The 72,089-nt window shown below is 35.7% G+C and overlaps 1 protein-coding gene and 3 non-coding genes across 4 annotated transcripts; 2 read left to right on the plus strand and 2 right to left on the minus strand.

Annotated features, from left to right (window-relative positions):
* The first annotated feature begins 15,482 nt into the window (after positions 1 to 15,482).
* LOC113860375 lies at positions 15,483 to 15,589 on the plus strand. Its single transcript, XR_003503827.1, has one exon. It is a non-coding gene; the product is annotated as a small nucleolar RNA R71 (small nucleolar RNA).
* A 3,443-nt stretch (positions 15,590 to 19,032) lies between these two features.
* Positions 19,033 to 19,653, minus strand: LOC113859535. The gene has a single exon (XM_027492282.1). The coding sequence runs from the start codon at positions 19,651 to 19,653 to the stop codon at positions 19,033 to 19,035; it is 621 nt and encodes a 206-aa protein (XP_027348083.1).
* A 28,940-nt stretch (positions 19,654 to 48,593) lies between these two features.
* On the plus strand, positions 48,594 to 48,700 carry LOC113860428. The gene has a single exon (XR_003503880.1). It is a non-coding gene; the product is annotated as a small nucleolar RNA R71 (small nucleolar RNA).
* Positions 48,701 to 60,363: 11,663 nt separating this feature from the next.
* On the minus strand, positions 60,364 to 60,470 carry LOC113860311. The gene has a single exon (XR_003503766.1). It is a non-coding gene; the product is annotated as a small nucleolar RNA R71 (small nucleolar RNA).
* Between the last annotated feature and the right edge of the window lie 11,619 nt (positions 60,471 to 72,089).

Consider the following 72,089-nt stretch of genomic DNA (forward strand, 5'->3'; position numbering starts at 1 on the left):
CCTTGCACCAAAATTCCTACTTTTCCAAAATCAAGAAAAATAAAAATAAGGATGTTACACGCCACAGTAAATCTCTATTTTATAAATAATCAAAATGACATAAAAAATATTATCTAATATAATATGCACCAAGATAGGAACAATTCATTTATAGAATTTAAACCAAACAGAAATCATCAATATTGTCATAATACATGCTTTATACTCACAACAATTAACAACATATGTATTATAATTACTCTTGTCGATGTATTATAATACATATATTATAGTAACACTAATGTATTTACGACACATGTATTAATCACCCTTTCTCTTTTACTCATCTTTTTTCTGCAATTCTTGTAACATCCTAATTTTTACTGCCTCCATATTTATGTGTCTTGGCACGATTTTATCTTTTCAAAATTTAATTTAATGGATTTTATAAAATTTTATGATTTTAGTTAAAGAAGTTTTGAGATAAAAGTATTTATTTTTATTTCGTTAAAATAATTCCTTTCTAAATATATGTTTGATTTTTTTAAAAGATGTATATTCTCAATGCTTTGGATTAATTAGAAATCTCTTAATTATATTTGATTTGCAAATGAATACACACCAATGAAAGTGGTATATTGGTGGAAAAGTTGGTCCCTTGGTTTGTTCTTTGAGGACTCAAGTTTAAGTCCTGCGACATGCAAACATCCCTAATAGCAGCTTCTGGTCAAAATCTAGGTATAGCCATACTCAAAGTCCCATTTCAGACACACCTTCTGTAACACCCTTAATTTTATTGCCATTGTATGGAAATATAGAGATTTTGGTGCAGGGTATCTCACTATAGCGAGAAAAAGTGTCTAGAATCAGCAAGTTGTATCTGATATACTCCAAAGTTTCGACTTCTCCTCTGTTCTCTCTGATCTCTCACCCTCTCTTCTCAGAAATCCTCCTCTAAACTTCAATCTCCCTTTGAAACTAGGCATGGAAGTTCAACCATTCAAATTCAAGTAAGTTTCTTAGAGCTTGGTTCCCCAACTTCATTCTTATTTCTCAGTTTTATCTGATTTAAAGTTGTATGCTTTGTAATACTCAAGGAACCTTAACCCTCAAGCCGATATCCTCTCTCAAAAAGTTGCGCCTCTCCCTTGGATCTTTAGAAAAACTCGATCTGAGAGACCTATTTCTAAGTAAAGTGAGTTGATTCTAAACCTTAACTCCTCTTTAGTATTTTGATTGAAAACACTAAGTTTTTCTATTAGAACCCTAATATTTTTCTTAAAATCTAAAGTGTAGAAATATAGACCTGGACGTGAAAAACCTTTGCTTACTTTCAAAACTATCTAAATGTAACTTGTAGTAAAAGCTCTAGATAAAACTATTCTTGAGGAATATTATGATTTTTCTAAGCAAACATTGTTCAAGAGTAGTCAAGATTTGCTATTTGATGTTTTTTGAATAATAGACATATTATGAATATTGGATTATGCCAAACATTAGGATAGGTAACTCTATTAATACTGAGAAAGTATATATATTGGATTGTACGATTGGGCTAAGTCTGGAGATGTCCAACCTTCGGCATATTGTGTTAGTTTCTGTGGTGTGAAATTGATTGATAATCCTTCTGTGATGGACTGATATAATATGATAACTATGAATGTTTGTCTGATGACTAATGTATGTTGAAATTAGTGGATTTGAGTTATTGAACAAAAAGTAAGTAATATGACATGATTGTAGAATTATGAGATGTGTTATTGTAATATGTGAGTGTTAACTGACTAATAAGTGTGATTATGATACAGGTATTGTAATACATCTAAGGCTGTACCTATAGTGCATGTATTGTAATATATAGATTTACATAAATCATAATTCACGCATTACAACTTGCTAATCGATGAAAAGGATGTGAAAATGAAATGAGAAATGCCTAGAATAAATGTAGATAGTCACAGAGACACACTGGGGTATAGAGTCTGGAGAAGATTTGAGAAATCTTGAGGAAATGTAGGTGATGAATGCTGTTTGTAAATGAGTGCACAACAATTTGCTGAAAAATGTATCCGTTTCAACACACGTGTATTCGTGTTGTTGTGACTAATCAATAGTTATCTATGCTATGAAGTACTTAAGGGAGGAGCAATGAATATGAAAGTGTGATGAATATGATGTAGTATAGATATTATATGATTATAATATAAGCATTGTAACATATCGATTATGTTGTTATGATACATGTGTTGTAATACATCGACGGGTGTGATTAGGATGCATGTATTATGACATATTGATTGATGTGATAGAATACATATATTATAACATGCAGATTAGTGTAGAAAAGTGCGTTATAAATATTTCAAAGGTGATTGAATTATTGTATGTGCTTAGTTAAAATAATGACTTGTCTGATTTAAGTGTTATTGTTAACCAATGTATATTAGAAATACGTTAGCCAATATTTTTTGTATTAGATAAATTTTATGTCAAATAAGAGTTTTAGTGGGGCGAAAAATACTCACCCTTACAAATATTTTTTAGGTAATCAAAGTGAAAAGCTAAAAGTGGTTGGTAAGTTCTAAGTTCATAATACAGTGACCTTGTGAAAGAAGACTACTCTGTAAGGTTTAGAATAATTTGAAGAATTGTAATATTTTATTAGATTTACATTTTAAGTTAACAAAGTTTTGTAAATACTTTCAATGTCTATTTTAGAATTTTAAAATACTTGATAAATTTTGTTGTAATAATAATTTTTGAAGAGTCATTGATTATATCTCATAATTATACGCATGCATTCTGAACCAAATAATTTGCTAGATGTAAATTTAAGTTTTATTTATCACTTTAAAGTTTCAAAATTATTCCTTTGACCGTTTTAAATACTTTTAAATTCTATAATATTTTTATAAAAAAATGTAAGTTTTGCTTTTATTCAATTCTTATATCTATAAAATAGAACAAAATTTTCCTATTTTCCCTTTTTGCTATAAAAAATTATTTATTTTTAAATAAAAAAATGAGGATGTTACACCTTCAGATATAACACCTTAAATTTAATTTCAGAATAATAAATTTTACAAAATGGAAATAATAAAATTTTTATTTTAAATAGACTTTCTCAATGCATAGTTTTGACAAAGTATTTCAAAATAATAAGGGTTTACAAATTTTGATCAAGTAACTGCTACAGGACAAATCCAAATACATCAAATGTTCAAAATAAAATCTAAGCCCTATAGCAGTATCATTCATTCATTTACTGAGCCTGGTGTTGATCATCTTGGTCACCTAAAAACCAAATGTAAAGGTGAATAAATACTCTACACTATCTAATACATGCAAACATAAAGACTCACCTCACACACTTCACATAATTTCTAACATATTCTACACAAGTATAATCAATCACAAACAACACTTTCCACGCATTTCATTTCAGTTCGCAACCGATGCACTCACTGCACCAACAACATTTTACACATACGTGCACTCACTGCATGTAGTTATGCTCACTATGGTACTGTGATCACACTCTCACACTATGGATGGTCACCGGTTACCCCGCCTCATGGATACAACGTGTGCGGTCACAAGTCGCTTGGAAAACAATATCACTAGAATCAATCAATTTGTTGTTTGCAATCTAACACTAGCAAGTGCACTAGGATTGCAGCAAGTGATGAGTAAATTTAAGATCAGAATATCGTCTCCACAGGGAATTTAGGTTTCAAGTACCACTTCACAGAATTATAACCATTTGAGCCATACGAATTTTTGAAGGAGATTTGTAACATATAACAGCAATAAACCAAAGCAATTAAAGCAAAGAACTTGCAGAGAAACAGAGTATAAGATTTGTGATAAAATGAAATAGCAATGAAGGATAGTTAGGAATTTACTTCACAAGAATATCAATATCAATCCAATTAAATCCTCTGAACATTCAAGCAATTGAATAATTGACAATCAGTTTCACATATATCTAGCCAAAGGTTAATTCCTTAACTCATTGACCCTAACAATCCACTAAACCTCCCTAATCCCTTAGGTGAGATTCAATTTCAGGTTGCATTAAGAATTAGAACTATAAGATTGCAGAATTAGGTCTCCTTATTCTTAAGAAATCCCTAAACTCTGGTTGCTAATTCAGATCGGAGCAAACAATCCAATTCCCATTGGTAAAGATTCCTCTTGATTAATCAAATGAATTTCCATTCAGAGATTGCATGAAAAGTAGAATTAACAACTCAGTTAATCCAAGAACTTAAAGTTCAGAAGATAAAGTCGAATCAATACATCAATTCGAGTTCCATAAACCCCTAACTATGGGAAATTAAGCACACATTGCAACAAAAACAGAGAAAGAAGAAGAAGAAGATGAAGAAGAATGCAAAGCAGCCATGGCCACGAGCTCCAATCCGATCCCTCTTCTTGGAGCTTTAAGCTTCGACCCCAGTCTTCTCTCCACTCTCTCTCAACGAGACTCTAACTAACAAAACAGAAAATGAGCAACCGATCCCGGTTTTCGCGCTTCAATCATGTATATATAGAAACCCCACTTCTGCGTGTTGTCACTTTTCTTCACAAGAGTAATCACGCAGAAGCTTTATGTAGTGCGCGTGTTCACTTTCAAGAGCAAGAGTAACCACGCGCAACTTGCAGGGTTGAAGGCTTCTCTGGAACATTCACTTTTATTCAGAATAGTGGCAACGCAGGAGGTCAAGGGCTGCACGTGATCACTTTCGTGAGTAATAGTAACCACGCGCAAGCTGTCCTGATACAAGTGCCTCTGGAACGCTCACTTTCGCTGGCGAGAGTCACAACGCGCAGCTCCTCAGGAATAGAGTCTTCTTTGGAACGTTCACTTTCGCTGGCGAAAGTGATAACGCACACTGGCAACGCTCACTCTTGTAACTAAAAGTGATTACGCACAGGCTCCTCTTCTCATTTAGGCTCTGGAATGATCACTTTCACTAACAATAGTGATCACGCCCAGCCTACATCCCATAATTCTTGTATTTTGGAGTCCAACATTGCCGTTCTTCCTCTTCCTTTCCATTGATGATCCTTTTCCATGACTTTTGCTCAGCTTATTCCTTCAAAACAAGATAAATTCCTTAAGAACTAAGCATAAATTCTACAAATGCGAAAATAACTACAAATTGAATTAAAACTTTCAATCATTCTCTTTTTCTGAGTTTTTCTACTTTCTTCATATATTTTCCTTATTAAATGAGCTAGAATTATGCTAAAATATCAGTAAAAATATGGATTCATCACCACCCCAAACTTGAATTTTTGCTTGTCCTCAAGCAAATCAAACTAAACCAAGGGTAAGTTCCTCCATTTTCAAATTCAAATAGCAAACTGCTTTTCTCAGATTTTCCAATTTCCAATTCTGTGTTTTCTGCAAAATTTTCAATCAAGTTGTTTATCCAAATACTCATCATGATATTCCTACTGCATAATCATCATTAAGTAAGAATTGCTACCTAAGTTCATATATTTCATCAAAATTCATGTGAGTACAATTAATCAACATGATCACAGCTCACTTGGAAGTGTTTCTCTCATCACTCAACAGTGTTTAGGTGCTGTTTTCACTCTAAATCATCAATTTCACTGTACTCTACCATATGCTTGCCCAATTTCTCCATCTCCTCTGCTTAGTACAATTAATCACACATCTAGAGGACTTTTTCAGGTTATAACAAGGCTAAGGTTAAGGTAGGTGTCAAAGAAAATGGAAAACAATACATGCAATTTCAAAAGATCAGAGGCATTTTGAGTGATTTGTTTTAAAACTAGCCTGGATCTACATTATTCCTCCTTAATTCTCTCACTTATGCAGCAAACAGAATTTATTTATTTTTTTGCAGCAGAATTTTCATCTCTTTTCTTCTTTTCTTGCTTTCAGTCACTATCTTCTTTTCTGCAGCACTTTGCTGCACTTTCAGAATTTTTTTATTTTTTATTTTTTCATTTTGCTGCAGCACTTTTGTTCTTTCTTTCTGGCTTGTTGAACTCCAGCTTAGATAGCATGCTATTTCCCACCCCAAACTTAGAACATTGCTTGTCCTCAAGCAATTAAAATCTCGATGTCACCCCAAACTTAGTTTTAAAACTCATTCTTGATTAAACTCATTATGCCTTTGATCTTTTGAATGGTAAAAATTGGTTTTTCAGGCAAGGCTTTATAATGAGGTAATTTCAAGAAAAGGGATATTAAGCTCAAAAAGGTGAACTAAGACATTCAATCATAAAGGAAGGCCTTTAGGCTGACTAGGTATAATCAAACATGGCCTCTATCATGTGGGTGAAAACTGTAGCATGCATATTCAATTAAGAACAAGGGCAAGTTCTAGAGAATACAGCCAAATATGATTAATCACACAAGAAAAGAATTAGACAGCTCAAATCTCACTAGGTATTATAAGTGATCATGTGGATTAATGAAAACACAATGCACTTTTCAGAAATTTATGCACCGAGTGGCAATTGCCTCAATTTTGAAAATACAAGTGTGATCTCATTTTGAGAATGGGAAAAACAACTTAAAAAGAAAATTACACAGAATTCACAAAATTGTCAATCATTTTTATTTGATTAACAGCCAGCAATTTATTATCTATTCTAGTATTTTGGTGTTTTTCAGGAACAATTCAGTGTAATTGTGAAGCTAACTCATGAATAAGAGGTAGAGAATGAAACCCCCCCTTTCATGGCAGCTTGTGCAAGTGTCAGCTTTCAAGGTGTGTGAGTGTTGTGTGGTTGTGACATTTTCTGCACAAAACACCAAAAATTCCATCAATTATCAAGTGAAAAGGGATTGAATTTTGCAAAATTAATATATGTTCAAAATATAATTGTTCAGAATTAGCATGAAACCAAAATATACCAAGTGTGCAAATTACAAACCCAAATTCTAAAATGAAACCAAAAAGTTTGAAACTTAATTACAAGACCATCAAGAGAAAATTCGAATTAACAGAAAAGAAAACAAAAATCCTAAGCTAGTCATCTTGAGCATCCTCCTCATCAGAAATTTCATCTTCATCTTCTTCCTCATCCTCCTCATCTTCTTCTTCCTCCACCACTTCTTCAGTTGGCTGTGGAAAATGAGTCTTGTATATTGGCAAGTCTTTAAAAACTGATGAGCGTAGACATTGAGCATTCTCAGCCAAGTCTGGTGTGTGATAAAGTTCATCTTTGGTCATTCCCATCTTCTGACCAAGATTTATCAACACACATTCCACTAGCATGGTTCCTGCCTTCAAACTGTTGTGGAGCTCAGTTTGTCATTCAGCCAATTGATTTTGCCTTTCAACCAAAAGATGTAGGATGTCCTTCATCTTCATTGGTTTCTCCTTTCTGAACTGAGTAGGGATAGGTGCAGCTGAAGTGCAGGAGGTGGTGGCATAGATTTCCTTTACCATTGAGACAGAGATAGGGGGAGCAGATCTGATTTTCTCTTGGTAGTCTCCAACTTCAACCCCTGCATCCTCACAAAGTAAAGTGATTAATGAGGGAAAGGCTAGTGAATCTCTTTTTGTTTTCAGAATATTTAAGATACATTCACTAATTACTTCCCCTGCATCAATGTACATATCATTAACAATAGCAAACAATAATTCAGCCCTCTTTACTGCCAGGGTTGAACTATGCTTGACTGGCATGAAAGAGTTCAATAGAAAGGTACTCCAGACTTTAGCAAATGGTAGTAGGTTCTTGGTGGTGATGCACTTGGGTTTCTGGGCGAGGTTCAGCTGCCAAGTTGTGCCTGGCCTTCCAATTCTGTGTAGGATTTCAATATAATCCTTGTCTTGACTATTCTTAAAGTCAGTGAAGTCCATCTGCCCAGGTTGTCTTTCAGTGTAAATTTCCAACACTCGATTGATGTTGGCAGCAGTGAAATCCACCCTCATACCCTTGACCATTGTGTGAAATTTGGGAATTTGGTCTCCCTTGAACCGCATTGCATTTGCATAAAACTCCTGTGTAATTTCTCTCCAACCATTATCAGCCAAGGAGCAGAAGTTGTCCCATCCCCTTTTCTGAATTTCTTCTGAGTACTCAGGATAGTTTCCTTCAGCAATTTCAAAGGCTCTATCTGGGACAATCTTCCTCCTCAGAATATTTGCCTTGAAATAGTTTTCATGAGCAATGCTCCTGAATCTTGGATCATGATCAGTAGGGGTAGAGGTAGAAGGCGCATTTCTTCTGGTCGGCTGAGGTGGTGAAGAGGTTGCAGGTGTGGTTACACTTGGCTGAGGAGGGTCAGCAATTTCAATGGGTGAGGAAGGTGAGACACCATCAGTTCTTGCTCTTTTATTGGTTGAATAATTCCTGGCTGTTCCAGCTTGCATATTCCTGATAGATCTCCTTCTTGGAGTGTTGCTGGCAGATCCAGCTTTGGTCTTCTTAGAAGGTCCAACTGGTGTATTCAAAGAAGTTCTGACCATTTTGAAGTGACTGCAAAAACAAGCAAGTAATTTGACAGTTTAAAATTCAAGACACAGAATTGTGACAATATACATCTCTTTACTAGATAATTTCAATCAATCCATGTGCAGAATTCCAACTTGCAGTATGTATCTATTTACAATCAGTTGCTGTCATGAGAATGTAATCATATCAACACACAAGCACTATTGCAAATTACTAAGCAATCACAGTCAAAATTGGTTAAACCTTTAAATTTGTAGTTTAGAGTGCACACTCTCAAAGCACATCAGGTTAACACAGAGATGCTATTATAGGTCATCAGCATATATATATATATATTTTTACATGCTCTCTTAACTTTTCAGATACACCAGAACTTAGGTACAAAATTAATCAAACCATATTCAGGGGATTTTAAACTGGCCTTCATAATTTGTAAACTCAAAGTTCACAATTTCACCAAGAATGCAGAAAAAGAATCACAATTTTCAACCAAATTTCAACTACTAATGGTTCCTAAAAGAAATTTTCTTCTGTCAGTAAAATTCATCCAGAATATTGCCTATTGCTTCTTTGAATCACATACAATTAGGACAGTGCACTCATTCATTATCATCAAAGACTAAAGATCAGTTTAATGCAGGACTATCAGTATGGTATCTGTACAATCATGCAGTGTAATATACAACAGTAACTCATTCCATACAACTCAGTTCAGACATCAACATTCAAATATTGCATGCAAGGAGTATTTTCGCTGAAGGCAACTGGAATATTTCTATTTCTTTCAAAGTCATTTTCAGATTTTTTTCGCATAATGCAGATGTGCATATGTTAACAGAGGAGATTCAATGACTTTGAAACCCTATTCACAGTATTTAAAGTTACTTATATCAATTACGCTCAAGATATTTCCCCATTTGCCATTTTTGACATTTTTCCAGAGTTGCAGCAAAGAAAAACCCTAAATACAATTTCAGAGAATGCAGAGAGCGTACCTGGAGCTTCAAAAATGTGAATGACAATGAAAAAGAGGGAGAAATTGCTTGCTGGTTGCTTCACGAAAGATTGAAAGTCAGAGAAATTCAGAGGGAAATGGGATTTAGGTTTAAATGGATGTGAGCGTGGTTCCTTTATATGGAATTTGGGGTCACGCGTGTGCACGTGCCTACTTTTTAAGTGAGAAGTGAACGTTCCCTTGTGAATAAAATTCTGCGTTGTCACTCTTGTCGAACAGAGTGAGTGTTCCAGAGAACTTGAAAATTTTGAATGCAATGCGCGTTATCACTATTGCTGGGCAAAGTGATAACGCGCAAGCTTATTGCTTGAGCGTAGGTACTTTTATCAGTAAAAGAAGTAACGCGCTATGAAATATTCTATACTTACCTGCGCGTGATCACTCTTGACAAGGAAAGGAAGTGATCCAGAGAGTGTGTTTTTCTCATCTGCCTCTGCGTTATCACTCTCATCAGCGAGAGTGATTGTTCCAGAGAGCTGTGTTTCCCAGTCAGTTTTTGCGTTATCACTCTCATCAGCGAGAGTGATTGTTCCAGAGGGGAAATCTCAGAATTCCATCTCTGCTTGATTGCTTTCCTGCAAAAGAGTGATTCCTTTCATCAATCCAAGTTCTCCAAACTTTAATTGGCTCACTTAACAAATCATAATCATTCCAATACACACTCACCATATAAAATACCTATTTCTCTCATCATGTTCACCTTTAATTACATATGCAACATTCATCCAAGGCTGAATTCTGTAGAATTTCTGCTTAACATATTCACAATGCAATTCTGACTTTTCCATAACACATTATAGCATGAAGTCCAATTACATTTATTAGATTCACTACAAATGACAGATTTAACATGCTTCAAAATTTACCTTTTGCATCAAATTTACAGAATATGATGAGTATGATGCAAAACTTTGTATTTTTCAGAGAATTTGCAGAATTTGATAACTATTATTCAGACTGTACAAGAACTTTAAGCATTCTAATTAATTCCAATCTGCATTCTTGTTTCAGCCACCAGATTTATTCCAAACATCAAATTCAGCAAGGTAACCAAGATGAAAAGTTCAGATTTTGACTTTTATGAATACTGTTAATTCAAAATTAATGCAGAAAAGTTAAATTGGGTTAGAAATGTGAGTTGCCTCTCACAAAGCGCTTCTTTAATGTCACTAGCTTGACATTAAATGTTTCTCACTCAAGAGAAACCAGTTTCATGCATGACATGTTCCTTGTAAACTCCTCTCCATGATAGATCTTCAATCTTTGGCCATTGACCTTGAATTCTCTCCCTGTTTTCAGATCTTCTATAAGAATTGCTCCAAAGGGAGAAGTTTCCTTGATTAAAAACGGTCCAGACCATCTAGATTTCAGTTTCCCTGGAAACAATTTTAATCTTGAATTGAATAATAGTACTTGCTGGCCAGGTCTGAAATCTTTTTGCAGAATAAATTTGTCATGGATCCTCTTGGTTCTTTCTTTGTACAAATTTGCATTTTCATAAGCTTGTTGTCTGAATTCTTCCAATTCATGCAACTGTAAAACTCTCTTCTTTCCAGCACTTGATAAATCAAAGTTAAGCCACTTGGTAGTCCAATATGCTCTGTGCTCCAGCTCTAGAGGTAAGTGACAGGCCTTTCCAAATACTAGCTGATATGGAGACATGCCAATTGGAGTTTTAAAAGCAGTTCTATATGCCCACAGTGAGTCATCCAGTTTCTTTGACCAATCCTTCCTTGAACTGTTCACTACTTTCTCTAGAATTTGCTTGATCTTTCTATTTGAAACCTCCACTTGTCCACTTGTTTGTGGATGGTATGGAGTAGCAACCTTATGCTTCACACCATATTTCATTAATACAGCTTCAAGATACTTGTTGCAGAAGTGAGTACCTCCATCACTTATCAGCACTCTAGGCACACCAAATCTTGAAAAAATGTTCTTTCTTATAAAAGAAATCACTACCTTTGCATCATTTGATCTGGTGGGAATTGCTTCTACCCATTTAGACACATAATCCACTGCAACTAGAATGTATTCGTGTGAGAATGATGGGGGAAATGGTCCTATGAAATCAATCCCCCATACATCAAATGGTTCCACTTCTAGGATGTTGGTTAATGGCAGCTCATGTCTTCTTGAAATATTTCCAGTTCTTTGGCATTTATCACAGTTTTCCACATACTTCTTGGCATCTTTGAAGAGTGTAGGCCAAAAGAAACCTGCTTGCAAAACTTTTGCAGCAGTCCTTGAACTTGCATGGTGGCCCCCATATTCTGAATTGTGACAATGCCATAGTATCTCAGCTTGCTCACTTTGTGGAATGCATCTTCTAATTAACCCATCTATTCCAATTTTGAACAGGTATGGGTCTTCCCACACATAGAATTTGCTGTCATGTAAGAACTTCTTCTTTTGCTGCCAAGTAAACCTCTTTGGAATGAATTGAGTGGCTTTAAAATTTACAATGTCAGCAAACCAAGGCATGTTTTCCACTGCAAACAGCTTTTCATCTGGAAATTCTTCATTTATTTCCAATAATTCAGTGGTTAAACTCTCCAAAGGAAGTCTGGACAAGTGGTCAGCAACACTGTTTTCTTTCCCTTTCTTGTCTTTGATTTCTAGCTCAAATTCTTGGAGGAGTAGAATCCATCTTAATAATCTGGGCTTTGCATCCTGTTTTGTCAAAAGATATTTAAGAGCAGCATGATCAGTGTATACAATCACTTTTGAACCCATTAAATATGATCTGAACTTATCAAAAGCATGTACAACAGCTAAAAGTTCTTTTTCTGTTGTTGTGTAATTCACTTGTGCAGGATTTAACACTTTGCTTGAATAATAGATAGCATGTAATTTCCTATCTTTCCTCTGTCCTAAAACAGCACCCACTGCACTATCACTTGCATCACACATGAGTTCAAAAGGTAATTTCCAATCTGGTTTTGCAAGAATAGGTGCAGAAATCAGTTTCTCTTTTAAAACAGAAAATGCATGCAAACAATTATCATTAAATATGAAATCTGCATCTTTTGCAAGTAAATTACTCAAGGGTTTAGCAATCTTGGAAAAATCTTTTATGAATCTTCTATAAAAACCAGCATGTCCTAAAAAACTTCTAACTCCCTTAACATTGACAGGTGGAGGCAATTTACTAATGACTTCTATTTTAGCTTGGTCCACCTCCATTCCTTTCTCTGAAATTTTATGACCAAGGACAATGCCTTCTTGTACCATGAAATGGCACTTCTCCCAATTTAACACAAGGTTAGTATCTTGACATCTCTGCAAAACAGTGGATAGATTAGCTAAACAATCATCAAAAGAATCACCAAAAACAGAGAAATCGTCCATGAACACTTCTATGATGTTTTCTACCATATCAGAAAAAATAGAAAGCATGCATCTTTGGAAAGTGGCAGGGGCATTACACAAACCAAATGGCATTCTCCTATATGCAAAGACTCCAAATGGACATGTAAATGCAGTTTTCTCTTGATCTAAAGGATCTACAGCTATTTGATTATATCCTGAATACCCATCAAGAAAACAATAAAATGAATGTCCAGTAAGTCTTTCTAACATTTGATCTGCAAATGGTAGTGGAAAATGGTCTTTTCTAGTTGCATCATTTAATTTTCTATAGTCTATGCACATTCTCCATCCAGTCACAGTCCTAGTAGGGACAAGTTCATTCTTTTCATTAGGTACCACTGTCATACCACCTTTCTTTGGAACAACTTGGACTGGACTTACCCAATTGCTGTCAGAAATTGGGTATATTATTCCTGCATCTAACAGCTTTATGACCTCTTTTTTAACTACCTCTTTCATGGCTGGGTTTAACCTCCTTTGTGGCTGCACAACAGGTTTGAAATTCTCTTCAAATAAAATTCTGTGCTTACAAAATGAAGGATTTATACCTTTCAGGTCTGCAATACTCCAGCCAATTGCAGATTTGTGTTCTCTCAAAATTCTGAGCAATTTTTCCTCTTGTTCTTCCTTAAGTTCATTATTGATGATGACTGGATTTTCATGATTCTCATCCAGAAATGCATACCGCAAGTGTGAAGGGAGTTGTTTCAGTTCTAGCCTTTGCTTTTCTTCTTCTTTAGCATCCTTTTTCAGCTATTCTTTCACTATATTTTCTGCAGGTTTTTGAATTGGCAGAGCTTCTAGTTGCTGCTGCACTTCCATGATATCTTCTTCATTCAGAGTTTCAGATTTGTCATTCCCTGCAGATATTATCTCTTCTAACACAGCAATTTCATCAAAATCTTTCATATGGTGTTGTGTAATGAAAGTATCCAGTATATCTATCTTCATACATGTATTATCTTCAACTGGATATTTTAAAGCTTCAAACACATTAAATATTACCTTCTCATCTTGAACTCGAAGCATAAGTTCACCTTTTTGCACGTCTATTAAAGCTCTTCCAGTTGCAAGAAATGGCCTCCCTAGGATCAAAGGAATGTTAGAATCCACCTCCATGTCCAGAATTACAAAATCTGCAGGAAAAATGAACTTATCAACTTTAACTAATAAATCTTCAACAACTCCATATGGATAAGTGTATGATCTATCAGCTAGCTGCAGTGTAATGTTGGTAGGCTTCACTTCCTCTATTCCAAGTTTCTGCAGAACAGCTAATGGCATCAGATTTATGCTTGCTCCCAAGTCACACAATGCTCTTCCCACAGTGCAGTTTCCTATTTCACAAGGAATGCTAAATGATCCAGGATCTTTCAACTTTTGAGGAAGCTTTCTCTTGAGAATGGCACTGCACTCCTCTGTCAAAGGTACTGTTTTGTCATGCTCTAGCTTCCTTTTTCTGGAAAGTAGTTCTTTCATGAACTTTGCATATGAAGGCATTTGCTCCAAAGCTTCTGCAAAAGGAATGTTAATTTGTAATTTCTTAAAGACATTCATAAACCTTTCAAATTGTTCCTCTTGTTTAGGATTTTGGACTCTTTGAGGATAAGGCAGCCTCTTGTATTTTTCTGGGTCTATTGGCTTACAAGCTCCTTCAAAGAGTTGCTTTTTGATTTTCCTTTCAGAATTCATGGGAACTTTTTCTTTTTCTTCTGAATGGTCTTTCTTCAATAGCTTAAAATTTCCTTGTTGCAGATCTTGTTCAGTATTTCTTTCTACTGCATCATTCACTTTCTTTTCTGCTGGTTTAGGGCTTGCAACTACAGCTCCACTCCTTGTAGTTATGGCTTGACATTGCTCTTTAGGATTGATTACTGTATTGCTTGGAAATCTTCCTTCATCCCTGTTGGATAATTGTTCAGCTAATTGTCCAATCTGTGTCTCTAGTTTCTTCATGGAAGCTTCTTGGTTTTTGAAGCTTGTTTGAGTTACCTTCATGAATTGCAGCATAGTTTCTTCCATCTCAGTCAACCTCTCATTCATAGGTCTGGAAAATTTCTGATTTCCTTGAGGTTGAGTGGATGAATTCCTCTGAAAATAAGGCTGTTGTATTGTTGGACCTGCATTAGAAAAAGGCAAATTTGAATTAGAATTCTTTGCAGCAGAATATTGATTATTCCAATTAGAATACTGCTGAGTTCTATTATTCGAAAATTGAAATCCAGGGGGATATGATGGTTGTTGTCTCTGAAAATTATTCATATAATTCACTTGTTCTTGTGGTTCACTTGTGGATGCCTCACATGCACCATTTGCATGGTTTCCTCCACAAAAATCACAACTTAGCTGACTGGTAGGCATACTTCCTGTTTGCAGATTGTTGATTTGTTGTGTTAAGGCAGCTAATTGTTCTGAAAACATTTGATTTTGTAGCTGATTTTGTGCAAGAAAAGTTTCCAGAACTTTAGCTTCATGACCAAAGTTTCTTCCTTGATTCCTTGAGTTTGAATTCTGATACATTGAAGATGCCATCATGTCAATAATCCTTTGAGCTTCTTCCAAGGACTTTGTATTTAATGAACCTCCAGCAGCAGCATCAACCATTGTTCTTGTTACTGCATTCATCCCATTATAAAAAGTTTCCAATTGCATCCAATCTGGAATACAATGATGTGGACACCTTCTAAGCAGTTCTTTGTATCTTTCCCAAGCTTCATATAATGATTCTCCTTCTTGCTGCACAAAGGATGTAATTTCTCCTCTCAACTTAGCAGCTTTGGATGGAGGGAAGTACTTGGTTAAAAACTTATTCACAAGTTCTGTCCAGGTTGTGATGCTTCCTTGTTGTTGAGCTTGTAACCAGCATTTTGCTCTATCTCTCAAGGAAAAAGGAAATAGTCTCAGTCTGATGGCTTCTTCACTAACCCCATTTATTCTTATGGTGTCACATAGCTGTAGAAAATTTGAAATATGTAAGTTAGGATCATCAGAATTTCCACCAGAAAACTGATCTTATTGGACTAAGTGTAATAAAGTAGGTTTAATCTCAAAATGGTTGGCTTGAATAGTTGGCCTGATTATAGAAGAGTTAAAACCTTGCATGTTAGGAATAGCATAGTCCCCTAATGTTCTAAATCTGTTCTGTTCTGCCATCTCTATTTCTGAATTTAGTTGTCTCAAAGATGTAGGTGTTCTTTTCACTCTAGGATTACTCTGAGATTCTGGAGAATGGACAGCTTCTAACTCACTATCACTCCCTATGGCTTTTTCTGCTCTAGACTCTTTTCTCAATCTTCTTAAGGTTATGTCTATGTCAGGATCAAAACTAGAGTTGATTTGTTTTTATTTTTGCCACGCATATACAATTCAAAATGAAGCAAAAGTAAACTACAAGTTAGTATTCAGAACTGCACCACGAAAATTATGCAGTAATTATCAGTAAAAGTAATTGAAACACAAGTTAAAAAGTTGCAGAATTATGCAGAATGGACAAAATGTCTAACTACAGACTACTACTATAGAAATTCAGAGAACAAAATACTCAATCTAGCTATTCTTATGTTACTAATGATATTGAAACTCTAATTTCCCCGGCAACGGCGCCAAAAACTTGTTGTTTGCAATCTAACACTAGCAAGTGCACTAGGATTGCAGCAAGTGATGAGTAAATTTAAGATCAGAATATCGTCTCCACAGGGAATTTAGGTTTCAAGTACCACTTCACAGAATTATAACCATTTGAGCCATACGAATTTTTGAAGGAGATTTGTAACATATAACAGCAATAAACCAAAGCAATTAAAGCAAAGAACTTGCAGAGAAACAGAGTATAAGATTTGTGATAAAATGAAATAGCAATGAAGGATAGTTAGGAATTTACTTCACAAGAATATCAATATCAATCCAATTAAATCCTCTGAACATTCAAGCAATTGAATAATTGACAATCAGTTTCACATATATCTAGCCAAAGGTTAATTCCTTAACTCATTGACCCTAACAATCCACTAAACCTCCCTAATCCCTTAGGTGAGATTCAATTTCAGGTTGCATTAAGAATTAGAACTATAAGATTGCAGAATTAGGTCTCCTTATTCCTAAGAAATCCCTAAACTCTGGTTGCTAATTCAGATCGGAGCAAACAATCCAATTCCCATTGGTAAAGATTCCTCTTGATTAATCAAATGAATTTCCATTCAGAGATTGCATGAAAAGCAGAATTAACAACTCAGTTAATCCAAGAACTTAAAGTTCAGAAGATAAAGTCGAATCAATAATCAATTCGAGTTCCATAAACCCCTAACTATGGGAAATTAAGCACACATTGCAACAAAAACAGAGAAAGAAGAAGAAGAAGATGAAGAAGAATGCAAAGCAGCCATGGCCACGAGCTCCAATCCGATCCCTCTTCTTGGAGCTTCAAGCTTCGACCCCAGTCTTCTCTCCACTCTCTCTCAACGAGACTCTAACTAACAAAACAGAAAATGAGCAACCGATCCCGGTTTTCGCGCTTCAATCATGTATATATAGAAACCCCACTTCTGCGTGTTGTCACTTTTCTTCACAAGAGTAACCACGCAGAAGCTTTATGTAGTGCGCGTGTTCACTTTCAAGAGCAAGAGTAACCACGCGCAACTTGCAGGGTTGAAGGCTTCTCTGGAACATTCACTTTTATTCAGAATAGTGGCAACGCAGGAGGTCAAGGGCTGCGCGTGATCACTTTCGTGAGTAATAGTAACCATGCGCAAGCTGTCCTGATACAAGTGCCTCTGGAACGCTCACTTTCGCTGGCGAGAGTGACAACGCGCAGCTCCTCAGGAATAGAGTCTTCTTTGGAACGTTCACTTTCGCTGGCGAAAGTGATAACGCACACTGGCAACGCTCACTCTTGTAACTAAAAGTGATTACGCACAGGCTCCTCTTCTCATTTAGGCTCTGGAATGATCACTTTCACTAACAATAGTGATCACGCCCAGCCTACATCCCATAATTCTTGTATTTTGGAGTCCAACATTGCCGTTCTTCCTCTTCCTTTCCATTGATGATCCATTTCCATGACTTTTGCTCAGCTTATTCCTTCAAAACAAGATAAATTCCTTAAGAACTAAGCATAAATTCTACAAATGCGAAAATAACTACAAATTGAATTAAAACTTTCAATCATTCTCTTTTTCTGAGTTTTTCTGCTTTCTTCATATATTTTCCTTATTAAATGAGCTAGAATTATGCTAAAATATCAGTAAAAATATGGATTCATCACAATTCTACCAAACACACACATTCTAAACCATCCACATGACAATGCATAGCAAATTACATGGCATTCAACACAATGTGATAGGGTAGAGTACCCCCTTACCTCAGATTGAAGACCCACATGCGAAATCAACCAAGGAAGTGCTCCTCACATGATTGTCCTAAATACATGAAAGAATCCCATGAGAATCAAGAGAAACTGAGAAAATAGAGAATGAGGATGAGAAACTGAAACCCTAACCATTAAAACTTACCTTCAAGCATTCGTAACAAAATTTCAACCTTCGATCTGGCTCCCGAACGGCTTAGGAGGCAATTTAATTGGTGAAATAAGGTTTTTAGTCAAGAGAAGCAAAGAGATTTTGAAGGATGGAATGATAAATGAATTTTTGAAACCCTAACCCCTTCAAATACTCCTCTAGTCGCGACACTCTCGCTATAGTGAGACACTATCGCTGCAGCAATGCCCCTTGTCACTGCAGCTAAAATCTCAAAGGAAACTACATCTTGGTTTTTGCAGAATCTCGCTATAGCGAGATTGCATCCAGAAAATGCACCCCTCATTGCTGCTCTCTCGCTACAGCAAGAAGGCGACAGTTTCACACCTTTCTCCCAGGTCCTTCTTGCTATAGCGAGAACACCCTGCACCATATACTTAGCCTATTTCAAACAGTCCAGAAAAATCAATCTCAATGCACAATCAACATCCACATCACATTTTACATACACATATTTACATGTATATTCTTATCATTATTCAATATTCATCATTATCATATCAAACTCATCACGCACTCAAGTGCACATTCCAACATCCATTCACACACACACACACACACACACACACACACATATATATATATATATAATAATCAATATTACAAAAATTTGGGGCATTACAACTCTCCCTTCCTTTAAGGAATTTTGTCCCCGAAATTCAACCAAACACACACAAGTTACATAAACAACTCCAGATACAACTCTCTCATTCTACTCTCCGTTTCCCATATTGCATCTCCCTCATCACTTGAGCTCCATATTACCTTCACCAATGAGATCTCCTTGCCCCTCAATTGCTTAATACGGTGATCCGTAATCCTCACCAGGTACACATTATAGGATAAGTCTTCTTTCACTTGAACCAGGTCAAGGTCAATCACGTGGTAAGGATCTGGCACATACTTCCTAAGCTGTGACACATGGAACACCGGATGTAGGTTTGAGAGATTCGGAGGCAACATTATCCGGTACACAACAGGACCAATTCTACTCAGTACTTTGAACGGCTCAATGAACTTAGGAGATAGCTTTTGAAATTTCAGAGCTCTCCTAACTTCAATCACAGGTAAGACCCTAAAAAACACATGGTCACCCACCTGGAACTCCAAATGCTTCCTCCTCTTATCATAGTAACTCTTCTGCCTATCCTGTGCAGCCTTCATCTTTTCCCTGATCATCTTGATCTGTTCATTCTGCTTCTGAATCATATCTGGTGCACACAGAGTAGCCTCTTCTTTCTCATTCCAGCACGAAAGAGTCCTACACCTCTGCCCATACAAGGCCTCAAGTGGTGTCATCCCAATTTTAGCATGATAACTGTTATTGTATGTGAACTCTACGAATGGCAGGCATTCTTTCCAAGTCCCTTACTGCTCAATCATGCTAGCTCTCAAAAGATCCTCTAGGGATAAGATAATCCTCTCCGTCTGACCATCAGTTTGTGGGTGATAGGTCGAACTAAGCCTCAACTTAGTTCCCAACGCCCTCTGTAGACTCTCCCAAAACCTCGAGGTAAACCTCAAATCTCTATTGGATACCACATTGGTCAACACTCCATGCAGCCTGACTATCTCCCTAACATATAAATCCACAAGTCTCTCTAACTTATACTTCATGTTGATCGGGAGAAAGTGTGCAGCCTTAGTCAACCGATCTGCTATCACCCAAATGACATCATGGTTGTTCCTGGTCCTCGACAACCCAGAAACAAAGTCCATGGAAATACTGTCTCATTTTGATGAATCCATATTTTTACTGATATTTTAGCATAATTCTAGCTCATTTAATAAGGAAAATATATGAAGAAAGCAGAAAAACTCAGAAAAAGAGAATGATTGAAAGTTTTATTTCAATTTGTAGTTATTCTCGCATTTGTAGAATTTATGCTTAGTTCTTAAGAAATTTATCTTGTTTTTGAAGGAATAATCTGAGCAAAAGTCATGGAAATGGATTATCAATGGAAAGGAAGAGGAAGAATGGCAATGTTGGACTCCAAAATACAAGAATTATGGGATGCAACCTGGGCGTGATCACTATTGTTAGTGAAAGTGATCATTCCAGAGCCTAAAGGAGAAGAAGAGCCTGTGCGTAATCACTTTTATTTACAAGAGTGAGCGTTGCCAGTGTGCGTTATCACTTTCGCCAACGAAAGTGAGCGTTCCAGAGGCACTTGTATCAGGACAGCTTGCGCGTAGTTACTATTACTCACGAAAGTGATCACGCGCAGCCCTTGACCTCCTGCGTTGCCACTATTATGAATAAAAGTGAATGTTCCAGAGAAGCCTTCAACTCTGCAAGTTGCGCGTGGTTACTCTTGCTCTTGAAAGTGAACACGCGCACTACATAAAGCTTCTGCGTGGTTACTCTTGTGAAAAAAAGTGACAACGCGCAGAACTGGGGTTTCTATATATACATGATCGAAGCGCGAAAACTGAGATCTCTTGCTCATTTTCTGTTTTGTTAGTTAGATTCTCGTTGAGAGAGAGTGGAGAGAAGATTGGGGTCGAAGCTTGAAGCTCCAAGAAGAGGGATCGGATTGGAGCTCGTGGCCATGGCTGCTATGCATTCTTCATCATCTTCTTCTTCTTCTTTCTCTGTTTTTGTTGCAATGTGTGCTTAATTTCCCATAGTTAGGGTTTATGGAACTCGAATTGATGTGTTGATTCGACTTTATCTTCTGAACTTTAAGTTCTTGGATTAATTGAGTTGTTAATTATGCTTTTCATGCAATCTTTGAATGGAAATTCATTTGATTAATCAAGAGGAATCTTTACCAATGGGAATTGGATTGTTTGCTCCGATCTGAATTGGCAACCAGAGTTTAGGGATTCTTAGGGATAAGGAGACCTAATTCTGCAATCTTATAGTTCTAATTCTTAATGCAACTTGAAATTGAATCTCACTTAAGGGATTAGGGAGGTTTAGTGGATTGTTAGGGTCAATGAGTTAAGGAATTAACCTTTGGCTATTACTATGCAAAACTGATTGTCAATTAACCAAGTTCTTGAATGTTCGGAGGCATAATTGAATTAATACTAATATTCTTGTGAAGTAAATTCCTAACTATTCTTCATTCCTATCTCATTTCATTACATACTCTGTTTTTCTGCAAGTTCTTTACTTTAATTGCTTTTGTTTACTGCTGTTATATGTTACAAATCTCATTCCAAAATTCGTATGGCTCAAATGGTTATAATTCTGTGAAGTGGTACTTGAAACCTAAATTCCCTGTGGAGACGATATTCTGATCTTAAATTTACTCATCACTTGCTGCAATTCTAGTGCACTTGCTAGTGTTAGATTGCAAACAACACATTTCCACTCAGGGATCTCTAACGGTTGCAGCAACCCAAGTGGACGCTGGTGCTCTACCTTTGTCTTCTGATAAGTTAAGTATCTAGCCACATATTCGGCCACATCCCTCTTCATCCCATTCTACCAAAAACTCTTCCTGAGATTCTGATACATTTTGGTCACATCAGGGGTGAAAACTCATCCTACTTCTATGCACTTCCTCAAATATCATTTGCTTGAACTCATCCACTTAGGGAATGCACACTCAATTCCGAAACTTAATTACCCTGTTCTCATCACAGTGAAACTCCTTTCCCTCACCCTTCAGCCTTATCATGTCTTGCAGGAAGGCATCTTCCTACTGAGCATCTCGAACATATACCAAGAAGTCGTTATGAATCATTGTCACTCTGAGATACAAACTCCTCGGCCTCACCTCCATGGCCAAATTCATGTTCAAAAATTCCTTAATCAGCTTTATCTCTTTTCCCATCATTGCTGCCACGTGCAATGACTTCCTGCTCAATACATCAACAACTACATTTGCCTTACTAGGATGGTAAGATAATGTGAAATCGTAATCCTTGAGGAATTCCATCCATCTCCTCTACCATATGTCCAGCTCCCTCTGATCAAATAAGTATCTCAAGCTTTTGTGATCACTGAACACTTTAAACCTTGCTCCATATAGGTAGTGCCTCCATACCTTAAGAGCAAAAACCACCACAGCTAATTCCAAGTCATGAGTCGGGTAGTTGACTTCATGCGGGCGTAACTGCCTCGAGGCATAGGCAACCACCCTCCCGTCTTGCATCAAAACACACCCAAGTATTTGCCCGAATGCATCAAAATACACATCAAACTTTCGCTCCGGGTTGGGCAAAACTAACACAAGCGCTGAAGTCAACTTTATTTTTAGCTCCCAGAAACTAGCTTCACACCCTTTAATCCATTTAAACTCCCTTTCCTTGTGGGTCAGCTTTGTTAAGGGCAAAGCTATATTAGAAAATCCTTCAATGAACATTTTATAATAGCCCACTAGTCCCAGAAATGTGTGCATTTCAGTCACATTCTTCAGCCTCTGCCATCTAGCTACTACTTCCACTTTTGTTGGATCCACCATGATTCCTTCCTTCGACACTACATGCCCCACAAACTGGATCTTTGACAGGAAAAACTCACACTTAGAGAATTTCACATACAATTGCCTTTCCCTCAGAATTTACAGAACAATCCTCAAGTGCTCAGCATGCTCCTCCTGAGTCTTTGAATAAATTAGGATGTCGTCAATGAAAACCACCACAAACTTATCCAAAAACTCATGGAAGATCCTATTCATGTAGTCCATGAACACCGCATGTGCATTGGTCACTCTAAACGACAACACCAAATACTAATAGTGGCCATACGACGTCCTGAACGTCATCTTAGGTACATCCTCATTCTTCACCCTGATCTGATGGTACCCCGACCTAAGGTTAATCTTAGAAAACACTGTAGCTTCTCTCAACTGGTCCATCAAATTGTCAATCCTCGGGAGCGGATACTTGTTCTTTATTGTTGCTTTGTTCAGCTACCGGTAATCCACACACATCCTCATGCTCCTATCCTTCTTCTTCACCAAAAGCACTGGTGCTCCCCATGGTGACACCCTCGATCTTACAAACCACTTCTGTAATAAGTCCTCTACTTGCTTCTTGACTTCTGTCAATTCCACTGGTGACATCCTATAAGGTGCCACAGAAATCGAGCTTGCCCCCAGAATGAGGTCAATAGCAAACTCTATTTCCTTCTCAGGCGGTAACTCAAAAACATCTTCAGGGAAAACTTCTAAGAAATCCCTTGCCACCGTGATGTACTCCGGCTCCATCACGCTTTCGGCTTCCATTGAAAACATCACCATAAAGGCCTTGGCGTTTACCATGTTCTCCTACGCACGTTGGCTCATAAGCTTTGGAACCTCTGTCATTGTCGCATCGAAGATCAAAGTCTTCTCTCTACAGTCCAGCAGTACATGGTTGGCAGCTAGCCAAGTCATCTCCAAAATCACATTGGGAAAGAGGCAAACATTATAGAGCATCCTATACACACCCATGATGTCACAATCGACTTACTCGTAAGGGTAGTCACCACAACGTTGCATGGCAGTTCCATCACATACAGACCCAAACTTTTCACACAGTCCATAGAAAGAAAAGAGTGCGTAGCACCTAATTCAAACAACACATCAACCAATCTACCTTTAATTACACATTTACCTCAGATCAGCTCCTTAGATTTTGAAGCGTCAGCTCCACTCATGGCAAAGACCCTCTCGGAAATACTCGGCTTCAGCCCTGTGCTTCCTCTTGACTCAAGTCTCTGAGCTGCACTCGTACTACCACTTCCCTTGGCAAACCAGCACACATTGGCAGTGTGCCCCGACTTCCCACAGTTACTACATGTTGTCTGTAGCTATGGGCAATCCCTCACTATATGTGACCCTCCATACTTGAAGCATTTGATCGGCCCTTTAAAAGAGCCTGATCCTGAGCCACTCCCACTGCTCTTCTCTTGTGATGAAGTCCCTCTAGACTGTCAATTACTCAAACCCGAAGATGGCCCCCTGGAGAATCTAGGGGGTCTTCTATCTTGCCTCACTGAACCAGTCCCCCTAGTATCCACTATCTTGCCCTTTGAATTGGCTTCAAAGATTCTGCTCTTGCTTACCAGAGTGGGCAAATCTTTCAGCTAGAACACGCTGACTGCAGTTCGAATATCTGGCCTCAACCCATGCTCAAATTGAGCATACAAGTCTTCCTCTCCATCCTTATGTTAATAGTAAGGCCAGTACTTCATCAGGTCCTGGAATTTTGCTACATACTCCCCCACTTTCATACTTCCTTGCTTCAGCTCAAGGAACTCTCTGGTCTTTTGCTTCTTCAGATCCTGGGGAAAGTAATTCCCTAGGAAGATTGCCTTAAAGGTCTCCCACTAAATGTAGCCATCCTCTTGTGGCAACATCTGACTGGCAAACCTCCATCAATTTTTGGCCTCCCCACACAGCATGCAGGTGGCATAGTTCATCTTGTGCTCCTCCTGACACCCCATCGCGTGAAAGATCTTCTCCACACTGGCCAACCACCTCTAGGCTCCCTTAGGGTCAAATCCTCCCTCAAATTTGGGAGGATCGTGCCTAGTAAAGGCAGACAACCCTCAGTATCAGCTGGCTCTCCGCCTTAGTTATGTGCCAAGGTTTCCAAAATTTGAGTCATACGCTCCATGATATTATTTGTGCCTCTAGCTTCTCTACCTCTACCAGTCATTCTAATCTAAGCTAGCAAACAATGCAACAACTACACTGAACTTGTCAGATTAATAACAACATTCAAATTTCAGGTAACCAAAACACATTAACACTCAACTTGGATGCTTCAGCCCGATACCCAAGTCAGGTTTGGATAAACTACTCTAATACCAAATTTATAACACCTTAAATTTAATTTCAAAATAATAAATTTCACAAAATGGGAACAATAAAGTTTTCCTTTTAAATAGACTTTCCCAACGCATAGTTTAGACAAAGTATTTCAAAATAATAAGGGTTTATAAATTTTGATCAAGTAATTACTATAAGACTAATCCAAATACATCATATGTTCAAAATAAAATTAAGCCCTATAGCAGTATCATTTATTCCTTCACTGAGCCTAGTGCTGATCGTCTTGGTCACCTGAAAAACAAATATAAGGATAAGTACTCTACACTATCCAACACACAGAAACATAGAGACTCACCTCACACACTTCACATAATTTCTAACATATTCTACATAAGTATAATTAATCACAAACAACACTTTCCACACATTCAATTTTAGTTCACAACCGATGCAGTCACTGCACCAACAACATTTTACACATACGTGCGCTCACTGCACGTAGCCACGCTCACTGTGGCACTGTGATCACACTTTCACACCATGGACCCCACCTCACGGATACAACATGTGCAGTTACCAGTTGCTCGACAAAGGTATTAGTCAGAGGTCTAGTCAGGAGAAGAGTGTACGGCTTGTGGTGCACCCACGCTCACTGTTGGTGTCACCACCACCCTCTCTTTCCCAAGGTTTTTCTATCGTCCCCATATTCCACACCTCTAATGTATCGTTGAACCATTCATAACATATTCACAACTGCATTTAACATGCCCTTTCACACACATTTCAGCCACATACAGTATTCATATATGCATATGACACACAGGCCCACATTATTTCACAGTACACTACATACAGGCCCATGTTCATTCATAGCACAGGCACATATGCCCATATTTCATCACACAAGGTTCAATCATACAATTTTTATCATAATATCCCTACAACCATTCATTTCATCATACCCAATATTTCTCAACATTGATAGTACTATGTTCCACATGATCTTCCCACCATAATCTCACTAGAATCAATCAATTATACCAAACACACATTCTAAACCATCCACATGACAATGTGTACCGCCCCGATTCTCCTGATTTAGCTAGCGACCCTTGAATCGTACTTACTTGCTTATTCTGGTTCATTAGTATCAGAATAATTAGATAGAGGTTAAATTATTTTATTTTGATAGAATATTGATTTATTTCTAAGTTCGGTATTTTAGGGTAACTGCATGAAATATATGGTTTCAATATCGTCCAAGGATTTATGAGTATGTTCAGCTGTACTGTCTGCAATGCCCCTGATAATTTTATCCAGAAAAGTTAAATTTTTGTCTTATTTAAAAAATTGTCAAATCAAAATTATCTACCTTGAAAAACGTGAGATTTTGTAATCATTCCTTAGCCGTCGAAATTCTGCACGGAATCTCACAAAATCTAGTAATCATTATTGTAAAGATTTCCAAATCTAGTATCGGCCACTAGAATTTCATGCAAAAAGATTCTTGCCTCCCGATTTGTAGACATAATTATTTCAAAACTTTCTTGTCTTGTCTTCTAAAAGGCCGGCATCATGATTACTATAATTAAATGCTTTTCTTGAAATTTGCACCATGTCAAATGTCCCTTCAAAAGTCAATCTCGTCACATCAAATTCCTCGTCGGCCAATTACATTGCATGTATTTGCTGCCCAGAATCTAGCCTTTGGAATTTTGTGCAATTCTTGGAATATTCTACTCCAAACCGTGTGCATGTAGCCTCCGCATTCCTCCATGCATTTTGCTTGCCAAAATGCATTTACTTAACTTGCAAGTTTGCAAAAAGAATTCACTATTCATGCACAAAAACTGTGGCACCCTTATTATTCAAGTTTTTCACCAAATTTCACTTCCAAATTGCTTCAAATCAATTTTGTGCAATTTTGGCATTTGAATCTTGTCCCACAAGCCCAAACCGTGAGCATTAAGTTACATTTGGTAAAGGAAAATTGAACACTTCATATAAATAGGTCAAGCTACCTTATTTCCTTTCTTTTTTTCACTCCAAAAACCGTGAGCCTCCCACTTTTTCTCTCAAAATTCTTTCAAGTTCCCATTCTCTCCATTTTCTTCAAAGAAACTGAGACCCTCTCTCCCTAAATCCCTTCAAAATTTCTCATTTTCTCAACCTTTCAAGACAAGCCAAGGAGCTCCAAGCTTTCACCCTTGCATTCTCTTGCTTGATTCTTCAAAACCGTGACCATTCCTTCAAGGAGGTAAGCTTTCTCATCCTTTTCCTTCTTTGATTTGAAGAACCATGGAAGCCTAACACCGAAAGCTCCTGAAACTTCCTTTTTCACTTTGATCTTAACCATTTTGAAGCTTTTCCCCTTTTCTCTTCAAAGAACCGAGGAAGACAACCTAACCAAGAGGAGAAAGATTGAAGTTTGAAACTCATCCTCTCGGTCCAGCACCTTTCTTTTGAAGAACCAGCCAAGATTAACTGCTTTTGCTCTCAAATTTTTGACGCATTCAAGGCAAGGGGAGTTCTCACCATAGATGTGTTTGCATGTCCCTTTCTTGGCTGTTTTTGCTTATTTTCCCTTTGAAAAATAGTGTATATTGGACTGCATGTTTGAAGAACTTCAAATCTGAACTTGCATGTTAAATTTTATCCGAAAAGTGTGTGGATTTCCTTGTTTGCATGCCTCAGTTACATTCTAAAGAGTTTGATTTCACTTTTAATCAACTTTGTTCCTTAAAAGCTTGAAACTTTGATGTGTTGATGTGGATTTTCCCTTGTTCATGTCTCGATTTTTATGTTCCTTTGGTGCAATCCTTGAATTAATGATAATTCTTCCTTGAAACCATGAACTGTGAACTTGATTAACATATCCTTTCACTTGCATGTTGAATTTTAACCATGAAATGCTTTGGATCCCTTTGTGCATGCCTCAGTTTTGCTTTTGTTTGGCTGGATTATTTGTTTAAAATGTTGATTTACCCTTGTAATCAATAAACCATGGATTGCATGTGAAATGGAAGCCATTGCATATTGATTTCAGCCCCTAAGTGTTTAGGTTTTCCCTTGGAAGTTTGAATGTCACTTGGAAATGTTGCCCCTGCACTTGGACGATGAAACTATGTCATTGCATGTTAATTTCCTTTGTGTTACCTATTTTTAACTTGATAGAAATTTAGTGGAAAGGCTGGATAGATTTGATTTTTCATGTAAAAGACTTGAATGTTGTACTTAAAGTTAAAAAAAAAATTGTTTAAGGAAAGTTAGTAAAATTATAAAGGGAAGTCACACAAAAAGAAAAGGTAATTGTGGTGAAAAATCTTAATTTTTGGACACTTAAACCATATGGAAAAAAATTGAACTACACTTTAGAAATTGAAAACCGTGCTGGATTTTATGTGATTTGCATGAAAATGGTTGCTTGCTAGTTTGGATGATGGATGATTGAATTGATTGTGATGTATGTTTCCAATTGGTTTAAAAAGTTTCATGCATGTGGTGCTTTGGGAACTTGTGGTGGACAAGAAAGTGAGAACTATTCACTCTCGATTTTGATGATAAGGAATCCTAAAAGTTGTACTTGAAATTGTGTTAATTTTGATGAAATATGGGTGATAAGGATTGTATAATGATAGGGTGTGTTTGCTGTTTGCACCTGGATCCGTGAGTATTAAGATGAATCATACATCATGTTCATTGCATTATATAAGGAATAAAAGGGGAAAATCAAGTGCAGCCCTTTTTGATGAAAAGTTTACCCAAACTGAAAAGATAGTAATTAAAGGTATGGAGATGGTAATTAAGGGTCTGGACATAGTAGTTAATTGATAAAAGTCATTCTTGGTAAGATCTCACTATTAGCTACTTAATAGAACCCATCGCGTGAGGACTTAATTTAATAAACCTAAAGAGAGTTAGAACTAAACTAAGTAACCTTGAATTAAATAGGTAGTTAGGAATCAATACAAGTAATTAGAAAATAACTAAATGGAAAAACCAGAGAGAAAGAGGAAAGTGGAAACAAGTCATATCTAAATAGAAAGTAGTGTAGTTAATAACGATGGAAATGATAAAATGAGCGATGGTGATATAGTAAATTATTATAATGGAATTGGATGAGGAAAATCTGAGTGGATTATGTCAAAATTACTAAAATTTATGTGTTGAGATGGTGGATGTGTATTAATGGGATTGAAAGCTTGTATGTAATTCCTAAACCATGTTGTTTAACAAATTTATGTTGGATGAGAAAGTGAATAATGATTGAGCAGGCCTTGTGAGGGCTTTGATTCTGTTCTTTGAATTCCATGTGATCCAAGATTGAGAAAACATTGGGGAGAGAAAAGAAAATCATGCTCCATGCATCATAACATTTCTTTGGAACGACTTGATGGCATAACAGAGGCACAACTATAGGTATTAGAGGTTCAGTCCCGAGTAGACCTATGGGGGTGGCGAAAGGGGGAACAATTGACCTAGATGGCACAGCAGAGCTCTCTGTGGCCGAGTCATGACCCTACTTGCAAGCCTTAGCCAAGCCCGACAAGAACTCCACATCCTAGGGTCGTTGAGGTCCATTCCCGAAAAGACCCAGTTTGGGGCCAGCACCAGTTTGGGTGTTTTTGAATAATGATATAAATTCTTTTCTGTGCAATTGTGATGCAGGGAATGGAGTCCTCCGATCGCCACACGACTTGAATATGAAATTGTTAACTCTACACTAAATGTTGGGCAAGTCGCTGGTAGTAGAGTAAGGGATCGCCATGCATACCATATGCATTAAAACAAAAATTCGAGGGATGGATAGCGAGGAAAGAAACTTGTATTGATGCATCATGTGCATTATTAGTTGATGAACCTAGGAATTATCTATGAGAAGTATGAACCGACTTATATTGTACCGATGTTTGTTTTGAGATTGGATAATGATGTGGTTTGGGTGATGGTGTGAAAAGCCACCTTCCTTAGGGTACGGCTATTGAATGTTTGTTTGTGTTTGGAGAACTCACCTCTATTTGTGTGTGTTGTTGTACTTTTGTATATGCCTTATACAGATGACCAGCTTCCGAGTGAAGGTGTGGATCCTGCCATCTGAGGAGGATGTTTGGGTGTTTGACGCGACAGCACAGCAAAGCATCTTCCATGGAATGGCACGAGTGATTCATGGACAGGATGTCAGACACTCATGGACCACCCACTTTATGGTTGACACCCCCATCGAGCTTGTTTTCTCCACCCCACCTGGAGATTCTCACCTACCTTATCCTGCACTTGCAACTACTCCTTCTCCCATGTCTGTTGATCCCCGTACTCCCAGTTCTAGACCAGTACCTACACCTGTACCATTCCCTACTGAGGATCCTACTCCACCCGCTGTGGCCAATGAGAGAGATGTCCATATGGCAGAACCCTCAGTGAGGAATGATGATGTACTGCCCCACATGCTCCCTACTTACCCAAACACCTATTCGCCCTTCACTATCATCCATTCGCCACCTCACACTGCTGGATGGATTGAAGAGGACGCTGCTTTCTCTAGCTCTGCTTCCCCGACATCTTCTGAGGAGTCTGATCCCATTGAGGATTATTCACCTTATGAGTGACGTTTGTTGTTTGTTTATGTCCTAGTGGGACTGCTCGTAGGGCGTTTGGTTTACTTATGTTGTGATTCTGTTTGATGGATTGGGTTAATGTTTGTTGCTTTCGACGCTATCGGAATACTTTACTATTCCTGCCAAACTGATGTTTAATACCTTGAGGTACCTTTATATCACGAGTTATGTTTGTCTTTATCCCACTGTGTGGTTGAAATTGGAAAGTGAAATGATGATTGTCTATGGAAAACGGAATATTATTTGTATGATTAAAACTCTCTATGAAGAGAGAGATTAGGTTCGTACTAAAAAAAAAAATCCTGCTATTTTTTAGGCGTCACACAATGCATAGCAAATTACTTGGCATTCAACACAATAAGATAGGGTAGAGTCCTCCTTTACCTTGGATTGAAGACCCACACATGAAATCAACCAAGGAAGTGCTTCGCACATGAATTTCGTCCTAAATACATGGAAGAATCCCATGAGAACCAAGGAAAACTAAGAAAATAGAGAATGAGGATGAGAAACTGAAATCCTAACCATTAAAACATACCTCTAAGCGTTCCCAACATAATTTCAACCTTTGATCTGGCTCCCGAACAAATTTGGAGGCAATTTAATTGGTGAAATAAGGTTTTGGGTCGAGAGAAGCGAGGAGATTTTGAAGGGAGAAATAGGAAATGAATTTCCCAAACTCTAACCCCCTTCAAATACCCCTCTGATCGTGACACTTTTGCAAACAGCGAGACACTCTCGCTGCAACAAGGCATCTTTCACTTTAGCGACGCCCCTTGTCGCTACAACAAAAATCTCAAAGAAAATTGCATCCTGGTTTCATAGAATCTCGCTATCTCGCTACAGCGAGACTATATCCAGAAATGCACCCCTCATTGCTGCTCTCTCGCTGCAGCGAGAGAGCAACAGTTTCACACCTTCCTTCCAGGGCCCTCTTACTACAGTGAGACATCTCTCGCTACAGTGAGAACACCATGTCCCATATACTTAGCCTATTTCAAACAGTCCAGAAAAATCAATCTCGATGCACAATTAGCATCCACATCACATTTTACCAACATACACATATTTACACATATATTCTTATCACCATTCAATATTCATCATTATCATATCAAACTCATCACGCACTCAAGTACACATTCCAACATCCATTCACACACACATGTATGTATGTATGTATGTATATATATATATATATATATATATATATATATATATATATATATATATATATTATAATGAATATTACAAAAATTTAGGGCATTACATCAGATGTTGGCCCTAATGTGGTCCCTCTTAGAGAACCTTCTCCTCACCAGGCTCTGAGTGAAAAGATATTAAAGTCATTGAATCCTCCATTTGTCCACGCCCTATTCTCATATTACCTAGCCCTTCACTAACTTCTAATGAGTAGCAATTGGGCAAGAGTATCGCTCACTTGTTACGACTATTGTTTTGCTTAGGAGATCTATTTTCCCATAAATGGTATCATAACATACTTTCACTATGACAACTTATTTCTATGGTTATGACTTTTTTATATATGCTTATGATGGGATAAATTCCCAATTAGCTTTACCTATATTGAATGGTTCCCTGATTTATATTGTCATTATGTCCAGGCACTATAGAGGATGATAAACCTTTTTCTTTTAAAAATAGATGAAAAGTTGATATTAGTAAGCTTAAGAAATATATTTTGTAACAAATTCAATAGTATGATGTACCTAGAACTATACAAGAAAAGGTTTTGTTCAAGTGAGTGTGTGTATCTTAAATGAATCCATTTTGGATGTTAACTCTCTCGCTTAGAAGAAGTATGACTAATGATGATGTGTAATCAAGTGTGCTTAGAAATGTTATATATTACTTGTGTTTAAAGGTGTGAGGTACCTGTATGTATTTTTTGGATCCAGAGTTAAGGACATTGCATCAATGTTATTAATTGTATAATATTTTTAACTTTGTTTATATTTATTTCACTACTTTTGTTTACAAATATTCTTTATTTGTTTGTTTTTGTAAATATTTTATACTACTTTTTCTCTAATTATATATATACATATATATGAAATTTAGGATAGATGGATTTTGTATGTTCTTTCCTATTTGTTTATTTGTTTTGTAGAGGGGTATAAGATGCTTCAATAATGGTTGTTGAAGGGCTTGATGTTCACTTGACAATTATTAAGTTACCACTCTAATTGTTATCAATATCATGATTGGTTTAGTCATATTAAGAAGTCATGTCAATATTGTTACTAAGTCATAAGTTGAGTCCTTATTAATGAGATGAGGACAATCTTTAAGCCATAACAATATTTTCGAAATCTAGATTCAACTATGAAATCCTACAGCAATGGATGGACTTAATCGTATGGATATTTGAAATACTTCACCATCGGATTTTGCAAATAGGATACAATAGCACGATTCTTCTTTTTTCTCCTTCTATTAATCATACTTTTTAAGGCATTTAATATAAGAGTATGTTAATACATGAGCATCACGTTTTATTTCTAAAATAAATAAACAAATAAAATAATAATTCTTTTCTTTATAAAAAAATAGTAAAAATAAAACATTCCATATTGTTATGCATCATATGCATTTAGTACCAAAAAATGACATTGATGCATTAATTTATTTAAAATCATAATAATTGACAAAAAAAAATTCATACATAAATTAATGCATCCATTTTTCTTTTAATAAGGTGCATTTACATGACATTTTAAAAGCATAATAGTTTGCATTTTTTTTATTTTAATACCTTACTTAATTTCTTTCTAAACTTACTTATTTCAACATTTTTAAAAATTGCTTAAAAAAATCTTTTTTTCCATTTTTTTAATATTTTTCAAATAATAAAATAAAATCAATAAGTATAGGTTCAACATTCTTATAGACATGCTCCCAATCAGACATCATGAACAAACTAGATAACACAATCAAGAGATGATGACCAATTTCAATTAGTTAAAGAAATAAATGATCAAATTTTAAAGACATTCAATCTCTAAAGAGAAAGAGCATTAAAGAAACTCTTAACTAATGAAGCCAAAAAATAACCTTAAGATGTTTATTCATCTTTATCTCATGAGCTTGCAAGATTTGATAGTACATTTAAATCTATATCATCCTAATAAACCTTTAAAACAAGTTGCTAACCCTATTAAATTTTAATTTCAACCACAAGACTCTCCACCTTATTATATAACCCTTAACAATATTCAATCTATCAAACAAATTCATCAATCAACAAGCCACACCTTACCCATCCATATGACTCATCCTTAAAAGCCTTCCATTTTATCATAAGGCCTTGTCATAAATGCCAAACTCCATGGAATCTATATACACATAAAGAACAACATGTAACGCCTCAGATTTTTGTAATAATATTTTGATATATTAGTATAAGTGTATATGTGGATTTTCATGTGTTATATATATATATATGGTGATGCGAATATGTATGTGATAATATGGACTTATATGAATGTGTGAATATGAGTATAAGCATATGTGTTGGTTTGTGGTTGAACTGAAATTGTTGAATATGATTAGGCTGGATTAAAAATAGGCTAAGTGTGTGTTATAGTGTGCTCTCGCTGTAGCGAGAAAGCCCTGGGTGAAAAGCATGAAACTGTGTCATTCTCGCTATAGCGAGAAGGCACTAGGAGAAAAAGGGGTGAAACTGTCGCGTTCTCGCTGTAGCGAGAGAGCAATAGTAGAGGGTGCATTGTTGGGAGCAATCTCGCAGTAGTGAGATGGTCTCGCTGTAGCGAGAATCTGCAAAAACCAGAGTGCAGAATCGTCTGAGATTTTTGTTGCAGCAAGAAGAGGTCTCGCTATATCGAGAGATGCCTCGCTGTAGCGAGAGTGTCGCGATCAGAAGGGGATTTAAGGGGTTAGGGTTTGGGAAACTCATTTTTTCCTTTTCCTCTCTTCAAAATCTCTTCGATTCTCTCAACCCTCCACCCCATTTCACTGATTAAACTACTTCCAAAGTCGTTTGTGAGCCAGATCAAAGGTTAGAATCACGTTTGGAGCGTTTAGAGGTAAGTTTGTGAGTTAGGATTTTCAGGTTTTCATTTGTTTCTTTGATTTCTCGGTTTCTTATAGTGTTTTCCCCTATACTTAGGATGAAAGTTTATGTGGGGAGCACTTTCATATAGATTTCTTCTTGGGTGTTCAATTAGGGGTAAGGGGAACTTTACCCTATCTCATTTGTTTTGAATTCGTTTATTTGTTATAGTTGCAATGTAGTTGATACACGTGAACATGCTATTCATGGATAATGAATAAATTGAGTGGTTTGAAATGTGTGTGAATGACATATTGGATGTAATTGCGAATATGAATCTGTTTGGAATGGTTGGAAACTATGAATGGTTTTGTGATGCACTAGGGGTGTGGAAGATAAGGTAGTAGAAATACCTTGGGAAAGAGAGGGTGGTGGTTACACTAACAGTGAGCATGGGTGCACCACAAGCCACACACTCTCCTACTACTCGGCCTCTGAATAACACCTTTGTCATGGGGCCTTTGACCGCACACGTTGTATCTATGAGGCAGGGGTTATCTGGTGACCATCTATGGTGAAACTAAGTAAGTCCCTGAGGTTGAGGGCATTAGAAAACTGTCATCACAGTGCCACAGCGAGCGTGGCTACGTGCAGTGAGCGCATGTGTGTGTGGAATGTTTGTTGGTGCAGTGAGCGCACCTGTTTTGAATTGAAATGGAATATTTGAAATGCGTTACTTGTGTTTGCTAAAGCTTGAGTTATGTTATGCTAGAAAATATGTGGAGTGGGCAAGGTGGGTCTCTATGCTTGTGTGTGTTGGATAGTGTAGAGTACTCACCTTTACATTTATTTTTCAGGTGAATAAGATGATCAGCATCGGGCTCAGTAAAGGGATGGATGACACTACTATAAAACTTAGAATATTTATTTTGTTTTGAAACTAAAATGTATTAATTAAGTCCTGTAGCGATTATTTGACTTAAATTGTAATCCATCCTTATATTTTGAAATACTCTGCTAAACTATGCCTTAGAAAATTGTTTGAATGAAAAACTTACATTATTCCCATTTTTGCGAAATTCATTTATTTTAGAAATTAAATTTAAGGTGTTACACAATATAGCATCTCACCATCCACCATCCTAAGTCACTTACCTCAATTGCTTACAATATTGCAAAATTCCATTTTTCATCTTATTATAATTAAGTTGCAAAGAAATTTCACCCTAAAGGTGTAAGTAGTATGCACATTTTTCGAAGTAATGATAAAGCATAAAAGAAATTGGACAAATTGAAGAATATAGAAGTCAAGATTGAATAAGTCTCTGGGTGTGATCTAATAGATACTCTTTAAAAGATTTGATCCAAGTCTCCAATTCTAGCGGCTATATGTTATACCTCAATGGCTGATGCACTTGTTAATCTTCATACCTATTAATCTCATAGACCTTTGTGTTTGTTTCATCACAAAGGCCACAGTTCCTACTCATCTCAAAGAGCCTTATGTTTGTTCTTATAGGTCTCGCGCCTATTGCATGTTATAAGTTTTTGTATTCGTTTATTCAAATGCCTTTATGTTTGTTATACCTCATAAACAATCGTGCCTACTTATCTTATAGGCTCTTATTCCTATTCGTCTCATAAGTTCTACACCTGCTTCATCCCAAAGGTTTCTGCACCTACTCATCCTAAAGGCCCTCATGTGTGCGTCATCTTATAAGCTAATGATTCATATTTTGTACTCACATTTATAGCTTTATTGCATCTTCTAAAATATCGTTTCTTCTTTATTTATTTCATTTAGCATGTTTTTGCTTTTCTTGCATTAAATTGGAGTTTTCATGAATACTTGTTATCTTTACTTTATATTTCATATTTTTTCTATTCTAACCTTTGTCCACTATTTTGACCATAACTTTTTCTGTAGATCTCCTTTTTGGTTGATTCTTTTTGCAATGGATTCCTCACTTCCTGGGCTTCAATTTGGACAAATGGATTATGCTGTTTGGAGTTCAAAGCTATTTTTTATTAATATTTGAAGTTCATACTTAAAACATACCTTTTAAATTTAGGATTTTTATTTAGGGCTTTTATTTTAATTACTTGCACCAACCTTGGCCCATTTCTTTCCATTTTAATTTAAGATAAGTATATATAGGGGTCAAAAGGTTGATTTTACACCTCTTCTTTTTCATAATTTCATTTTTCTATAAAGACCTTTTCCCGTTTTTTAGAGTAAACATTTTTCATTACCATTATTGCCTCCTTTTCAGATTCTGCAACAGATTTAATTTGTGATTCTGCTACAGTTCTCAATTATTCTTTTTTCGTGAATCATCTCATCTCAAGCGTCATTTTCAATTTGTTTTTTTTGGGTTTTGCTTCCAATTTGTTTTTCATTTTCATTTTCGTTTTTGTTTTCCAACTCGTTTCATTTTCAATTTGTTTTGTTTTCAATTTGTTTTATTTTCAATTCATTCTTGTTTTCTAGATTAAATTAAATTTGTTCTTGTTTTTATTTTTAATTTTTTTTCTTTTTCTTTTTTTTTCTAGATCCATTTCTTTTTAGATCCATTTTTTTTAGATATGTTTTTAGATTCAATTCGCTGTTGCCAATTTTATGTTTCTATTTAAATTCTTAAAAACCACAAAACCCCCAATCTGATCACTGTTACATGCTTAAAACTGGAAATAGAATGAATTTGTGTCCTTGTGAGATGACCTAGGTTTGCTCCTTATATTGCAAAACTATTTGAGAAATCTAGTTTTATTTGAAACCATTACGACGTGGTTGTCATAAGCTTTTATGCTTACTTTGTCTCAAAGTCCTACACCTATAACATTTCATAGGCCTTGTGCCAATGCATCCCATAGGCATTTATATCTATGTTTCATAAGTCTAGAACTTAATTAGCCGCTTTACTTTTTTGTCGAAGTCCAAAATCTAACTGGCAACAACTTTACTTTCTCTACCAAAATCTAAAAGTCTAACCAATGTCATGTTTACTTTTCTTGTCAAAATTAAAAAGTTAATTGAGCTCTTCACTTTCCATAAGTGCAGAATCTAACTAGCACCTTTATTTTATTTTATTTTTAACAAAGTTTAAAAATTGATTGCCCTTTTAATTTCTATCAAAGTCTTGAGTCTAGCTAATGACACCTTTACTTTTTTTTTCAAAAGTTCAAAGTCTAGAAGATAGCTCTCCTATACTTTTCTATTAAAGTCTAAAGTTTCATTAGAAGCTCATTTACTTTTTGACGTCAAATTTAATATTTGACCAAGGTACTTAAGGATGAAATAAGTTAGGTTAGGCTTTGTATAAATAGGCCTAACTTATTTATACATTTGGAAGCCTAAGATTAACCTATTATCTGTCATAGACTTTTTTATTAAGCCTATCCTGGCCTTTTTATTGCTCTCAATTGGAGAAGCATTTTGTTAACCTAAAAATAAAGAAAAAAGAGAAAAAAATAGTGAAAAATAATTACATATAATATAAACAAGTAGCCAAGAAGAAGATGAATGAGACAAATCAGTGATAGACATAATCGAGACAACGCAAATGCAAATCAGCGTTATGCATATAAGATATATCAAACAAAAGTAACACAAAATACTCCAGCAAACAAGACTCTTCCTCTTAAAAGGTATGTAATAAGGACACTCTTTAGCTCTAACGAACAGGATTAGGGTTTCTAATTTAAGATTTTATTCATTTTAAAGTTTAGTTTATTTAATATAATATATTATAATTTTTAGGTAAAATTATTTGATATATTATTATTAATTTAATGAGTTTTAAATAAGTCATTCTAATAGGCCTAATAAGTTTTTTCTTAAGATTAAATCTGGCCTATCTAATTAATTAAGTCTTTCAAAAAGTCTAAATTAAATATATTACTTAAATAGGTCAAGCTGAGTTAGGTTTTAAAAAAGTTAGGTCATAGGCTCATATCAAACAAATCTATTTCAATCCCTAATGGTACTTTTATTTTTCCTATTAAAGTCTCAAATATGACTAACATTTTTATTTTTTTGTCAAAATCCAAAAGTTGATTGTCATACTTGTATTTTCATATATGTATTATTATTCTTTTTGAATTGTGTTGTATATGCTTGGATTATATGAACTTTCACATGTTGGTTGTATGTAATATGTGAGTTGTATAGTTGCTGAATAAAGAGCCGTACATTTGTAGTGTTGTGTGGTTATTTTGGTTGGTGTAAATAGCAATAGGGGGCTTGTGATCATTCATCTAGTGTTTTATATGTGTGAAAATATACGGATTATAGCAGAGGATTTGTAAAACATTCATTCTTGGAAAAATAAGAAGTTTTGGGTGCAGAGTTTCTCGCTCAAGTGAGATCAATCTCGCTCAAGAGAAAAAAAAAAAGGTTGCCCCAATTGTCCCCTCGCCCATGCAAGAAGAGATCTCGCTCAGGCAAGAAGCGACCTCGTTTAGGCAAGATGAACTTGCTAAGGTGAGGAGTCGCAGGCTCTCTAGACCCATTCTCGCTCAACCGAGAATGCAGCTCGCTCAAGCGAGAATAGCAAAAAATTGGGATGGATGCCACTATCTGGTTTTCTTACTCAAGCGAGGACAGGGCTTGCTCAAGTGAGAGCGCACGGATTTGAAAGGGTATTTAAGGAATCTTATCGCAGAAAAACATTCATTTCTCACCAAACAGCTTTCCCCTCTTATTTTCTCTCTGCTTTCTCACCTTCTCCCCTCAAAAAAAACCTTCTCAAAGCCAAACTTCTTTATGATTCAAGTGGAAACATCTATTTCATACGGACTACAGTGAGTTTTCGGGATTTAGTTCTCCAACTCAACTTCTTACCCCTTGATTTATATACCCTTGGACATTGTTTCTCTCTTTGGGACTTACGAGGAGTACGATATTAGGAACCCATTTCCAGGTAAAAGGAGTTTACCTTAGCTGGCCTTATTTATTCACTAGATGTTGAGATATTGATGTATAGATCTTGTTCTAACTAAGAATAGATTAAGGTATGGACAAACCTTAGGGTAGAACACAGAGTATGTGTGATAGGGTCCTCTAATGTTCTATGAATTTTGAGCATTATGGAGAAGTCTGGTGTAGGGAGACCTCATTCACGCGAGGTATGTCTCACTTAAGTGAGACTGAGCGCCTAATACCACATGTTTTCAGAGCAATCTCACTCTGGCGAGATGATTCTCGCTCAAGAGAGATAGGATAAATCTAACCTAACTGTCACCTTGCTTAGGCGAGAGTGATCTCGCTCCGGCGAGCTGAGACCTCACAGAAAAAACATCAAACTTTCTAGACGTCATCTCGCTCAAGTGATAATATAAAAAATAGTTAGGAAACCACTGTCTACATATCTCACCCAGGTGAGATAGAGCTCGCCCAAGCGAGGATTGTCTCACTCAACCGAGAATCCACTCACAAGAGCACGCAAGGTTCAGGGGATATTTAAGGGATTTCAGACCTGAGACTTGCATTACACTCCAAGAAACACTTTCTAACTCTTTTTCTATGAACTCTCTTTTTCCTCCTCCAAAGCAAAGCCTCAAAAACACCAAAGCTACTTTGAATCTGAGTTCAATCCTAGACTCCACAGAATCGTTGGTGAGTATCTCGGAGCTTAACTCCTCATTTTCATCTCTATTCTCTCTGTTTCCTCTCTTCTCAAAGAGCATTCTTCTCTGTAAGGTGTAGGACGATCGTAGCATGTTGGACCACCTTTTCACTCTTTCCTTCACTAAACTTGTCCTATGAGTTAAGAAGAGCTTTATCTTATTACTACGGATATAGTCTACTTGTATTCATGAGAATGTTGTAATGTAACACATGATAGTGTATGTATGTTGGATGGAAGCATGTTTGATGGTATTTGACAATAAGTATGATCTTTATTTGAGTGTATATGCATGTATGTTGTGGACTGAGTTCAGGGGTGCTCAACCCTCGACAATGATTGATTTCTATATGATGTAGTAATGTACTTAAACGAAATAAATAGACGAAAGAATGAATAATATAGTAGAAAAATAATGAGTTTGGGCTATAATGACTAATGAGATGATTAGAGTGATTGATGATAAAAGTGGAAATGAGATGTGAAATTTGAAAAGAGAAATGGAATGAGAAAGAAAAATGATAAGGATAAGTATGGATAGTTCAGTGGTACACTTGGGGTGTGAAAGATGGAGGCGATTGAAAAATCTTAGAAAAATGAGAGTGGTGGATGCTCTTCTTGAATTATTAACAAATGAGAGAAAGAGCACCACAGGCCTCACACTAGTTTCCTAACTTAAACTCCTGACCATGCTTCTGATAAAAAGGGTCGGGTCGACACACATTGTATTCGTGTAACTGCGACTATCCAACAACTATCTATGTTAAGGAAGACCTCAATGGATCGTAGGGACAGTGAAAGTGTAAGATGATAACTCTAAATGTTTATAGGGATGAAATGTCATAAGATTGAAAAATTAACGATTGTTACATGTATATGAATTTGATTTCGTGGCATGATTAATTATTGTGTTAGCTTTATTGTTTGATAACCACGTCGCAATGGTATCAAACAAGCTAGATTTTCTCAACAATTTTGCAATACAAGGAGCAAACCTAGGTCATCTCACAAGGATATAAAATACATTATGCTTTCGGTTCCATCATACAGTTTACAGTTAGCTTGGGGGAGGATTTGTTTTGAATTCAATTGTAAACAACAGAAGAAGAATAAAGAACAATTCGAACGAAATATGAACTTCAACCAATTCAAGATCTCAATCCCTACAATGCAATTCTCATTGTTCACACGAATACAATTCCAACAAAATTCCAATCAACACTAATTCAATTCGACATTAATACTCTAAAATCTAAATTTAGATTATGAATTCCCTTAAAACAAGAACCGCAATCGTAAATCCAACACTCTAATGAAATTCAGAACAATTGATTGATTGAATTAGGTGAATTCAATTATTTCAAATCTGAAATTAACTCATTCTCTGTTTAGGATACAAACGAAAATTCAATATCATGAAAAACATAATTAACCTAATTAGAAAAGAGAGAAAAAGGAAGAAATTTGATAGAACCTAATCTAGAACTCGAATGCAATGTAGTTCTTGAAACCTTGAACCGATTGATGAATTAGCCTTGCTTCATAATCATGTTTATTTGGCCAACCACAAGAGAGGAAGAGGAAGAAAAAGAGAGAAGAAGATGAGAAGATGAAAAATAGGAAAATGAAGGAGAGGAGAATAGAGAATTTTGTTTGGAGACTTTTTGAATTCTAAAAAAATGAGGGAAAATAATCTTTTACATGAAGTCATAACCTCTATTTAAAGACAAAATAATTAGGCTTAATTAAGGTCCAACTTCCTAATGAGGTTCCTAAACACCTAACTAAGTAATGTCAACAATACAATCAAATTTTGAAAATGTCCTTGCAGGACCGCAACATCGTGACGCATTTTTGGTCTGAAGATGCTTGAACCGAGCTTTTCTCCCAACAAAGAAGTTGTAGATCTCTCTCTTATATTTTCGGAGACACCAATTTTGTTCAATTCCAAGTAGTATAGCTCCAGATATGGTCTTTGCAAGAAACTGTGTCAAAACAAGAAATTATGGCAGGAATTAAGAAAGATTTACATTTAAATCCTACATGACTTACCAACACAAATCTAAACTAATACATCAAAATAGTACACTAATGAGACTCAATTAAACCAAAAACATGGAGAGAAAGATGTACTAAAATATGACTATCAAATACCCCCACACTTAATCCTTTGCACTCCGGGGCAAAACTTTTAAAACAACAAGAAGTATTTACAAAATTCTCAAAACTTTCCAATGAATTTCTAATGCAAAGAATAAAGAAAGAGAAAAAACATTTCTAGAATCAAGGCAACAAACAATCAATGAGACACAAATGACATTAAGAGTAAGCAAAAAGACAAGTCAAAATAAAGAAAGATTCAAAAATGATAGAACCTCACAAGGTAGTATATAGCTCTCAACTCTCTCAATTTTTATTTTTTTTTGCTAGTATTTACACTCAACACAACATGAAAACTAGCACACTCAAGCTTTGACAAGCTTCTAATTTCCACAACTTGAAACACATGCTATTAAAGATCAAAAGGACTTTTATTTAGCTTGTAATGTGGCCAAGGTAAAGGTTAGATGAAAAAGACATTGAGGCTTAAACAACCAAAGAGAAAAGAGGAGCAATGGGGAATAAGTTCAAATGAGCAAAAAGATTACCCCTAGAAAATTCTCCTAAACCCTATGGTTTGCCACATTTTTTTTTCTTTTGCTTTGCTTTGTTTTGCTTTGCTTTTTTTTTTTTTTTAATACTAAACAACTCAATATCCACAATATAGAAGTATTTCCTAGAAGCACCCCCACACTTATTAAAGACCCATTCCCAAAACAATTCCAAAGCTCCTATAACTCCTAAGGTTATAGAACATCATGGTTTTTCACTATATGGCCTATAATAAGCTAAAATCAAGGAAGGGTTATAAAGGCCCAAAGGGGGCTAAACAAGAGGAATCAATGCAAGGTAAGTCAATTTGGCAAAGTAGCTACAATTTCAAGGAAGACCTAAATCATATCAATAATGCATGTGACAAGAAGCTTAAAAAAGATACAAGGCAAAACCAAAGGTAATCTAGCAATATGAGTGAAATCACACAAGAAAGAAGATGGTATTGTATGAGATGTTCCAACCAAAATATGCTCAAAATCCTCACAAGGTTCATACTCTATCATTAATGAATCAAACTCAAATTTTTTAAGCAACTTGCTCAACTAAAAATGTAAAAATGACTCATATCAAGTATTGCAACCTACCAACAAGAAATGGTGTAACAACTTTCACAATTCCTACATCTAGAAATTAAAAAGAAAGAATGAAAATTTGTATAACTAAAAATAGAAAACAAAAAAATGAAATACAGAAAACAGCAGAAAAAATGAAAACAGAAAACAACAACACAATTATGCATGCAACTCTCCCTCCCCCCACACTTAAAAGTTACATTGTCCTCAATGTAGCTACACAACAAAGACAATTTCAAAGAGTACAGAATGGGAAAGAACTCCCTCAAGGTCCAAGAGTTTGTGCTTCCAAGGACATGCTTTCTACATTTTTCTCTTCCAACTTTGGACTTTGATGAAATTCCTTGAGTTGATGTCCATTGACCTTGAAAATGCTACCGGTGACTTTATTCTTAATTTCAACTGCACCAAGGGAAAACACATTACTAACAACAAAAGGACCATCCCATCTAGATCTAAGTTTACCGGCTATAAGTTTTAGGTAGGACTTGAACAAAAGCACTTGTTGGCCCACTTTGAACTCCTTTCACAAAATATGTCTATCATGAAAGCGTTTGACTTTTTCCTTGTATATTTTTTAGTTCTCATAGGCTTCCAAGCGAAGCTCCTCAAGTTGTTGTAATTGAAGCTTCATTTCCATACCCGCTTGTTCAAACTCCAAGTTACAATGTTTCACCGCCCAATATGCTCTATGTTCAATCTCGACAGGCAGATGACATGCTTTACCAAACACAATTCTGTAAGGAGACATCTCAATCGGTGTCCGGTAAGCCGTCCTATGGGCCCAAAGAGCATCATCCAAAAATTTTCTCCTATCTTTTCTATTGGGATGGACTATCTTCTGCAAAATCTGCTTAATTTCCCTGTTAAAAACCTCGGCCTGCCCATTAGTTTGGGGATGATAAGCTGTAGACACTCTATGCATAACCCATACTTATGAAGCAAAGCCTGCATGCTTCTATTGCAGAAATGGCTTCCCCTGTCACTGATAATGGCTTTAGGCACACCAAACCTGCAAAAAATGTTAGATCTAACAAAATCTACAACAACTTTAGAATCATTAGTTTTGGTGGCCTTAGCCTCCACCCATTTAGAAACATAATCAACAGCTAGTAAAATAAATGTGTAACCAAAAGATGCAGGAAATGGACCCATAAAATCAATACCCCAAACATCAAAAACATCACAGAAAATGATCGGCTGCTGGGGCATCTCATGCCTGTGTGTAATGGCCATCCCTGCTCTCTCACATTGCTCACAGGTGTTGGAGATATGATTTGCATCTCTGAAAATGGTAGGCCAGTAAAACCCACTCTCCAACACCTTCCTAGTTGTCCTATATGATCCATAATGTCCTCCAATAGGTAAACTATGACAAAATTGAAGCACAAAATGGATCTCCTGATCTGGAATGCACCTGCGGATCACCTGGTCACTGCAAAATCGCCACAAATAAGGGTTATCCCAAACATAATATTTAGCCTCACTTTTCAGTTTGGCTATCTGTGCTCTAGACGCATCTGTAGGAAAGACACCTACAACCAGGTAATTCATAATATCAGCAAACCAAGGAGTAATATCATGTAACTGCATCAACTGCTCCTTAGGAAAATCATCTCTAATCAGAAAGGGATTAACATTCCCCCCCCCCTCAATCCTACTCAAGTGGTCTGCTACCAAATTCTCTACACCACTCCTATCTATGATTTCAATATCAAACTCCTGAAGGAGAAGCATCCATCTGATCAATCTGGGTTTAGCATCGGGCTTCTTCAACAGGAATTTCAAAGCTGCATGGTCAGAAAATACAATAATCCTAGAGCCTAGCAAATATGAACGAAATTTATCTAAAGCAAATACAATAGCTAGAAGCTCTTTTTCAGTAGTGGTATAATTAACTTAAGCTGCATCTAATGTGCGAGAAGCATAAGCTATAACATGAGAAAGCCTCCCAACCCGCTGAGCTAAAACAGCTCTAAGTGCAAAGTTGGATGCATCGCACATGAGCTCAAAAGGAAGCTCCTAATCAGGTGGCTGAACAATAGGTGTAGTGGTAAGCCGCCTCTTCAGCTCTTGAAAAGCTAGTTGACAAGGTTGATCAAAAACAAACTCTACCTCCTTCTGCAGAAGCTTGGACAATGGTAATGCAATCTTGCTGAAGTCCTGTATAAATCTCTTGTAAAAACCTACATGTCCAAGGAAGAAACACACTTCTCGCACAGAAGTGGGGTAAGGTAGAGAAGCAATGATATCAATTTTAGCCTTATCAACCTGAATACCCTGACTGGAGACTAAGTGACCCAAGACTATACCCTGTGTCACCAAAAAATGACACTTCTCAAAATTTAACACAAGGTTAGTTTGGATGCACCTATGCAACACCTTAGATAAATTCTCTAGGCATGCATCAAATGAAGAACCATAGACAGTAAAATCATCCATAAACACCTCCATGCAACTCTCCAAAAGGTCAGAAAATATACTCACCATACACCTCTGAAAAGTACTCGGAGCGTTGCACAAACCAAATGGCATCCTGGTGTAAGCAAATGTGCCAAATGGGCAGGTGAATGTGGTCTTGTGCTGGTCCTCTGGTGCAATATGAACTTACATGTACCCAGAAAATCCATCTAAAAATCAGTAATGGGATTTACCTACCAGCCTCTCCAAAACTTGATCGATGAATGGAAGAGGGAAATGATCCTTGCGAGTAGCCTGATTAAGTCTTCTGTAATCTACACAAACTTGCCAACTATTTTGAACTCTGGTTGGAACCAACTCATCATCCTGGTTCTTCACCACAGTCATCCCAGTCTTCTTTGGAACCACCTGCACAGGACTAACCCACTTACTATCAGAAATGCGATAAATAATACCTGCTGCCAGTAGCTTTGTGACCTCCTTCTTCACAACATCTAAAATAGTAGGATTGAGTCATCTCTGTGGCTGTCTCATGGGTCGAAACTCATCTTTCAATAAAATTCGGTGCATACAAATAGCAGGACTAATTCCAGGAAGATCAGCAAGGGTCCAACCAATGGCCTTCCTATGATCTCTCAAAACCTGCAATAATCTCTCCTCTTGATCAGATTTGAGATCACGAGCTATAATGACAGCAAGTTGCTGGTTATCCTCTAAGTAAGCATACTTCAGATGAGCAGGCAAAGGCTTAAGCTCTATTGATGGAGGTTGAGATAGGTCAACTACTAGTGGTGAAACATCTACTGGTGTAACTATATTTACTGCACCTGCAACATCAACACTACAAACAGCAGAAATAGATGAATCATCACAAGTACATGATGGGTTAGTGGAATCTGTGAAATCAGCAAACAAATCATCTAAATTTGTGCAGTCATCAACAAGTAAATCAATAACATCCAAACTAAAAATAGAATGGTTCTCTGTTGGGTGTCTCATTGCCTAAAAAATGTTGAACTGCACCAAATTGTCACCAAACTCCATAGAAAGGGTCCCTGCATGTACATCTATCTTTGTTCGCGCCATTCTCAAGAATGGTCTCCTAAGGATCAATGTAGCATGGCTGGGCAGGTCATCCCCCATCTCTAGAATATAAAAATCAACAGGAAAAAAGAGGTCCTCAACTTTTACAAGAACATCTTCCACGACACCAAGTGGCTGCACAGTGCTCTTGTTTGCTAGCTGGATGACAATTCCTGTAGGAATCAAATCTCCAATCTGCAATGATCTAAAAATAGATGCAGGCATAACATTAATTGAAGCACATAAATCCAACATAGCATTTGTAAATATTTCCTCTCCAATTGTACAAGGGATGGTGAAAGTTCCTGGATCTTTGCACTTCTATGGTAACTTAGGGAGCAAGTCCTGTGGAATGATTGCAGAAACATTCTTATTCTGGAGAAGTGCAGAACCATTTCTCCCCATACTCACTCGCTCATTACCCTTCAGCTTCCTCTTGTTAGTACATAATTCCTTTAGGAACTTTGCATATTTAGGAACTTGTCGGATAGCATCAAGGAGAGGAATATTTACTTCTATTCTGCTGAACATGTCCAACAACTCATTATCTGACTCTGGTTTTTTTCTTGCTGCTGATGGTCTGTTCGGGAAGGGAAGTGGAATATGTTTTTCATTGGATGCATCACTATTATTTTCAGAATCTGGTGCTGCAGCTACAACTGCTGGTAACTCTTTTCCACTTCGCTCAGTAATAGCACTCACATTTTCCTTTGGATTCATGACTGTTTGAGAAGGTAGATTACTGGAACCTTAAGAATGAATCTGACTCAATTGAGTGGCTAGTTGTCCAACCTGAATCTTCAAATCCTGGACAGTTGCTTGCATGTTTTGTTGAAATTGCAGGTTGTTTGTAGCCATCTGTTGCATCATCTCTCGGAATGATGGCTCACTCCTTTGTGCAGGAGGGGGTGGTGGAGGTGGTTGTTGCCTGAATAGAGGCTGGTATTTGCCCACAACAGGTTGAAATGAAGGTTGTTAATTTTGTTGTTGCTGCCCCCATCTCAAGTTTGGATGATCTCCAACCTGGATTATATGTCTGGGAGTATGGGTTATAATTCTGTTGCTGGTTTGGAGATCTATATTGCTGTTGTTGGTTGGTGTAGATTCTAGAAACATTCGCATCTGTCTCTTGCAAGGTAGGGCATGAATCCGTAGGGTGCTCAGTGGAAGTACATATGCCACAGACTCTTGCTAGTTGCGCACTTGCTGCACTCACTTGTTGTTGACCAGTTGCCAAATGCCTCACCATGGTGGTCAACTCATTGATTTTGTTCTCTAGCCTCTGATTTTCCACACCATAAACAGCACTAGTACCAGCACCAAGTGCTATCCCATTTACTCCCTTAGCTGCTCCTCTGAATCCGAATTGTTGAGTGTTGGCTGCCATGTTTGTAATAAGTTGCCTTGCAGCCTGTGGTGTCTTATCCATCAATGCTCCTCCACTTGCTACATCTATCATGCTCCTGTCCATCAAAGTTAGTCATTCATAAAAATATTGAATTAGTAACTGCTCACTTATTTGATGATGAGGACAGGTAGCAGACAGCTTGTTGAATCTCTCCCAGTAGTCATACAAAGTCTCTCCATTCAGCTGCCTTATACCACAAATCTCTTTCCTTATTGCTGCAGTTCTGGAGGCAGGGAAGAATTTCTCCAGAAATAACCTTTTCATTTGATTCTATGTAGTGATTGTTGAAGGTAGGAAGTAAATTTGTTGCAACACCATCTAGAGAGAAAGGAAACGCCTTCATTTTGACATGGTCTTCAGGCACTCCCTGAGGTCTCATGGTAGAACACACCACATGGAACTCTTTTAAATGCTTATGAGGATCTTCACTTGCGAGTCCATGAAACTTTGGCAACAAATGGATAAGTCCAGATTTAAGCTCATAACAAGTTGTTTCATCTTCAGGATATTGGACACACCATGACTGATACACAACATTAGGTGTGGCCAATTCCTTCAAAGTTAGCTCAAGGTTATCAGCCATATCCTTACTTTTAATCTCGGATTCAGTAACAGTAGGATTAATAGTTTCAGACTCACTAAGTACACTACCACTGTTTTTATTAGCTCTTATCCTACGGAGTGTTCTTTCTATTTCGGGATCATGTTCATGCAATACACTAGGGTTGGCCCTAGTCATGCAAGGTTAGAACCAACAAGAACAAGTACTCAAAGAATGCACAAAGTCAGTTTACAAAGCAAGTACCATCAAAATGCAAGATATGAATGAAGTGAGACCATGATAAATCTTTTTTTGGTATAGGAAAACACCACAAAAAATTTCAAAATTTTTTGAATTGATTTGCTATGGAAACTAGAGGCCTAAAATCAAGAAAAATAGGTCAATAAATGCTAAAAAAAACTTTTAGAAAACAGGCAATTTTTGAAATTTTGGGCAGCCTCAACTAACTTTGTGGGTTACATTGCATAGGAAATTTTTTTTTCTACCCCAAATGCATATACAATATGCTCAATTCTAAGTTTTCTAGCAAAAGTTATGCCACTTTGAAGTTTCACAAAAATTTTCTTGGCCACCAAGATGTATCTCTTTTTTCTATTAATGCTTTTTGAAATCTACCAACTCTAAACACTAATAGACACTAAAAGAAGTGTGGACAAAATAATTCAGACCAAAATTCAATCTCTAAGTAGTTTTCTTGGAATTTTTCAAAATCAGGTGAATAGCGGTGAACAGTGCATGATTAGTGCATGAACAATGACTAATGGAAAAGTAGTGAATTCCTCTATTTTCTGCCTCTACTACTCCTCTGTTTGGACATTTACATGCACAAATTTTGTTCAACCACACAAGGCATCAAACACGAAATACTTAGTGATCAAACTGGAAATTAGGAATGATTATTGAAGAAAACAAACAACAAATCACAGAGGCAACACAATGAACAGCAGATTAATACTACAACAATGCAAAAACAAATCAATTACAGAATGCATAAACGAATCACAGAATCAATTACACAAGAACAGAGTTTGGAAACTAACACAGAACACAATACACAACAAAATGCAGAAACGCTTAAACACAGAATCACAAAATCAGTTAGTGCATATGATGAAATAAAAACAAAATGACTTATGTCCTTGGCAACAGCGCCATTTTGATAACCACATCGCAATGGTATCAAACAAGCTAGATTTTCTTAACAATTTTGCAATACAAGGAGCAAACCTAGGTCATCTCACAAGGACATAAAATACATTCTGCTTTCGATTCCATCATACAGTTTACAGTTAGCTTGGGGGACGATTTGTTTTGAATTCAATTGTAAACAACAAAAGAAGAATAAAGAACAATTCCAACAAAATATGAACTTCAACCAATTCAAGATCTCAATCCCTACAATGCAATTCTCATTGTTCACACAAATACAATTCCAACAAAATTCTAATCAACACTAATACTCTGAAATCTAAATTTAGATTATGAATTCCATCAAAACAAGAACCGCAATCGCAAATCCAATACTCTAATGAAATTCAGAACAATTGATTGATTAAACTAGGTGAATTCAATTATTTCAAATCTGAAATTAACTCAGGATACAAACAAAAATTCAATATCATGAAAAACGTAATTAACCTAATCAGAAAAGACAGAAAAAGGAAGAAATTCGATAGAACCTAATCCGGAACTCGAATGCAATGTAGATCTTCAAACCTTGAACCGATTGATGAATTAGCCTTGCTTCATAATCATGTTTGCTTGGCCAACCACAGGAGAGGAAGAGGAAGAAAAAGAGAGAAGATGAGAAGATGAAAAATACGAAAATGAAGAAGAGGAGAAGAGAGAATTTTGTTTGGAGACTTTTTGAATTCTAAAAAAATAAGGGAAATGAATCTTTTACATGAAGTCATAACCTCTATTTAAAGACAAAATAATTGGGCTTAATTAAGGCCCAACTTCCTAATGAGGTTCCTAAACACCTAACTAAGTAATGTCAACAATACAATCAAATTTTGAAAATGTCCTTACAGGGCCGCAACATTGTGACACATTTTTGCGCCTGAAGATGCTTGAACCGGGATTTTCTCCCAACAGAGAAGTTATAGATCTCTCTCTTATCTTTCCGGGGACACCAAGTTTGTTCAATTCTGAGTAGTATACCTTCAGATATGGTCTTTGAAAGAAACTGTGTCAAAACAAGAAATTATGGCAGGAATTAAGAAATATTTACATTTAAATCCTACATGACTTACCAACACAAATCTAAACTAATACATCAAAATAGTACACTAATGAGACTCAATTAAACCAAAAACATGGAGAGAAAGATGTATTAAAATATGACTATCAGTATTGCATGACTTAACTGTGAATGTATGCTTGGTAATGAGAATAGAGGCTTATCCTTACATAACCTTTTAGGGAACTAGAATCACAACACCTAGATAGAGGATTAGACTTATAGATAGCTCTATACATAATAGGCTTAATTACGTTTTTTAATGAGTATAAGAGCACATGCCACTTCAAGCTGGCTATACATGTTGATGATATTCCTAGGAATATTATTATGTTAGAAATGGACTTGTATTATAGTATCCCTTTTTGACTTTCCTGTAAGTAGAATACACTACACTCTATGTATATATATCTATAGAAGCACGGTTAGGATCCCAGCAGATTTCACATATCTGTTTACGTATCATGACCACGACCATTTTGGAAGACCGACCCGATTTACCGATGAGCGGGTCAGAGAAGTTGAGGTTGCGGTAGACTTAAGAGATTTACTTCTTAGATCAGATGATGACCTCGATTCCGAGGATCTAGAAGAGATAGAGGGATGGCATGAAATGACTAGTATCAAGATATTTTGAGGCTGCTCTGAGTCTTTATCTATTTTGGTTATGTAATTATTATTTTGAGTCCATATATTTTGACAAACAGTATGTAAATTCTTACAGTTGATATATGTAATGCATGTTCAATATCTACATTAGAGTAATTTGTCTCTAGCTTATTATAACCATTAAATTTTACTGCTATTTAATTAATATTGCATGACTGACAAATTTTACGAAATAAATTAATTCACAAAAGATTTTTAATTAACAGGTACTTATAAAATCGACCACATATGAAAATTCTTTTTTTTTTACCTTGTATAAATAAAACAAGCCGTTTTAAGAATTTAAAATTTCAGGATGTTACACGTACAGTGGTACGTGAGCAAGTGTAACAGGCGGTGCGTTACTTCCCATGCTAGAAGGTCTAGCTGAGGAGGGACTCAAGTATAATATTTTGGGATCTGTAGCTTTAGTTTACTAGTCTTAGTCATGAGTCTAGACTATTTAGCTATAGATTTGGTTATTATATTTTGAGCTCTATATCGAGCGACTCTTATGCAAATATAGTTATAGACCAATTATATATGTATGTATATATATTCATACTTTTATGATGATGCCTTTGGGGCCTTATTTAACTATTGAAATGTAAGTTAAATTTCAATTCTTTTAAAATGTGAATTTTATACAAGTTTTAATTGAGTAGCATGTTACGGATCTTTCTAAAAAGGGGTTGTGACTTGATAGTCCTCTTTTGATTCTTTGCCAATCCATATGCTAACTAATGATATCTTAAATTTTCTTCTAAAGTCTAAAATCTAATTGGTGACACTTTTACTTTTCTTGCCAATATAATCAACACCACCTTTACATTCGTCAAAGTCAAAATATTGACTGACCTTATTTATTTTCTATTAAAATATAAAAATTATTCAGCTTAAAAATGTTTGGAGGCGCTTTACTCTTCTTCTCAAAGTTTAAAAGTTGATTGACTTTTTTTTTTTTTATTAGAGGTTGAAATCTAACTAACACCTTTTATTTTCTTGTTAAAGGCCAAGTATCTCCTTGGCGTATGCTGTCTTTGGACTTTGTGTCCAATACTTACCTATTCATCTCCAGCTTCATTATATTATGTTAGTTCAAAGATAAGATTGATTTTTTATTTATTTATTTTTTATCACAATAATATAAAAATCTTATTATCAATATTATTTAGAAAGAAATCAATAAAAAAGAATAACAGTAAATATTCAATTTTATTTGTGTCATTTTCTTTAAAAAAAATTTATAAATAATAAAATATAAAAATTATAAAAAAAACAAAAATAATAATAATAAATTAAAATGATTTCTCAAATTCATTTCTTTTATTTTAAAATAAAATACTAAAATAGTACTTCTTGTAAATAATTAATTTGTTTGATTCAAACTTAAAATAACAAAAAAAAAATAGTTTTTTAAATTGTTTTTCATCATTAAAAAAACTAAGTTTCCTGTAAACTATTTCTTTGTTCAAAAATAGAAATTTATAAATAAAAATGAAAATTATAATATATTTTTTTATAATTAAACTTACTTTACACAGTTAATTAGATAATAACTATTTTTTTAACGAGTGTCACGGAATATTAATATCTTCCTTAAGCAATAAACTCAAATATGATGTTAAGGAATTTTTTTATTTATTAAATTTTTCTGAGATTTAATGACTCATTTTCATCAAAAAATTTTAACTAAAATCTTTTCTTTTTTTCTTTTCACGCTTTTGTTTTCCCACCCTAACCTGTTTGTGACAAATGATATGCACTTGTACCCACTTGCATCGCGTGTTGATTCCCAGTCAAGACTCGAGTTTCCTCCGGCACAAATTTAGCGGGTCAAACTCGTTAGATAGAAACCAGAATGCCCAACCAGAATTTACAGAAAAAAAAAATTAATATAATAGTTTAACAAAACGTGGGATATTATTTATGCAGTATAAGAACGCCAACTACAGTAGTATAAAACACTACTTCCAGTACCTTGGTAGAGCAAGAGTGTGCGTATCTCACAACTTGCACTTGTTTATGGTGAAAATTTGATTGTTGTCAATCATGCTTCCTACAAGTCCAATATTAATATTTCATTCTAAAACCAAATATTTTGAGATGGATCTATACTTTGATCAGGAAAAAGTACAGCAGGATCAACTTGTGATTCCTCATATTCCTTTCTCTGAGCAAACAATAAACGTATTAGATTCAAGTCAGTTAACATATGGTCTAAATCACAATGTCCAACCTCAAACTAGTTGACCCAATTCAAATTCAAACACCCCTAAATAACAATAATCAAGCTACTTTCTGAACTATTCAATGCTTTGCCAATAATAAAACGCGGTTACTAAGATGTGTTCAGTCTAAAAAGATATCTAATACCAATAAAAGCTAATATTATCATTTATTAAAAATTTAAATATGTTAAGATGTAGTTAAGAGTTAGTCAGACAATTTCCTATTATTAAATACAAGAAAAAAAAACGCAATATATAAATATATATATATAGAGAGAGAGAGGGGGGGGGAGAGGGAGAGAGAGAGAGAGAGAGAGAGAGAGAGAGAGAGAGTAGCATTAAGCATATTTTAGTGAAGAGCATGCTTTTGCAACAGAAGTTCGCTCTTTATCTTATCTAATGTTATACGCTGCAATATCCTAAGTATAGAATAATTTAATCTTATATAAATACAATAGCATCTTCTATGTACTACTAAATATCATATAATATTTTTATTCCTTTTATCTAAGTCGAGACTCATAATAAATCTTTAAAAAAATTAAAAAAAAAGGGACAAAATATATTACAAAAGATTAAACCAACGTAATCGGGATTCATGTCAAAATAAATATAGTATAATAATAAAATGTTATCCCCTCATATATACACAATAAGTAAAATAAAAATAGGAGGGGCAAAAGGTACGTATTACGAAAAATTAAACCAACACATTGGTGATTCATGACAAACTAAATATAAAGTAAATTAAATGTTTTCGTTATATTACACTATCTTTTTTATTTTAAATAATTAGGATATATAAAGAAAAAATAAACTATAATTAAGGACAATTTAGTAATTTAAAATAATATATATAGACTAGATTAAAAAATATTTTATAATATTTAAAATCATATATTTATTAGTATAAAATTAAATAAAATAAATAATATATTTTATAGTAAAAATAATGTAATATAATATGATAATTAAATGTTATCTTCTCATACATACCAAACAAGTTCTCAAGGTCTTATCTATTATAAAAACACACGTCAAGGGATGGTCTTAAATATGTGAATTTATTTCCACATTTTTATTCCTATGTACATGTACATAAAACTAAAAAAATAAATATTTATTTTACTTTTATAAATTATAACTGTCTATCATTTTAATCTATAATTTTATTAGAAATTCATTTTACTCTTTAATTTTTTAATATTATTTATTTTATTTTTCATTGTAGTTATATATATATATATATATATATATATATAATAACTAAAATAAATATAATATTATAAAGTAAAATATTAGAATATTTTTATAAAATTAGAAACAAAAATAATTAATACTAATCCCTAAACAAATTAAAAATAGTATTTACACCACTATAAAAGTTTCATAAGTAGCTTACAAGGACATTTAGGCGTCTGTAATCAATGGGCCTCCCTTGCCAACCAATGCGAAGCCTCTAAGATATTTAATTTCGCTCTAAGACCCTTTGGTGTGCAGAATAGCACATCCTAATTCCAAGTTTTGAGCATCAGCAAAGTAAGCTTCGGTCACTGTAGCCATTCTTGTCAATTCAAAAACAATAATGCTATTCAAACACCCAGATTTGGTGTCCATACCCAACACTGTATAGTAACAGTTCCTAAATATAAGGTTGCATATTACTTATTCTACCCACGTGAGTATACTGCCTAAATTCATTAACTAAATTTAAAAAAATTGGAAGAACGTCATGTAACTCTCCCGCAGTTCCTCCTCTCTTCTTCTTCTTCTTCCTCCTCCTCCTTCTCCTCCTCTCCTGCGACCTACTCCTCGCTATTTAGGTGTTGTCTCTCATTTGAGCAATTTACTGTATCAGTTCATCTCTCTCACTTCTCCTCTCACTTGTTCTCTACGGCTTCTTCTTCCTCTTCTTCTTCTTCTTCTTCTTCTTCTTCTTCTTCCTCCTCCTCCTCCTCTCCTGCAACCTACTCTTGGGTATTTGGGTGTTATCTCTTATTTGAGCAATTTATTGTGTCACTTCGTCTTTCCCACTTTTCCTCTCACTTGTTCTCTATGGCTTCTTCTTCTTCTTCTTTTTAACAAATCCAAAAAAAAAAAAAAAAAACATTTGAATCGTGAAGGTACAATGTTGGTGCACCCTTCTTCAACAACAAAAAAATTCCTTTCTCACTCTCGGGGACTATTCATTGTTTCATGACTCTCTCTCACTTGTTCTCTGCGGCCTACTCCTGGGTATTTGCGTATTAGCCCTCTTTCGAGCCTTTGTGTTGAAGATAGGTTGAAATATTGCTTGGGCATCAGTCGTTCGCAGCATTACAGGTACTTTTAATGTCCTCAGCTTTGGGTTTTCCACAATGTTAATGAGTACTCTGAAATCATTTTAGATTTCTCTGTGGTAACCTTATAGACAACGGCAGTTAGTGAAGTAGTTAATTTCATATATTAAGTTAGTGCGTTTTTTGACGTAGGTTCTAGTAATTTAGTGTATAAGCTAACATTAAATCATTTTACATATGTTTTATGTTAATCTTGAGAATGATAACAATAATGCTATTATTTTAACTGCATAAAGATGGTTATTCATCATAAAAATCTGGTAATTCAATTTTCAATTTGATGGTAATTGAATGTAAAAAGTGGTAATGTTGTAGGGTACACAAATTTTTTCTACTTCCGTAATATATGTTAGTGAACTAAATTAATGGCTAACATAAGGTTATTAAATTTTTGTCACCAATATTAAGCCATAAGTAGGAAAGTGCTACTAATGTCATAGATGTGTTGTGTCTAAACTGTATAAAGATGGTAATTGACATATAAACCTGGTAATTCAATGTTTAATGTGATGGTAATTTTAAGATGAAAGTGGTAATGTTGCAGGGTTAACACAAATTTTTTTCCTCTTGTGTAATATGTGTTACTAAACTTATGTAAGGTTATTTCTTGAGTTGTCACCAATAGTAGCTGATAAGTTCGAAACTACTAGTAATATGATAACAGTTATACTCTGTCTGAACTGTATGAATATGGTAATTCAGCAAATAAAGCTGGTAAACCAATGTTCAATGTGATGGTAATTGTAATATATATTGGTAATTTTGCAGGTTGTACATAATTAAAAAATGACGCGAGGAAAAGGATGTGTTGTTGAACAAGCGACAACCTCAGGATCAGACCAGGACTTTGATCCTAATGAAAATGTTAATTTAGATGAACATGACTCTAGTGATGAAAGTAGACAAGTTATGGATAGTAATAGGACCCGTCAACTATCAAAGAAGCAGACAAAGAAGAAATCTGGCGATAAGGTATGTAATCATCAAACTTGTGGATCATTTATCATTCATATTGATGACGTATGTTTGATAGTTTAATTGAAATGCATATATACAGGCTGTATTCCTCAATCGATGCTCACCAAATTGTTTACAAACGATTTGTAACATCTTGATAGAAGAACGAGACATAGTAATTGATATGGGGTTTGGAGGACTTTTCCATGTAAAATGTACAAGACTTGATAGGAGGATCTGCTTAAAATTGGTAAAGTCTTTTCATTTAAATCAATTGAGCATATACGCAAAGGGAGAGGAGATTTTAGTAAGCTATTGATGAATCCATACTTTTACTGATATTTTAGCATAATTCTAACACATTGGATAAGAAAAATATATGAAGAAAGCAGAAAAACTCAGAAAAAGAGAAGGAATTGAAGTTTTGCTTAGAAATTAAGTTTTTAATCTTGTTTTTGAAGGAATAAATTGAGCAAGGATCATGGAAATGGAGGCTTGAAGACAAGGAAGAAGAAAGAAGCAAGTCTGGACTCCAAAAACACAAGACCAAGAAAGTGCAGACTGGGCGTGATCACTATTGTCAGTAAAAGTGATCACTCCAGAGTTCAAAGAAGAAGAAAGCTTGGGCGTTATCACTTCTGCTAGGAAAAGTGAGAAATCCTGTGAAGTCTCAGACTCAACATGTTGGGCGTTATCACTTTTATCAGTAAAAGTGAGCGTTCCAGAGAGGCAAATATCAGGAAAAGCTCTGCGTGATCACTATTATCAGTGAAAGTGAACGTTCCAGAGAGCCTTCAACCTGGCGAGTTGTGCGTAATCACTTTTATTCATAAGAGTGATCACGCGCAACCACTTGAGCTCTGCATAGTCACTTTTATCAGCAAGAGTGATAGTTTCAAAGAGCCTTCAATATCAGGAAAGTTGCGCGTGGTCACTTTTTCTCATAAAAGTGTTAACGCGCAACCATAAACCTTCTGCGTGGCTACTATTTCTCATAAAAGTGATAACGCGCAAATCTGGGAAATTCTATAAATAACAGAAACGTGCAGATTTTTGAGAGTTCAGTTTTAGTTTTCTATTTTTCTGTTAAATCTCGTTGAGAGAGATTGAGAGAGAAGATTGGGGTCAAGTCTTGAAGCTTCCACAAAGAGGAATCGGATTGGAGCTTCTGACTATGGCTTCTTGGAGTTTTTCTTCTTCTTCTTCTTCTTTCTCTTTCTCTTCTCCCATGTCTGAATAGTTTTCTTGTAGTTAGGGGTTTATGGAACTCGAATTGATATATTAATTTGACTCTTGCTTCTAAATTTTGAGTTCTTGGATTAATTGAATTGTGAATTCTGTTTTTCTTGCAATCTATGAATGGAAATTCATTTGATACATCTTAGAGGAACAATTACCAATGGAAGTTGGATTTGCTTCTCCGATCTGAGTTAGCAATCAGAATTTAGGGATTTCTTAGGGATAAGGAGACCTAATTCTGCAATCTTAAGGTTCTAAGTCTTAATGCAATCTTGGAATTGAACTTCACCTAAGGGATTAGGGTGGTTTAGTTGCTTGTTAGGGTCAATGAGTTAAGGAATTAACCTTTGGCTATTGCTATGCGAAACTGATTGTCAATTAACCAAGTTCTTCAATGTTCAGAGGCATAATTGAATTAATACTGATATTCTTGTGAAGTAAATTCCTAACTATTCTTCATTCCTATCTCATTTCATTACATACTCTATTTTTCTGCAAGTTCTTTGCTTTAATTGCTTTGGTTTACTGCTTTATATGTTACAAATCTCATTCCAAAATTCGTATGGCTCAAATGGTTATAATTCTGTGAAGTGGTACTTGAAACCTAAATTCCCTGTGGTGACGATATTCTGATCTTAAATTTACTCATCACTTGCTGCAATCCTAGTGCACTTGCTAGTGTTAGATTGCCAACAACAAGTTTTTGGCGCCGTTGCCGGGGAATTTTGCATTTCAATATCATTAGTAGTAGAAAAGTAACTAGATTGAGCATTTATTTTGTTGCTTTGCTTTCAAATTGCTTTCTGCATAATTTTACTGCACCTTGTGTAGTATTCTGCATAATATTGCTGTCTGCTGCATAGAGTTTTTACATCCTTTTTATTTGCATAATTTTAGTTTTCATTGTTCTTCATATTTGTAATTGTCATTCTGCATATTTTTACATGATTTTACAATTCTGCAATTGCTAGATTTAAGTTTCTATATGTTTTTTTTTACTGATAGATTTTGCATGATTTCTGTTGTGCATTTCTGAATATTGATTGTAGTCTAATTTTGTTTTAATCTGATTTGTATATGTGTGGTAAAAACAAGAATAAATCAATTCTGGTCTTTGACATAGACATAACTTTGAGAAGATTGAGAAAAGAGTCTAGAGCAGAAAAAGTCATAGGGAGTGATAGTGAATTAGAAGCTATCCATTCTCCAAAATTTCAGAGTAATGCTGGAGTGAAAAGAACACCTACACCTTTGAGACAACCAAATTCAGCAATAGAAATGGTAGAGCAAAATAGAATTAGAACATTAGGGGACTATGCTATTCCTAACATGCAAGGTTTTAACTCTTCTATAATTAGGCCAACTATTCAAGCCAACCATTTTGAGATTAAACCTGCCCTACTACATTTAGTCCAACAGGATCAGTTTTCTGGAGGAAATTCTGATGATCCTAACCTACATATTTCAAATTTTCTGTAGCTATGTGACACCATAAAATAAATGGAGTTAGTGAAAAAGTTATCAGATTGAGACTATTTCCTTTTTCCTTCAGAGATAGAGTAAAATGTTGGTTACAAGCTCAACCACAAGGAAGCATCACAACCTGGATAGAACTTATGAATAAGTTTCTAACTAAGTACTTCCCTCCATCCAAAGCTGCTAAGTTGAGAGGAGAAATTACATCCTTTGTGCAGCAAGAAGGAGAATCATTGTATGAAGCTTGGGAAAGATACAAAGAATTACTTAGAAGGTGTCCACATCATTGTATCCCAGATTGGATGCAATTAGAAACTTTTTATAATGGGATGAATGCAGCAACAAGAACAATGGTTGATGCTGCTGCAGGAGGTTCATTAAATACAAAGTCCTTGGAAAAAGCTCAGAGAATTATTGCGATGATGGCATCTTCAATGTATCAGAATTCAAACTCAAGAAATCAAGGAAGAAACTCTGGTCATGAAGCTAAGGTTCTGCAAACCTTTCTTGCACAGAATCAGCTACAAAATCAAATGTTTTCAGAACAATTAGCTGTCTTAACACAACAAATTAGCAATCTGCAAACAGGGAGTATGCCTACCAGTCAGCTAAGTTGTGATTTTTGTGGAGGAAACCATGTAAATGGTGCATGCGAGGCATCTACAAGTGAACCACAAGAGCAAGTGAATTATATGAATAATTTTCAGAGACAACAGTCATCATATCCCCCTGGTTTTCAATTCTTGAATAATAGAACTCAGCAGTATTCTAATTGGAATAATCAATATTCTGCTGCAACGAATTCTAACTCAAATTTGCCTTTTTCTAATGCAGGACCAGCAACACAACAACCTTATTTTCAAAGGAATTCATCCACTTAACCTCAAGGAAATTAGAAATTTTCCAAGCCTATGAATGAGAGGTTGACTGAGATGGAAGAAACTATGTTGCAATTCATGAAGGTGACTCAAACAAGCTTCAAGAACCAAGAAGCTTCCATGAAGAAACTAGAAACACAAATCGGACAATTAGCTGAACAACTATCCAGCAGGGATGAAGGAAGATTTCCAACCAATACAGTAATCAATCCTAAAGAGCAATGTCAAGCTATAACTACAAGGACTGGAGCTGTAATTGCAAGTCCTAAACCCGCAGAAAAGAAAGTAAATGATGCAGCAGAGAGAAAAATTGAACAAGATCTGCAACAAGGAAATTTTAAGCTATTGAAAAAAGACCATTCAGAAGAAAAAGTAGATGTTCCTATGAATTCTGAGAGGAAAACTTTGAGGAAGCTTGTAAGCCAATAGATCCAGAAAAATACAAGAGGCTGCCCTATCCTCAAAGAGTCCAAAACCCTAAACAAGAGGAACAATTTGAAAGGTTTATGAATGTCTTTAAGAAATTACAAATTAACATTCATTTTGCAGAAGCTTTAGAGCAAATGCCTTCATATGCAAAGTTTATGAAAGAACTACTTTCCAAAAAAAGGAAGTTAGAGCACGATAAAATAGTACCTTTGACAGAGGAGTGCAGTGCCATTCTCAAGAGAAAGCTTCCTCAAAAGCTGAAAGATCCTGGATCATTTAGCATTCCTTGTGAAATAGGAAACTGCACTATGGGAAGAGCATTGTGTGACTTGGGAGCAAGCATAAATCTGATGCCATTGGCTGTTCTGCAGAAACTTGGCATAGAGGAAGTGAAGCCCACCAACATTACACTGCAGCTAGCTAATAGATCATACACTTATCCATATGGAGTTGTTGAAGATTTATTAGTTAAAGTTGATAAGTTCATTTTTCCTGCAGATTTTGTAATTCTGGACATGGAAGTGGATTCTAACATTCCTTTGATCCTAGGGAGGCCATTTCTTGCAACTAGGAGAGCCTTAATAGATGTGCAGAAAGGTGAACTTATGCTTTGAGTTCAAGATGAGAAGGTAGTGTTTAATGTGTTTGAAGCTTTAAAATATCAAATTGAAGATAGTACATGTATGAAGGTAGATATACTGGATGCTTTTATTACACAAAACCATATTAATGAAATTGATGAACTTGCTGTGTTAGAAGAAATAATATCTGCAGGGAATAACAAATCTGAACTTCTGCATGAAGAATACATCATGGAAGTGCAGCAGCAATTAGAAGCTCTGCCAATTCAAAAATCTGCAGAAAATTCAGTGAAGGAGAAGCTGGAAAATGATGATAAAGAAGAGGAAAAGCAAAAGCTAGAGTTGAAACAGCTTCCTTCCCACCTGCGGTATGCATTTCTAGATGAGAAACATGAAAATTTAGTCATCATCAATAATAAACTTAAGGAAGAACAAGAGGAAAAATTGCTGAGAATTTTGAGAGAACACAAATCTGCAATTGGATGGAGTATTACAGATCTGAAAGGTATAAACCCCTCATTTTGTAAGCACAGAATTTTATTTGAAGAGAATTTTAAGCCTGTTGTGCAGCCACAAAGGAGGTTAAACCCAGCCATGAAAGAGGTAGTTAAAAAGGAGGTCATGAAGCTGTTAGATGCAGGAATAATATACCCTATTTCTGACAGCAATTGGGTAAGTCCAGTCCAAGTTGTTCCAAAGAAAGGTGGTATGACAATTATACATAATGAAAAGAATGAACTTATCCCTACTAGGATTGTGACTGGATGGAGAATGTGCATAGACTATAGGAAGTTAAATGATGCAACCAGAAAAGACCATTTCTCACTACCATTTGCAGATCAAATGCTAGAAAGACTTGCTAGACATTCCTTTTATTGTTTTCTTAATGGGTATTCAGGATACAACCAAATAGCTGTGGATCCTTTGGATCAAGAGAAAACTGCATTTACATATCTATTTGGAGTCTTTGCATATTGGAGAATGCCATTTGGTTTGTGTAATGCCCCTGCCACTTTTCAAAGGTGCATGCTTTCTATTTTTTCTGATTTGGTAGAAAACATCATAGAGGTATTCATGGATGATTTCTCTATTTTTGGTGATTCTTTTGATGATTGTTTAGCTAATCTATCCACTGTTTTGCAGAGATGTCAACACACTAACCTTGTGTTGAATTGGGAGAAGTGCCATTTTATGGTACAAGAAGGCATTGTCCTTGGTCACAAAATTTCAGAGAAAGGAATGGAGGTGGACCAAGCTAAAATAGAAGTCATTAGTAAATTGCCTCCACCTATCAATATTAAGGGAGTTAGAAGTTTTTTAGGACACGCTGGTTTTTATAGAAGATTCATAAAATATTTTTCCAAGATTGCTAAACCCTTGAGTAATTTACTTATAAAGGACGCAGATTTCATATTTGATGATAATTGTTTGCATGCATTTTCTATTTTAAAAGAGAAACTGATTTCTGCACCTATCCTTACAAAACCAGATTGGAAATTACCTTTTGAACTCATATGTGATGCAAGTGATAATGCAGTGGGTGCTGTGTTAGGACAGAGAAAAGATAGGAAATTACATGTTATCTATTATTCAAGAAAAGTGTTAAATCCTGCACAAGTGAATTACACAACAACAGAAAAAGAACTTTTAGCTGTTGTATATGCTTTTGATAAGTTCAGATCATATTTAATGGGTTCGAAAGTGATTGTATACACTGATCATGCTGCTCTTAAATATCTTTTGACAAAACAGGATGAAAAGCCCAGATTATTAAAATGGATTCTACTTCTCCAAGAATTTGAGCGAGAGATCAAAGACAAGAAAGGGAAAGAAAATAGTGTTGCTGACCACCTATCCAAATTACCTTTGGAAAGTTCAACCACTGAATCATTGGAAATAAATGAAGAATTTCTAGATGAAAAGCTGTTTGCAGTGGAAAACATGCCTGGGTTTGCTGACATTACAAATTTTAAAGCCACTCAATTCATTCCAAAGAGGTTTACTTAGCAACAAAAGAAGAAGTTCTTACATGACAGCAAATTCTATGTGTGGGAAGACCCATACCTGTTCAAAATTGGAGTAGATGGGTTACTTAGAAGGTGCATTCCACAAAGTGAGCAAGCTGAGATACTATGGCATTGTCACAATTCAGAATATGGAGGCCACCATGCAAGTTCAAGGACTGCTGCAAAAGTTTTGCAAGCAGGTTTCTTTTGGCCTACACTCTTCAAAGATGTCAAGAGGTATGTGGAAAATTGTGACAAATGTCAAAGAACTAGAAATATCTCAAGAAGACATGAGCTGCCATTAACTAACATCCTAGAAGTGGAACTATTTGATGTTTGGGGGATTGATTTCATGGGACCATTTCCCCCATCATTTTCACACGAATACATTCTAGTGGCAGTGGATTATGTGTCTAAATGGGTAGAAGCAATTCCCACTAAATCAAATGATGCAAAGGTAGTGATTTCTTTTATAAGAAAGAACATTTTTTCAAGATTTGGTGTGCCTAGAGTACTGATAAGTGATGGAGGTACTCACTTCTGCAACAAGTATCTTGAAGCTGTATTAATGAAATATGGTGTGAAGCATAAAGTTGCTACTCCATACCATCCACAAACAAGTGGACAAGTGGAGGTTTCAAATAGAGAAATCAAGCAAATTCTAGAGAAAGTAGTGAACAGCTCAAGGAAGGATTGGTCAAAGAGGCTGGATGATTCATTGTGGGCATATAGAACTGCTTTTAAACTCCAATTGGTATGTCTCCATATCAGTTAGTATTTGGAAAGGCATGTCACTTACCTCTAGAGATGGAACATAAAGCATATTGGACTACAAAATGGCTTAACTTCGATCTGTCAAGTGCTGGAAGGAAGAGAGTTCTGCAGCTGCATGAATTGGAGGAATTCAGACAGCAAGCTTATGAGAATGCAAAGTTGTACAAAGAAAGAACTAAGAGAATCCATGACAAGTTCATTCTGCAAAAAGATTTCAGACCTGGCCAGCAAGTACTGCTATTCAATTCAAGATTAAAATTGTTTCCAGGGAAACTGAAATCTAGATGGTCTTGACCATTTTTAATTAAGGAGACTTCTCCCTTTGGAGCAATTCTTATAGAAGATCAGAAAACAGGGAGGGAATTCAAGGTCAATGGCCAAAGATTGAAGATCTATCATGGAGAAGAGTTTGCAAGAAACATATCATGCTTGCAATTGGTTCCTCTTGAGTGAGGAACAACTAATGTCAAGCTAGTGACATTAAAGAAGCACTTTAAAAGAAGCTACGCAGAGAGTTCAGTTTGGAGGATCCATGCTGGAATAATCACTTTTTCTGATAAAGGTGATCACGCAGAGACAGATGGGAAAACTAGCTCTCTGGATCGTTCCCTTTTATTAGCAAAAGTGACTACGCACAGGTAGGTAAACTTCCAATATTTCTGCGTTAGTACTTTTATTGAAAAAAGTTATCACTTTGCTGCGCGTTATCACTTTGCTGAACAAAGTGATAACGCGCGCCTCACTCTGAAAAATCTACTCTCTGGAACATTCACCTTTACGAATAATAGTGATTACGCTGGGAACAATTAATTTTACAACGTTCATTTTTGTTCAAAAAAAATTGTCACGTGCCCAGCGTAACCATATATAATCCCTAACCTGAGCACGCACACACATTTTTCATGCTTAAAACTTCATCTCTTTCTAAGTTTTTTCTGCAAATCTCACTCTTTGTGTGCATTGACCTAGAATCAACCAGCATTTCTCATTCAATACTACATCTTTCTGCAAGGTACACTTACTCTCATCCCTCTGTAACTGTAGTTAGGGTTTTCTGCGTTTGAAGTTTTTGGAAAAATATGGAATGGGGTACTGAGGCACTGTAGGAACAATTCACTGAAGAAATCTTCCCTGTCATTTATTAAGCATTTGAAGCTGCATTGTACATATTTGAATAAAATTTCTGCAAAAATTGGGATGACCTAAAAAGACTTCAGTAAAAATGTTTGAACTAAAACTGTTGAATGAGATTAACTGCAACCATACACTTCATGTAATACAATTGAATGTTTGGAAAATACTAGGTCAATCAATTCTGCATTACTTTGATAGAATAACTTTTTGCTGAGAATGATTGGGTTGCAAAATATGTTTGAAAATTGGTTGAAACTTAAAAATATTGCTCTGCGCTACCCTAATTCTTTATGACAGTGAAAACATCTTGAATTTCCAAATTAGGAGTATCCAAATTTCTCTAAATGTGATGGATTAATATTGTGCATCTATACTGTGCATCTGTATAATACATGTTCTGACAGCAGACTTGAATTCACACTCTGAGGCTATTTGGTTCAAAATAGAATGGATAATACTTTAAATAGCTGTTCTCTGTCATGTATGTTAGTTTGATGGGATAGTTGAAATCACATTGCACTATATGAACCAAATCTCTACAAAATCTAAACTGATAGCAACAGAATTTTCTGAAACTGTGGAATTGGAAATTAGAATGCATAACTGTGCTGAAATTGAGTTAGACATTAAATTGGGAATATCTGAATTGCATACTTGATTGCAAAATAAATACAACCTGTGAATTTTTGCTGACAGTACAGAATTGTTTTGAAAATCTGGTCAAGGCATATAATAATCTTTCTGCGTTACCCTGATATTTTATAAGAGTGTGCACTCTGAAATTCTACTATTAAATTTTGCGTGTTTTGACTAAGTTGTGCAATTGGGTGTTGGTATTTGAATGTGAACGATATTATTAGCAGATTGCATGATGTGAAGTATTAGAAAATTTAAATTTCTGCAAAATGCTTGATTGCACTTTCTGCAGTGTAGGATTATTCTATGGTTCTAAAATTTTGAACTGGCAATTACTCCTTTCTTGCAGAAAATTACAAAATGGTTAGGACTTCATTCAATACACCTGTAGGTCCTCCTAAGAAGAAGCAAGCTGCACCTTCTACCACTCCTAAGAAGAAGCGAGCTGCATCTTCCACAACTCAAACAAGAAGATCTAGCCGAAATCTCCAAGCTACAGCATCAAAGAGGACCAGAACTGATGGTGTCTCAAGTTCCTCACCTATTCAGATCTCTGAACCCTCACCTTCTCCCTCACCTCAGACAAGGTCCTCTGCACCTGCATCTGAACCTTCACCTTCTCCACCACCTCAGACACGATCTCCTGCACCTTCACCTACACCATCACCCCTACCAAGAACAATTGTACCCTCAGGATCTTCACCACCTGCCACACATGATCCAAGATTCAGAAGTTTGGCTCATGAAGACTTTTTCAAAGCCAACATTCTAAGAAGAAAAATTGTTCCTGACAGAGCATTCCAAATAGCTAAGAACAATTACCCTGAATTCAAGGAGGAAATCCAGAGAAGAGGCTGGGAATTCTTCTGTGCAACAACTAGCCTGGGTTGAAGGGAAATAACTCAGGAATTCTATGCCAATGCCATAAGGTTTAAAGGAAAAGGAATCCCTAAGTTCAGCTCCATGGTCAAAGGCATGAGGATTGACTTCTCTCCAGCAAACATCAACAGGGTGCTGGAAATTAATTCTGCATAACATGCTGCACAACTGGACTTCAAAACATTTAAGGAAAGTCCAGATATTGATTTTGTGCAAATTCTGGAAAGGATTGGGAAACCAGGCACCACATAGGAGCTTAACCAGTCTAAGAAGTCAAAGCACATTGTCACTAAAAATCTTTTGCCCTTTGCCAAAGTATGGAGCATGTTTATCTTAAATTCTTTCATGCCTGTCAAACATAGCTCCACACTAGTTGTCAAGAGGGCTGCTCTGCTTTTTGCCATAGTCTCCGACATCTACATAGATGTGGGAGAAGTAATAAGTGAATGTATTTTGGGAATACTGAAGACAAAAAGGGATTCATTAGCCTTCCCTTCAGTAATTACATTACTTTGTGAAGACGCAGGAGTAGAGTTTGGCGATTACCAAGAGAAAATCAGAGCTGCACCATCCATTTCTGCAGCTCTGATAAAAGAGACTTATGCAACTGTTTCCTGCACCTTTGCAGCCCCAATTCCTTCACAATTAAAGAAAGAGAAGCCGATGATGATGAAGGACACTCTGAAGCAGTTAGCTGAAGGGCAGAATCAATTGGCTGAAAGGCAGACTGAGCTGCACAATAGCCTCAAAGCTGGAGTTATGTTAATGGAATGTATTATGCTGAATATTGGTCAGAAATTGGGAATGACCAAAGATGAAATGTATCATACTCCAGACTTGGCAGAGAATGCCCAGTGCCTTCGTTCTTCTGTTTTCAAGAATATGCCAATATACAGAACCCACTTTCCTCAGCCACCATTTGAAGAGGTAGTGGAAGAAGAAGAAGAAGGTTCTGAAGAGGAAAGCTCAGAGGAAGAAGATGCAGCAGAAGACTAGTTTAGGAATTTATTTTCTGTTATTAGGAGTTTGTAAATTTCTGGTAGTTTTAAACTTTTTGGGTTGTAATCACTATTTGGTACAATTTGGGTTAAATTTCACATACTTGTTTTGCATTTATATTAGTTTTCTAACTAATTACCTTTCTCTTGCTACGAATTGATGGAATTCTGATGTTTTTGTGCAGAGAATGTCACACACACAACACTCACACACATTGGATGGTGACACTTGCACAAGCTGCCATGAAAGGGGGGTTTCATTCTCTACCTCTTATTCATGTATTAGCTTCACATTACACTGAATTGTTTTGAAAAACACCAAAATACTAGAATAGATAATAAACTGCTGGCTGTGAATCAAATAAAAATGATTGACAATTTTGTGAATTCTGTGTGAATTTCTTTTTCAGTTGTTTTTCTCATTCTCAAAATGAGATCACACTTGTATTTTAAAAAAAATGACGCAGTTGCCACTAGGTGCATATATTTCTGAAAAGTGCATTGTGTTTTCATTAATCCACATGATCACTTATAAATACCTAGTGAGATTTGAGTTGTCTAATTCTTTTTCTTGTGTGATTAATCATATTTGGCTGCATTCTCTAGAACTTGCCCCTATTCTTAATTGAATATGCATGTTACAGTTTTCACCCACATGATAGAGGCCATGATTGATATCCTTAGTTAGCCTAAAATGCCTTCCCTTATGATTATTTGCCCTAGTTTACCCCTTTGAGCTTAATATTCCTTTTTCTTGAGTTAACTTCATTACAAGCCTTGCTGAAAAACCAATTTTACCATTCAAATTAATTAGCGGCATTGTGAGTTTAATCAAGAATGAGTTTTAAAACTAAGTTTGAGGTAGCATCCATTTATGTTGCTTGAGGACAAGCAAATTTATAAGTTTGGGGTAGGGGAATAACAGGCTATCTAAAGTCTGAAAAGCTATCTAAAGTCAGAAAATAAAAATAGAGTGTTGCAGAAAAATAAAGAAATTATGTAGCAAAACTGGCTACAGGAAATTCTGAAAAAGGAAAAAAAATATATGAGTTCAAGAGAAAAAGAATTACAGTAAAATGCTTCAGAAAAAGAAAATTTGAACTCATGAAAGCAAGGAAAGAAAAATCAAAATGAAAAATCTGCTGCATAAAAACAAATTGCTTGCTGTAATATTGAGAAAGTTAAGGAGAAATGAGGCAAAACCAGAGTAGTTTTTAAGTCATTCACTCAAAATGCCTCTGATTTTTTTTGAAATTGCAAGGTGCTCCTTATTTTGTTCAGTATCTGCCTTAACCTAAGCTATGCTATAACCTGTAAAAAGCCCTTTGCTTAAAATGTACAAGACTTGATAGGAGGATCTGCTTAAAATTGGTAAAGTCTTTTCATTTAAATCAATTGAGCATATACGCAAAGGGAGAGCAGATTTTAGTAAGTTATTGATGAATCCATACTTTTACTGATATTTTAGCATAATTCTAACACAATGGATAAGAAAAATATATGAAGAAAGCAGAAAAACTCAGAAAAAGAGAAGAAATTGAAGTTTTGCTTAGAAATTAAGTTTTTAATCTTGTTTTTGAAGGAATAAATTGAGCAAGGATCGTGGAAATGGAGGCTTGAAGACAAGGAAGAAGAAAGAAGCAAGTCTGGACTCTAAAAACACAAGACCAAGAAAGTGAAAACTGGGCGTGATCACTATTGTCAGTAAAAGTGATCACTCCAGAGTTCAAAGAAGAAGAAAGCTTAGGCGTTATCACTTCTGCTGGGAAAAGTGAGAGATCCTGTGAAGTCTCAGACTCAACATGTTGGGCGTTATCACTTTTATCAGTAAAAGTGAGCGTTCCAGAGAGGCAAATATCAGGAAAAGCTCTGCGTTATCACTATTATCAGTGAAAGTGAACGTTCCAGAGAGCCTTCAACCTGGCGAGTTGCGCGTAATCACTTTTATTCATAAGAGTGATCACGCGCAACAACTTGAGCTCTACATAGTCACTTTTATCAGCAAGAGTGATAGTTTCAGAGAGCCTGCAATATCAAGAAATTTGCGCGTGGTCACTTTTTCTCATAAAAGTGTTAACGCGCAACCATAAACCTTCTGCGTGGCTACTATTTCTCATAAAAGTGATAACGCGCAAATCTGGGAAATTCTATAAATAACAGAAACGTGCAGATTTTTTAGAGTTCAGTTTTAGTTTTCTATTTTTCTGTTAAATATCGTTGAGAGAGATTGAGAGAGAAGATTGGGGTCAAGTCTTGAAGCTTCCACAAAGAGGAATCGGATTGGAGCTTCTGACTATGGCTTCTTGGAGTTTTTCTTCTTCTTCTTCTTCTTTCTCTTTCTCTTCTCCCATGTCTGAGTAGTTTTCTTGTAGTTAGGGGTTTATGAAACTCGAATTGATGTATTAATTTGACTCTTGCTTCTGAATTTTGAGTTCTTGGATTAATTGAATTGTGAATTCTGTTTTTCTTGCAATCTATGAATGGAAATTCATTTGATTCATCTTAGAGGAACAATTACCAATGGAAGTTGGATTTGCTTCTCCGATCTGAGTTAGCAATCAGAATTTAGGGATTTCTTAGGGATAAGGAGACCTAATTTTACAATCTTAAGGTTCTAAGTCTTAATGCAATCTTGGAATTGAACTTCACCTAAGGGATTAGGGTGGTTTAGTTGCTTGTTAGGGTCAATGAGTTAAGGAATTAACCTTTGGCTATTGCTATGCGAAACTGATTGTCAATTAACCAAGTTCTTGAATGTTCAAAGGCATAATTGAATTAATACTGATATTCTTGTGAAGTAAATTCCTAACTATTCTTCTTTCCTATCTCATTTCATTACATACTCTATTTTTCTACAAGTTCTTTTCTTTAATTGCTTTGGTTTACTGCTATTATATGTTACAAAACTCATTCCAAAATTCGTATGGCTCAAATGGTTATAATTCTGTGAAGTGGTACTTGAAACCTAAATTCCCTGTGGAGACGATATTCTGATCTTAAATTTACTCATCACTTGCTGCAATCCTAGTGCACTTGCTAGTGTTAGATTGCCAACAACAGCTATCACGATGTAGCCAAAGTTTTTGGGTTGCCAGAACATGGTTTGTACATATTGAATAAGTTAATTAACCTAATAACCTTTACTCCCAAACTGATAAATCTAATATTTCAAACTTGAATATACGATTGGACATTCCAAAATGTGCCACAGCCGAACGAAGAGCGATGTTGACTAAATTTGAAGGAATAATAGATGCCCAACTATTTTGAATTATTGGTGAAGGCAAAGTGGACGACTAGTTTAGAAGAGCTTTTATCTTGTATGTTTTGTCATGTTTCTTGTGCCCAACTTTAAATATGGCACCCTGTCCAACGCTTTTAGGATCTATCATTGATATAGAAAACGTAAAAAAGTATAATTGGAGCTTATTTGTTTTGAAGTGGCTTATAAGGTAGTTGAAATCATATAAGGCAAGACAATACAAGAGTAAACAGTAGAGATTGGAATTTGCATATTTTTCCTTAAGGTATTGTAACTTATTTGGTATAGTTTAGAAAATGTTAATTGCACAATTGTTATAACCTATTAATTGAGT

Source organism: Abrus precatorius, unplaced genomic scaffold (genome assembly GCF_003935025.1).
Source record: "Abrus precatorius isolate BTA unplaced genomic scaffold, Abrus_2018 Scaffold2, whole genome shotgun sequence".
In the NCBI taxonomy this organism is placed as follows: Eukaryota; Viridiplantae; Streptophyta; class Magnoliopsida; order Fabales; family Fabaceae; genus Abrus; species Abrus precatorius.

Excerpts from the sequence above, each read along its gene's own strand:
- LOC113859535 (XM_027492282.1), bottom strand. The coding sequence starts at position 19,653 with ATGACACCACTTGAGGCCTTGTATGGGCAGAGGTGTAGGACTCTTTCG.